The sequence below is a fragment of the Theobroma cacao genome, chromosome 9 (genome assembly GCF_053813885.1).
Source record: "Theobroma cacao isolate CCN51 chromosome 9, ASM5381388v1, whole genome shotgun sequence".
NCBI lineage: Eukaryota > Viridiplantae > Streptophyta > Magnoliopsida > Malvales > Malvaceae > Theobroma > Theobroma cacao.
This window is the reverse complement of record NC_142647.1, coordinates 13,185,589-13,257,677: the sequence shown is the minus strand read 5'-3', so window position 1 is coordinate 13,257,677 and position 72,089 is coordinate 13,185,589. Positions and strand designations below refer to the sequence as shown.

Sequence of the window (72,089 nt, the reverse complement as noted above, 5' to 3'; positions counted from 1 at the left end):
ATAATACAAATGTGAATATTGGGTTGCTATAACATGTTAGTGAAATATTTATTGTTGAGAATTACAATATGTGCTTTTAGAAATGATGGTTGGGAATGATGATCGAGATTGCATAAAAAGGCTTGCTTGGGCTCAGTGGGCTATGCCCATTGGGCCTATGCACTTATCATGGCCCAAAAATTGGGCTGTGAGACTATGTATTGTTACAAATACAACAGTGAATTTATAAAATGCCACATCAATAGCATAATGGTTCCACATAAACATCATATCATCGTTTAAAATTTATATATATGTTTGTTCAATGCCACGTCAGTATAATCATTACATCATTCTTGAATGTCACATCAAAATTGCTTCACTTTTGACTTTGATTTGAAAACCTCAAACCCCATAAAATCCTTTACGAACATGACCCATGCTTACCATAACCACCAATCGAACAACTAGTTCACTCTAAGAAGTCTCGGTTATGACCTTCGACTGATGCTTCATGTAATACCCCTGACCTTGATAGAGGTTAGTTATGAATTGTGTTATTCTACTTGATGAAATGACATATGAACATGGGAACATGTTATGTGGTTAATTATGTAATGATGTGTGTAATGCCTTGGTGGTTAGGGCTTTGAATTTTTAATATGATTGAGAACGTCAAACTATACCATTTAAATAGAAACATTGAAGTATGGTGAATACATTAGAGTGTTTTGATGTTAGTTGAAACTTTGGGTTATATTTTGAATATTGTCACAACCTAATTTTCTGGCCATGACTGGCGCAAGGGCCCAATGAGCTCAGCCCACTAAGCCCAAGTAAGCCTATTTATATAATCTTGTACATTAATCCATGTCTTTAAAATCCAAAATTCGTAATGTTCAAATATAATTCCTTTGAAAACAATTCATAAGACCCTATTATGTATTCATAATGGCATAATCAACCATAATATACATATATAGCTTGACAAATGAGTCACAGCATTTCACATCGAGCATTCACATACACATAATTAGACCTCGACCGTCAACGGAGTGACTCTGGGCACAGTTGCGAACATTTAGTGTCATGGTAAACCTATCAAGCAATGGATAAGGAGGAGCACCTCGTCTTAGGACCAATAATCTTTAACTCAGAAAACCTAAAACATGAAGTTTAAAAACGTGAGTATAAACCCAATGAGTGAACATAAGAAGGTAACAAGCAACGTTAAGGAAGGTTTAGAAATCATGATGCACTTAAGTTCAAAAACAATGCAATTTAGTTTATTTCTTATTAAAAACCCCTAATTCAAACCCTTGGTTGTTTAATCACTTGATGATGAAGGATCCATGAACAACAAAGAAGTTGAAGAGTGAAAACTTTAGTAGAATTCAAACAAGTCAAGCCTAATAAATTGATTCTCACCGCAGCAAAAAGGCATTCTCACTGCAACGAAATTTTGGCCAGATAAAATCTAAAGGGGTTTTCACTGCCACAAGGAAAATCCACTCATGCCACATTGTACATTAAATCAAAGACATTGACAATAATCAAGTTTTCTCAATATTCAATGCAGTCACATATTATTTTCATAACTTTTTCTATAGCATATAAAAAACATATTTATAGCATATATATATATATACAAGCATGTATACAACCACCAGCTCACCCAGCTCATGTGCACTCTGCACCGCACATAGCCGAAGTCATTGTGTGAACCCCCACATCAAGCATAACTAATGCCATCATGTTCTCCCCCCACATCGCGCACATGGCATATATCATCATCATCATGTGCACCCCCACATCGTGCACAACCAATGCCATCATGTGCTCCCCCCACATTGTGCACATGGCATATATCATCATCATCGTGTGCACCCCCACATCGCGCACAACTAATGCCATCATGTGCTCCCCCCACATCGCGCACATGGCATATATCATCATCATCATGTGCACCGCCACATCGCGCACATAGGCAATCTCATCATCCACACTCCCTCACCCCGTCATCACCGGCATGTGCAACCCCCACATCGCGCACATGTGCAGTTTAATTATCACACAATATTAACTATCAATACACAACATATATATATCAACATAATATGGGAGCACAAGAATTCATCATATTACACATTCATAACATATAATGTTTCATCAAAGGCTTGTTCCCATGCAAATTTTAAGAAAAACCAGTAAAATAATTCAAGTGGTTCAATCAAGCATATAATCATTTATTCCAAACCATTTTAATGCAAGTTCACTCACCTTACAATAGCTGGATGTTACATCACTATTAGTTTGGAGGCATATCTAGCTATTGTAACTAGCCGGTCGCTCGTTATTTCCTATGGCACGCTACCACAGTACACTACCTTTACTTTTGTACTTCCTAGCAACAATCCAAATTCAATATCTTTAATGTACGTCATTTCTACTTCTCTTTTTCCTTCAATCATGAATCCTTATTCAACTAACTTATATCTTGACACATTCTTTACCAAAGTGGCCTTTATCCTTTACTTGCATAATTCTTTATATTATGGATACCGACAACTTATTTATGACTCTAGCACATATATAAATCTTGTCTAAGGATATTTATCAAGTTTATCCATCATTTCCATAATAATTACCTAGCATATGATAGCAACTATAAATTTACTTCTATTAAACATTTTCTAAGTCTACATGTACCACCATCCTCATTTACATGTTGCCACCAAGCATAACATTTATATTCATTCATGCACACCAACATCCATAACCTTTTAAACCTTTCCTAACAACACATATTTATACACCAAACTTCCAATTAATATAATTGCCTTCCAACCATACCCATGACATCACAATAACACTAAATATGCATACAATCATTCTCACAATATTAAACCAATCATAAGCTTCAAATTGTAGCATTAAGCTTACCACTTGGTTTTAGCTTGGATTTCACCCAACAAAATTCATAATTTCCTCACACCCATGGTCACCATAGCTACCACAATATGATTCAAACATCATTTTTCCAAAGATTTAACCAACCATGAGCTTAAAACACAAAAACCCTTACCTTATGTTTCTTGAATATTGAGAACCACTTGATATTTCTTCAATTACTCTTGAATTACTTACTACCCAAGCCTTACACCTTTCTCTCCTTTCTTTCCTTAGCTGATTCGTTTTATTTTTCTCTTCAATTGCATGAGAGTCAAGTGAAAATGGGGTGGAAGTATGGAAAAAGCATGGAAGGAAGGAGATGGAGAAGAAAAAATGCCATCTTGAAGAGATAAGGATCAGCCAAGAATAAGGACGCAGATTCAAAGCTTCATTTGGAAGCTTTGACCACTTTAATGACAAAATTACCATTTTACCTTCCAAGGTTTTCACCCTTTTTAATTACATCCTCCGACAATCTTTTAATTCCAATTTCTTTCCATTATCTTTTGTCACACATTTATAAACGAAATATAAAGTTTTAACTCCAACGCAGTGTCCCCATAATATTACAATATTTATCTACCTACACTATCTTTATTTAATAAGGCACGCGAGCCCCATTAACGTCATTTTTCTCCAAAATTTCCTCGTTTGTCTTCTCCCCCACTTAAATTGACCATATACCCCTTTTTCATGAAAAATTACAACACTGAATAAAATATTAATATTTTAATATTATTTTATTCTAAAACTGTTCACTTGTCTCGTTGGCACCGAAAACACCTTGTTATACCTTGATTCACTTCTGAATCACTTTTTATCTTGCTAATTCATCCTCAATAAAAATATTATTATTTTCTCGCGTGCGAAATATTTTATCTTAAAATACTCTTTTCACCTTTCATCACTTTTAAACATTCCAATTAACCTCAATTAGCATTTGATAAGCTTTATTAGCCACCATAACAAAGTACAGGATATTACAAATATGTATGTAGAAATTCTGAATTTATTGGTTGCTTTAAGGTGTTGTTGAAGTAGGAAGAAAGTTAGAGGACTTTTAAGTGGAGTTAGAGGATAGAAATGTTTTGGTTTTTAGGTTCTGGAGGAAAACTATTGATTGATTTATCAAATTTATCGATATATATAAGGTAGAGAGCTTTAGTAAGCATTTTAGATGCTATCTATCAATAAATATTTGTTCTTCACCAACTCGAGGCACCCTCTCCAAGCTCTTCCATGGCTGCTCCCAAGTGTGATTAAAGAACAATTTAAAGGAAAAAAATTATGCATGTTAAGATGAGTTTCTTAGCTCTTAAAGAAGAACTACAGATTTATTTCTTGGATACTCTGTTTTATTAAGTGAACTCTGATTCTATTTGTTAGGTGTTGAGGTGCTGAAGATTTGATTGGTTGGTGTGGGATTATTAGAGGTAAGGGTCATATAAACCTTGATGTTTAGAGTTATAATTGAGGTTATTGAAGCCGTTAGGGTAGGAACATGTTTGAAGGAAGTTTGGAGAAAACTGGAAATATTTTTAAATGCTGGAAACTTAGAACTTTTAAATTGTTTAAATTAAGGTTTAAAGGTTATTGTTGAGTAGAAATTTGGCTAGGAAAAATAAAGAACTGGGTACATAGCTGATTGTTTGTGTTGAACCATTTCTAGATTATTGAGGGAGCTAAGTCCCATTGATAGAAGACATTGTTGGTTGAGTTGATTGGAGTTATTATGCTAGAGATTTGTTAGAGGCAAGGAGAATTCAATTCGGTTGCTGTAGGAGTGCCTATTGTCACTGTGAGTGGGACATTAATTTGATAAATAGGTTTTCTATAATATATATATACACACATATATGTATAAATGCTCGTATGATGAATGTGTATTTGTTGTCATGGCCTAGGAGAACCACACTTAGGTTGATGTTTGATAATTGAATTTTAGTTTCTGTTTGTGTATGTAATAACTTTGATTTTTGAACAGCTTTGCGAATATATATATATATATACACGATTTGAAAATGGGAGCCAAGCCGCTTCAAAAATGTTTGAGCATTAATGATATTTGCCAGTTTTGCTTGTTTGTTACCAGCCATATATTAGCCAATATGTTTGTTTTGCTATGTATTTAGAATTATGAACTATAACTTAGCCGCATCGATTGATATGAGATAATAGTTGATTATTTTTGTACCATTAAGGCTTAATGAGCATGGTATGATAGAGTATGTGGGATGTTGAATTTGGTAGCTTGGTACTTTTGTTTTGTGAGGGTCATTAAGTATCTAAAACAGATGATGAGTGCAAGCATATTGAAATGAATGTTATGAATTGGTCAAATAATGTGTGTAGACTATTAAGTCATGATCATTTGATATATATTGTCATAAAAATGAGTTCATAAACTCAATCGCTTAACGTTAAAGAAGAGTCGCCACCAATCTTTTTTATTTAGGTGTGATTGGTCACCTAAGTAAATCTATACTTTTTAATGAGGTCTTAAGCTTGACTTAGCTTCAGTTAAAAGGATAAGATTTGATCTATGAAACACGCTAGGCTTCGAAGTACAATTATATGAGAAGAAAATAGTGGCACTCTCACACCCATTCAAAATGTTACCTAATTAGTTATGTGTTATTTTTTTAGCATTAAACTTTAATTTGATATTTTAATTTATTTCCATTAACTATTCGTTCATTTTATTATGATTTTGAAATAAATAAAACTTTTAATATTGAAATTTTCCTTAAATTCTCGAACCCTTTTAATAGAATTTAAGAAAAATTTCTTATCTAGAAATTTTCAAGAAAACTATCCCTTATAGTGTTCTTGAAATTCCATCATCAAAAAGTTTCTATTTACTCTTTTATTTGTATTAAACTTATTTTATATGTTTATTTCAAATCTATTTTTATTATTTTTTGTTCATTTGATTTTAAAGTAAAAAATAATCCGATATTGAGAATTCTTCTAAACGCTCTAATCCTTTTGATACAATTTAAGAAGACTTCCTCACCTAAAAATTATCAAGAAGATTATCCCTTATAATATTCTTGAAATTCCATCATCGGAAAATTTTTATTTATTCACTTATTTGTTTTGTTTATTTATTTATATCAAGCTTATCTTATATGTTTATTTCAAATATATTTTTTATTTTTTATAAAATCCCTTGATATTGAAATTCCTCTTAAATTCTCCAACTCTTTCAGTAGAATTTAAGAAAACTTTCTCACCAAGAAACTTTCAAGAAAATTAACCCTCATAATATTCATGAAGTTTCATCATTGGAGGAATTCCATTTATTTATTTATTGACAAATTATTATGACTATATATTTACAAAAAATTTTATTTAGTTATGTTTTTATTTATAACAATTATTTACCTTTTATAAAAATAATTTATAGGATTACCCTCCAACTCTTATGGTAAGATTCCATAATTATTTTCACTCTAAAATATTCAAGGAAAATTATCGCTTTGTAACTTTCTTTAAAAAATTTCATTTGAAAGATTCATTTTAAACAATTACAAATTTTATTAAAATTTATTTTTTTATAATTTAAAACTATTATCCTATTACTTTTGTTATTTCTATATCTTTGACTAATTTTTATAACCACAAATTTTTCTAATAGTAATTTATAAGAATCTAAATTTTATTATTAATATTTTTAATCTAATTTTTCTTTCTCATTTATTTTTATTTTTTTATTCTAAACAATCATGACTAAATGAATTTCAGCCTATAATAACTATGACCTAAAATCTATATTTTTATTATATTTTTCTCTACATTTTTAATACTAGAAGTAAAATAATAAAACAAGAAAAAAAATAAACAAATAAATAAACTAATTAAAAATAATAGAAAACATCAAACCATACTTGATATTGTTGGTCCCAAAGAATGTGCTAGAGGGTGGGTGAATAGCACTTTTGGAATGACACTAAAATTCCTTCCAAGTAAAGAGTTGATTAAAGGAATTTGAAAATAGAAGTTTAAAGCTTGTTGGAAGAATGATTTAAGTGCTATTAGTAAGAAACAAATAAAAGAAGGTAGACAAAACACAATGATTTATAGTTGTTCGGTCCCCTTGACCTACATTCACTACCTTGATTTCCCAATCAAGGATTTTCAAATCAATTCACTAAATCAGTGGAATTCCCAAGCTTCCACCAAGCTATTACAATGGCTTTTCACAAGCTCTGCCACAACCTTTAACAATGGTTTTTCACAGGATCAACCAAAACCCAAAATGGCTTTTCCAAGGCTCAACAACAACCTTTAACAATGGTTTTTCAAAGGATCAACCAAAACCCAAAACTAACTTTTCTAAAGCTAAGTTAGAACTTACCACAACAACCAAGCTAACCCAAGCTTGACCAACTCCTTAGAGTGCCATGCACACTCTAAGTAATCAAGAAATGAAGAAACAATGAAGTACAATTGATCACCTAGCTGATCTAAGATGTACAAAGCTAAGCTCAAACACTTTTTCAAAGGATAGGAGTGAAATACAAGTGAAAAAAAAAAGGTTTTTGGTATTCTAAGCTCAAAATCACTTTGGATAACTTCTCTCTCTTATTTTTTACTATTGAGAGGCTTTAAATACTTGTAAAATCAATTCTGGTTGTTGGAGACAGAAACTAGCCATTTCTAGCTGTTATTTTGCCTTATAGTATTCAAATTCAAATATTCAAACAGAATGCTCTTAGTCGATTAACTATGCTTCTTAGTCAATTAAGTCGTCTTTGTCTCTAAACCCAGTTTCTGGCAGTGAGCTCTTAGTCGACTAACAATACTTCTTAGTCGATTATGTCGTCTTTGTCTCTGAACCCAATTTTTGGCAGTAAGCTCTTGGTTGACTAGTAATGCTTCTTTGTCGATTAAGTTCTTCCTATCTCGTAATCCAGATTTCTGACAGTAAGTTCTTAGTTGACTAACGATACTTCTTAGTCGACTAAGATTATTTGACTAAGTGGCTTCTGTTTGTATCCAGCACCCGCTTAACTGATTCAATCTTGTGTTAACCAGTTAAGACTCATTTGTCTTCATTAAAGCTCTTTCTTCTTTGCTTGTTTAACCAATTAACCCATTTTGTAATTGAACAAGCATCTTGACTCGCTTTAATATACTAAATACATTAATGAATTTAAGCTTTCTCTTGTACACTTAAACAATATAATTAGACATCAATGAATGTGAATATTTTGCTATCATCAAAAACATATAAAGTCAACATTCTCTATCTCTTGTTTTTTATGATGACAAAACACTTCTAGATTAAGAGTGCAATGTATATGTTTAATATGAATGCTTAAAATCTTTGTATGTAATGAGTTGCTCCCCCTTAGTCAATGCATCTAGTTTTCTTTACATAATATTCAACAAAACCAAAACTGAGCATCACACATATAAATTAAACATGAAGACCTATTTAACTTTATTTAACTTAGTCTTCCTTCTCTCTTTTTTCTTTTTCATCACTAAACAAGATATTCAAAATTCCCCCTTAATGAGTGCATCAAGATTTTTCTTTAATCTTTAAATCAAACTTTAATGAATGAGAATCATAAGCACTTATACACCTAAGTCATACAAGCTTATAGATATAGTTAATAACTTCAAGAGTCAAGCTTGTGTCTATGTAAGAACAAATGTATGGGAGTTAAATCATTTCAAGAAATTGTCAAAGATTACCTAAATAATGTTCAAGCAAATTTGATCATTTTGTCATAATCAAAACTATAATAATTTTAAAGCTAACAGATAAGTGGGCTAATGACTAAAATAGATGGGCTTAGTCAAAGTTGGCTCGCAACAATCCACTTCCCAAAATCAATATGATGTTGTGTTTACTAATAGTAAAACTACATCGTTTTGCCTATATATATATATATTGAACCTTTCTCTTCCTTTTTTTTTTTACTTCCACTTCCTTTCTAAAAATCTCCCTCTCTTTCTCTCTCTACAAACACTTTCCTTTTCAATTTTTCTAGAATTTAATTACCAATTGTCGCTCCCTCCGTCACCGATCAGCATTCACTGATGCTGAAATTGCTCCAAATTTTACCTAAAAACTCTTTCAAGACAACTTAACACTTAATTGGAACCATTTCTTCAAATTCAAACTAAATTTCCCTAGATCTAACTTTGAAATCTCAAAACCCAAAACACTCTCTATTGAATTTTCTATTTTTCTCTATATTCTTTTCATTCTCTCTCTCTGTTGATATTTGGCTGATGAATGGGTATTTATAACTATTTTTGTGTTGATTTTGGATGAGGATTTTTTTATTAAAAAATTGAATTTCAAAAATTATTGGATTAGAAACGGTTTAAGATGATCCTTAACCCATCTAGTTGTTCATTCAAAACTTTTTTATCATTATCTTTTTCTCTTTTTTATTTAGATTTTTGTTATTATTTATATTTTTCTATTTTTCCTATTATTATCATTGTTAGTTTTTATTTTATTTATTGAGACAACCTCAGACAAATGGAGTGTCTATAGCTACCCCTTTTTGTGTATTTCTTGAGAATCGAGAATTGTGCAAAGACATAGATTCCATTTTGGTCAGACCAAGCAAAAATCTTCCTTACCTTTAAATAAGGCTATGTAACTTTAAATGATAGGGAAAACTCCTCACCTCTAAACGAAGCTACGCAATTCAAAGCGATTGGAAAAGCTCCTTATCTCTAAACGAGGTTATGCAACTTAAAATGATTAGGAAAGCTTTTCATCTCAAAACAACTTTAAAATGATTTGAACATCTCCTTATCTCTAAATGAGGCTACGAAACTTTAAAATAATTCAAAAAGCTCATCATCTCTAAACAAGGCTATGTAACTTTAAAATGATTGGAAAAGCTCCTCATCTCTAAACGAGGCTACATAACTTTAAAAAGATTGAAAATTTTTCTTTTTAATGCCTAAGCAAATACCATCCCTTGAATGCATGTGATGCAAGCTATCATGATATGCAAATGCTTAACTTCTAGGATGCTGTCATACATCCATGTTCATGGATTTTCAATGATTTGAGAATTCCATGATCTTCAACCTCTTGTCATCTCCTTTTGGCACATTATTTAATGATCTCATCCTTTTTCAGTATAATTATTCCATTTTATCAATCTAAAAATTTTATAATTTTTTCTAGATTCAATTTTTGAACTCTTTATTACCCTTGAATCCCATTCAAAGTAATATGGGAGTCTTTCATGTTTGTTATGCTCTATTTAATTTGTTATCATTCAAACTTTCATGACAAATATGATACATTGCACATTTTCTTGGTTCATGATAAGAAGATAAAAAGATAATAAAATGGGGATTATTGAGGAAGACATGATTTTTATTCAGTGTAGTGGAGAAATCAAAATGAAATAAATAAAAAAATTCAAGATTCTAACGAGGGATATAGTATCTAAGTAATGAATATAGGTTCAACAATGAGCAAGTCGAATCTAGAGGTCTTTTTACGTAAAAAAATATTTTTGATGTACTTGATTCCTTTTGAACATTTCCAATTAGTCTTTGCCCTTGTCTTGTGGTATTTGCTCATCATGTTGCTCCCATGCTATAAATCTTTGTGCATAAGTCACCTTTTCAAGTTTTCACCTTAGTTGCCTCCTTTGGATTTGAATTGTCCTTTTGGGTTTTCACCTCAAACCTTTTTTTCTCTATGGTATCAATCTTTGTACATAAGTCACCTTTTCAGGTTTTCAACTTAGTTGCCTCCCTTGGATTCAAATTGTCCTTTTAGGTTTTCACCTTGAACCTTTTTTTTCCTATGTTATCAATCTTTGTACATAAGTCACCTTTTCAGGTTTTCAACTTAGTTGCTTCCTTTGGATTCAAACTGTCTTTTTAAGTTTTCACCTTGAACCTTTTTTTTTTCTTTTCATTTTTTAAGTCTAGTATTTTTTTTACTACATCATCATTTACTAGATTTGGTAAATCATCTCTGTTCTTTTTTGCTAGGATTAGTGCCTTTCTCAAAAAAGTCTTTTTTACCACATATGGACCCTACCAATTTGATTACCATTTTCCTCAAGGATCATGTTGGATATGGAAATTTTCCTTCAAGACTAATTCTCCTTCATGGAAGCTTCAAGGGTAGATTTTCTAGTCATGCACTCATGCTATTCTTTGTTGATATAATTGGCCATAACAAAGTGCTGTGAACCTTTTCTCTTCAATCAAATTTAATTGCTTGTAACAAGTATTTACCCATTTTGTTTCTTCCAATTCAACCTCTTTTAAAACCCTTAAGCATTATCTTTATCTTGTAAATTCTATCTAGATAAAAAGGTTATTAGTCTGTAAATAGGTCCCTCACTTCATTTGTAAATATACACTTTCAAATAAGATCTTCTTACTTTGTTAATACTTTTCTCTCGTACTTGTTCTTTGAAGTTATATTTCATAGGGTAAACTCTACATACATCCTTTGTGGTATGGTTTTTTCTCACATAGTACCCTAAAGTTTTTTTTTTCCATATAAAACCTTGTGTTTTAGTTTTATTCCCAAAGGGTCCAATGGTGTTAAAATTTCAATTAGTTTTTTGTAAATGGACAATAATAACCATTATTTTAACTATATTTTTTATTTTGTTTGTTTAATTAAAAAAATATTTCAACATTTGAGTTTCTTTTCTACTTGTCTTTCACTTTTTCACTCACTTTCTCATCATCCAAATAGAAAAGAAAGTGTTTTCTTCTTTAAATTCCAATTCCTTCATCAACCCGAAGTGATCGAGATTCCTCCCCCAATTCTTTGCTCTTCTAAGTCTAAACAAAAAAAAGTTCAAAAGATTCAATCCTTGTTTTTATTTTCAAATTTTCCTCTCTCATTTTTTCTGTTGGTTTAATCCATTTTTATAAAAATATAATTTCTTTGAATATTGAATTTGAATAAATATAGTGACTGAGTGACTGCTTCTTTGTTACTTTTGTTAAAAGAATTCTAATTGTTTAGTTAATTTTAGAATTGTATTGAATTTATTTTTGTTTGGATCATTATTAGTATTGAGTTATTAAGGTTTGTAGTTAAAATTTATAGAAGAGGATCCAGATTTACGTCTTCTTTTTTAAAAGCCCTTAATTGATCCTACCAAAATAATTTGTTTTTGTTTTCTTTTTCATTTTTCTGAAAAAATAGTCCTTTACAATTATGTAGGAACCTATAAATTTATGTACAAGGCTAGTGAAAGAGATTCCTCCTAAGAAACCATTTCTTCTCTTTATATGATACCATTCTTAGACCACTTGTGAAGTAGAAGTCGTGTATATCAAGCACTAGAATTATAATTGTAATTTGAAACATAGTTATTGTTCTTTTTGTAGTTGTATAGTATTTAACATTTTGTTTGCATAAAGACCTTGGTGCTACCCTTGACTACATGAGGTAAGTTGGTCTACCTTTGGTAGGAAAAAAATGAAAAATCTTAGCTGAATTTTTTAATTAAACAAATAAAATGCAAAAGAATTACAACAAATGCTATAATTATCATCTTTGAATCTATATGATTGATTGTAATTTTATAATTATTTTTTCCATAGTTACAATTTCCTTGATAGAATTCCACCAAAGGAATGCTAAGAAACATGAAAGAAGCCACACACACCCTATCGATGTTTGAGGGGAGATTGTCAAAATGTTAAGAGAAAAACTAGTTGAGTTCTTTGTAACCTAGTGGTGGATTTCCTCGTTAGGTTTGTAAAAATACAGCTTCTGTAATTCCATTTCTTAATGAAATTAATTGTTTAGATGAGCCAAAAAAACTAAAACAAAGTTTTTTATTGTCTATTTACAAAAAATTAATTGAAACTTTAACATCGTTACCTATTTGGCAATAGAATTATAACATATTATATGAAAAAAACATAACCTCAGGATGTTATGTGAAAAAAAACTTATACCATAAGGAATTTATGTGAAGTTTATCCCATTTCATAACATAATCTAATTTATAAATTGTTAATTTTGATTATATTTCGTTGCAATTTTGATTTGAGTTAAGTTCCAAATCACGACACCTTTTGAATTAAGCCGAAGTGACATATCCATTTTCTTCTTATTGTTTATTGCTTTTAAATTTCTTTTTTTAACTTTTTTTTTAATTGGGGGAAGGGGATTTCAAACTCTACTTTTTAGGCAAGGAGATCATGCACCAACCAATGAGCCAAATGCTCGAATATTGCTTTTAAATTTCTTTTTTGTCTTGCTGTTTTTTTATTTTCAAATAGAGGAAAGTTTATAAATATGCAGCCTCAATTTGTTGTCAAAAGCTAACTAAATATAAAACTAAAAAACCTTTAATACAGTAAAACTTCTATAAATTAATGCACGATAAATTAATGACCTCAATTAAATAATATTTTTAACTAGTCCTAATTTGGGACCAACGTAGTAAATTAATAATTGGCTAAATTTATAAGATAACACATTTAAAAACAAAAATATAGGTCCCACTTGATATATTTATTAATAATCTCCTTATACATCAAAATTATACACACACACACATATAACTCAATTAGGAGGCCTTTGTAAAATATGACTCCAATTTTACTTGCACTACCAGAAAATCGAACAACTATGATGGAAAATTTTCTATCACTATTTTTCTATCACAGATAAGAACTTATAGTGAAAAAAATTGTGATGATTTTGTAACAGAATTAATGACAATTTGTTTCTAAGAATTTGTGATAGATTTAGTCACGAATTCATAACAGAATTGTGATGGTATTTTAAATTTGTCACTAAATCAGTTACAATTAATTGAGGCGTGAAAATTTTATCTTGGCACCAAAAATTAGTGACAAAATCCTATGATAGAAACTGTTACAATATTAGGATTGCTTGTTTAGTGACAAAATTAGTGACAAAATTTTGACAAAAATTTAATTCGAGTATCCCCAAGTAAATAACATGTGACCAATTTAAGTATAGCTATAGATTATTGTGACAGAATAATCTATCACAAGGATTAGTTTACTTTAATATTATATTTTTGTGACAAAAATAGTGACAAATTTGTGATAAATAATTTAGACTAATAATTTAATATTATATTTTTAACTTTTTTTATGGGATGAGAAAGTGAAGAGAGAAATTAACTGGAAGAAAAATCATATAAGAAACTCAAAAAATTTCAAATTTTTTTTATTTTTAATTAAATAAATAAATAACAAAAATTATCAAAAAAATTATTCTTTTAATTGAAAATTAACATGGTTACTCTCTTTGGAACAAACATAAAACACAAATTTTATATGAGCAAAAAACAAATAATGATGCTATGTGTGAAAATGTTATATCACAGAATATTTATGTGGAATTATTTATTTATTTATTTTTATTATCCACTCTTTTTTTTTTTTTTGCATTATCCCAAAATGGCACCATTTGGTCAAGAGAAACCCTATCCATTTCTTCTCACTCTCCATTTCTCTCTCTTCAAACAACGCCTCCCCAACACTTTCTTCTTTCTTAAACCACTAAAAACCACCCTTGTTTTCGTCGTTCTCTAATTGTCGGTGAGCCATGTAGCCTCCCCTCACTTCTCCTTACCAAGGAAAAACCCTAAAGAAACCCTAAACCCAAAGAAAAAAACTTTATTTCAAGAGGTTTCAAGGATGATACCTCCAAAATAGAAAGTCTTTTTCCCTTCTCCTATTTTTAGGTGTTATTTGGTTGCGAGCTTGTTGTTTTTTTTCCTTTTTGGATTTTCATTAAGTTTTTTAATTTTGGGCATGGATTTAATTGCTAGAATGATTTAGGTTTTTTCTTGATGTTTTCGTAAGGATATCTCTAGGGTTTGTTCTTCCTTCTGATTTCTTTCTCTCCCCTTTTTTTTAGTTCAAGCTTGTGGCTTTTAAAGCCATTCTCGAGGTGGCGTTTTTGCCGCTTCTCGCTGACCACCTCCCACGTTTGGTTTATTTGTTTGTTTCTCTTTTCCATTTTCATCATTTTTTTTCATTTTCATTTTTGCTTTTCAACTTCTTTTTTGTTTCTAGATATTTCTATTCTTTTTCGCTTTTATCTTTTTATAAGCTCAATTATTATTTTTTAGTTAATCTATTTATTTCCATTTTTAAATTTTCTACTTTTTGGGTTTACGAATCACCAAGACTAAATACTTTGAAGTAACAATTGCCAAAGTTTTAGCACTTCTGTGTTTGATATGTCGTATAAAAATTTAGGTTATCTTTGGTTTCAAAAGATGGATATAATTTCTCAATTACAAGAACAAATAAATGCAAAAGTTGCCTTTGCCTTCAACACCTTCAGGTTGTTGCAAAGAGATGCTCCACCTGTCAAGCTTTCCCAAATTATCCAGATCCCCCAGTTAATCCCACCGAGGACTCAACAAATTTCCCTGACCAACTTAAAGTCATGAGTGCTGCTCTAGTTAAGGCTGCTAAACAAGTGAAGACAAGTTATTGATTTTATTAGAATCATGCTTTTTTTAATACCATAATCTTAGGAATCAATAGAATAATCTGATGGTTGGATCAAATCAGTTCCTTGTCTAATGGCCCTATGTTGGATGTTATTCATTGTTAGTACTACTTTTAATAGTTTGATGCCTTGGTTGCAACGCTTCCATCCTTCGAGGGAGTTGAAGAAGCTCAACTTAGAAAGATTGTTGAACCCCAAGTAGATAAAGTCTCGACTAGGATAACTGTTTTTTTATTTTACATGTTTTAATTATCATTTTCTTGTTATTTTTTTATTATTGTACCCATTGTCCAAGCAAAAAATAATGCTGTTGGCCAAGAACTTCAAAAGCAATTGGAGGTCGCAGGTATATTGCCTATCATTTTGGTTGTTTGCTAGAGTTGTTGCCTTCCACTTTGTAAAGAATGAATTTTGTTTCCAATTCGATTTCCTTTTTAACAAATAAAGAACAAGGGAAATAAGTACAAAAATAGGTGTGGGATTGGTAAGACTTAGGTTGCTGCTTAATCTCAAGAAGAAATGTTTGTTGCTAGAAATGAAGAACATGAAGTAGTTGCCAATAATGCCTAAACTCTAGCTTTCAGTGTCGTAGTAAACAAAATGTTTGCTCAATTGCTGTCATTCTACATACCCATTTCTTCTAATTTTCTAAAAATGGTACTTGTGTTGTTCTCAATCTTGATATCTTGAAGTTAAGCATGTAACCTAAAGGATTAAGTTCCCCACTTAAAAACTTGAGATCTAAACTGTACCTTGGGAAAAGAAAAGCTAAATTGAAGAAAAATCTAATAATCTATATGCTTTTATTGAAATACCCCATACTTTGATATGTTGATAAATAAAATTGATCGAATGCAAATTGAGGTCAATTAAAATGTTTAGAAGTGATAAAAGATGAAAGGAGTAGTTTAGGATAAAATATTTCGCAAGTGAGAAAATAATAATAAAATAATAATAATTTTATCGGTGGAGAATTTGTGAGATAAAAGGCGATTCGGAAGTCAAGTGAGGCATAATAAGGTATTTCAGGTACCAAGGAGACAAGATAAAAATTTTAAAATATTAATATTTAGCCGGATGTAGAAATCAGTCAAGAAGAAAGATCATATGGTTGATTCAAGTGGGGGAGAAGATGACAAGCCCGACTCTATAAAAATAATTGTCATGACATACATGTGATGGATAGCATGTTTGCATGCTAAGAGAGTCCCGAAAAAAATTTACAAAAGTCGGTATTATACCTAAACGTACAACAAAGTTGATTTAAACCTCGAACTAGATCAAATAGAGAATTTACGATGAAATTAAGAATTTTAAAGTCCCAGAATGGTTTAATATGGTGATTCGGAGTTTAAGGATCAATTTGGAGTCAAACCGGAATTTTCGTTATCTAGGGGCAAAATGGTCATTTGCCACCTAGGGACAAAATGGAAATTTTTAGAAAAAAATTTTGGCCCCATTTGACTTATTGGAGTAAGATTTGAAGTTTAGAAGTGAAAAATTTTAATTTCAGTATAATTTGGAGTAAAATGGTACAATGGTAATTTTACCATCTGGAATCGAAAATTTAATTTTTGAAAGGATTTTGATCAAATTTAATTATTTGGAGTGTGAAATGAGTATGAGGAGTGCAAATTATGCATTATGGCAAATTTTCAATTTTTGGGGTAAAAATGTAATTTTTGAAAAGTTCGGGGGCAAAAGTGTAATTTTGAAAAATTTGCTCCACCAAAACTTTGGAAAAATCTGGAAATTTCACTTAAGACTTGGATAAGTCAAAGGGAATGCATGGTGGAAAAAGTAGGACAAGTGGATGGCTAGAAAAAAAAATGAATTAATAAAATATTTAAAATATGAATAAAATAATATTATTTCATTAAACAATAAAAAGGCAAAAAAAAAAATCAGCCCACCCATTCTTCTTCTTCAACATTCGGCCAAACAAGAAACAAGAGAGAGAAAGGAGAAAATAAAACCCTAGCCAAGAAATTTAAAGGGAAAATAGGTGGAAATTCAAAAATCAAGTGAAAAAAAGGTAACATTTCTTAAATTTGTCTTGTGCTTTACCTTTCCCATGCATTTCCCATCATTTTTCATGGTTAAATCATGTGATTTGAGGATGATTTCAATTCTGGTCATATGGGTTTAGAGAGAGAAAGTTGTTAGATAAATTTGATTTTGAGCTATGTTAGTGTTTAGTGTTAGTGTAGCATGTTTATGAGTAAAACAACAAGAAAAATATTTATCTTCTCCATGAATTTCCCTAGGCCGAATCTAGCCAATGGTATGTGAGGATGAGGTTGACTTTATTTTAAGAGAATTGGGTGGAAAAATGATGAATTATGAGATTGGAAATTAAATGGAAATTTTCGGTGCAATAAATTGAAATTTTTACCCACTAGGGGTAAAAGCGTAATTTATAGTCCGAACTGATAAATTGGACCAAATTCACAGTCATTGAGGTATTGTGGATATAATTGGATAATTGAAATTGAAATGGATGGAATTGGAGTCGAATTGGGGATTTTAGGACTTTACACCGTGTATAGGCGAGTTAGGTCGGACACCGCAATTAAGCGATTGTTTAAACATTTCAAATCCTATCTAGTGCATACGCATGGATAAGAGCCTGAAATAATTTATGATAAATTGACACAATTTATTGAATTTTGTGTCATAGATTATGGATAGGTGGTGAGTCAATTGTTTCGGGTAAGAGACTGCACCCAAGGGCGAAAGATAGGAGTATTTCTACTCCTAATACTGTGAGTGAACTTATTATCGTCTTAATTATTTAGAGTAGTTTTATACAACTGTGTGATTTTATGAAAAATGAGTTTAAATGGTAAATTGCTATGTTTTAAGAGAAATTGTGATTTTATAAAATGATTTTATAAATTTTCTGGAAAATCGAATATTGGTTTTGAAAATAGAGTAATTGGAGACTGCTAGTTTGCGTTGCAAATTTATGGTTTTGAATTGAATGGCTTATGATAATAAATGAGCATGAATGGCTAAACTGATTTTGGTGTTAGAATTATTTATACTGTGTATTCAGCCTTGAGAGGCTAGGTTGCAATAAATTGCCATGTCATGCTAGAATGAATTTTATTGATTGGTGGATTATATATTAATTATTTACTGCAGAGGGGGTTCCGTGGACCAGCCTATTAGAGGGGCACGGTAAACTCCATTATATTATTACCTCGAACGGAGAGGCGCGTAGGGTATCTCCTGAGGTATAGCTTAGGGTTCACTTCACGCCAAACCACCACGTGAAGGGGAACTCAGCCAACGCCAAGGAACGGCTGTATTTTCTCAAACTAAAAATATATTTTAAGTGTATACGAAATTTTAACAGCCTTGGCGGACTCGGTTGGATGCCCTGCGCAAGGTATCACCGAGTATGAGTTTTAGCACGAGCCAAAGTTTTAAGAAATTCATAAGCCAAGTTGATTACTCGATTTATATGGATTGATTTTATTTGGTTGAAATGAACTGAAAGGTAATGAAATTACAGTATGATGACTTATTTTAATTGTCTCCATTTACTCGGCTTTAGATGCTTTAGATGGTATCTGTTTACCCACTGGGATTATAAAATCTCACCCCTTCTTCCTATACATTTTTCAAGCTCATGACAGTTTGTAGATAGTCGAGTAAGACGAGAACTAAGCTCGGAACTGCATTATAGAAAGTAAGAGTTCACAGTCTTACGTCGTCTTGGTCAATTGGAGCCCACGTGTCATTGCAGATCAAAACTTATATTTTGGTTATCTGTATTTCTATTCATACAATTTTTACTTTACTTTCATGTGCGAAAAATTATTTACGAATATTTCTATAAAAATTTATTTTATGAGAAAATAGAATATTTTATTTATTATTTTTGAATAGTACTAGTTGTCAACAATTTGCTTTCAAATGAACGTTTTAGATACTTAATTGTTTTTAAATCATTAAATATATATTTTCTGCTTACCTACTACATTTTTAGCAAGTTTTGAGATTTTTGACGAAAAATTACGAAAATACCCCTGTGAGCCAAAAAATAATATTTTATTGTTCTTATTTAAAAATGACTTATGATTTTTTTGAAATGCGAGATTTAATAACTGTTGCTCACCGGGGAGATGCGGAAGTTGATGCTAAGCCTTGCGAGGTTTCAATCGACATTCGGGGTGAAGAATGTCTGTCGAGGCCTTGCGGCGGTTGTCACGGGCCCGATGGGGAGTTCCGGATCGTGACAATTTTATGTTTTTGGTGCTAAAGAAAGAATTGAAATAGGTGCAAGAGTTGTTTAGTCAAGCAATAGATAATTGTTTGAACTTGAAGAAACAATATTGAAGTCATTACCTAGTGAAATTCTCCTTTCTTTTTATTGTCTTTAAATGTCTATAATCCTAAGCACTCAAAGGTTCTATTGTACGTGCTTAAATTTGTGCAAGCATTTTGTTATCCACCAACGAGTTTTGGTTTGCCTTGTGGGCTCTGATTCCTTGCTAGAGTTTAGTTACTTTTTCATGTTTATGAAAGGATATTATATGCTTGTAAAACTAAGCCTATAGAAGGTATGTCCTTCTAAATTATGAAAATTTCCTATGTTCTATTAGTCTGTTACCATTTTTTGCTTTGTGCTTTGTTATTATGTTTGTGCATCAATTCTATTAATTTAACTAATTTTGTTTTTCTAAGCAAGTATGGTGTGGATATTGTTAGGATGAGCCCTACAGCCAATCAGGATTGGTTGAGGCTTGACTCCAATCATGCAACAGTATCATTCATGTTGAATGATTAGAGGTTTTCCTTCATCAATAAGATATTAATTATAATGAGTTATAAGTCTAATTAGATGTAGTCCATGAGATTAATATGCCTTGCAAGGAAACTGTAATGGGTTGTAGTTATGAGATTCCTATGCATTAAAGCATAATCTCGAAATGTTCCTGATCAATGTATCATTGAGATTGGACATCAATGATGCTCAAAGACTGGTATATTCTATGTTCCTTACTTTGGAAGCAAGCAATCGATCTCATAGATTGAAGTATAGAGATACTTGGAACTAGAATATAGGTGCTTGCCTAGGAGAGCAAATTCACTGAACATAACCAGCCATGAGAAGTGCATTTGGTAATACACTCTAGTGTCTATGCAACACTTTTCATGTGTCAGTTATGTAAATACTCCCTAGACTTGAGACACCAGGTTGTCTTATGTGTATAGTGTTATGCTTTGATTTCATCCCTATGGGTGCCTAACCAAGGATGCCAAAACAGGATGCTTTTGGGTATAGTATGAAGCATGTGAAGGCGAATGAGTGGTCAAGATAGGAATCATCACCTCAAGTGTTTTAGAGGACATATCCTATCAGTTCTTGGTTAGCATTAACTTATTAAAGTCCTTGGCCAAGGCGACATGGAGATTATGAAAAAGGTTTCATAACTCTCTATAAAGCTAATGTCATAATTGTAGGAACAAATATGGAGGTCAATAAGAGTAGACACTGTACCAAGCTCTTATCATATTTGGGATATATGATGAGGGAATAAATTACATTGATAGATTATACACTGAAAGGTTGTCAAAGAACCCTTTGACTCTCCCAACAATTGGGTGGCCATGATGCATTACTAGATGCCAATCTTGGTCTATGGAATTGATTATAAACTAATTGATTGAAATTTATATTAATTAATTAAGTCATTAATCAATTCCATTGCCAACATGTTGAGAACCTAATGGGTCACACATAATAATTGCATTTGAATTAAATTGGGAGAGTGATGATTTAAGTTAGACTTAAATCACATGCTAGGTAATTAACTTCTATAAACTTAATTAAAGGAGTTTAATTAAGTTTTCAGCATAATTATAAATAGTTATAACTATAAGGCCTTGATTGCAAAATATAAAGGAAATTAATTTTGATTTTAATTTTCAAGGACTTAATTAAAAGAGTTTAATTAAGTAATAGGCCCAATATTATAATGTGTTATAATATTGAGGGCTTAATTACAAAATTGAAGTTATTTTAACCTAACTATATAAGTCACTTTTTAATTATTTTTCATATGAGAGTTTTTCACAATTGAAGAAAACGTAGTTTTTGTCAGAAAAAGAAAAACGTTTTTCTTTTTTGCCACCACTCCCTTTGTGTGAAGAGAAAATTGCTTATGAAGCAATTTTCAAGAAAGGTTCGGCTAAGATTGTGAAAAACAAGAAAAGGACAATTGTTGTCCTCTTTGCTAGTATAAAGTATAGTTAAAAACTTTCTTTTGTTAAAGGTTCAAGTGCAATCGTGTGTACTACTATTGGAGGCCAAGCACTTGATTGGCTAGGGTTTTTGCTCCTTGTGGTGTTCACGGGATTGCTTCGAAAAATGCCATCGTGATTACAAAATTACATGGCAAGGTAACTTTCTAAACAATAATTTATTTTGTGCTTTTATGTGTTAAATATCACCAAGGTGATCCATGGGTTGAGGCATGTTTTGTTGTTTAGTTATAAAGTTTTTAATTTTCTTTTCGCTGCGTATTTTGAGCATGTCATCCATAGCCAAACCCATCAGATACCACATCCATCTTACATTCAAATCTTACAAATCAAGAGAAAATTTGTCAAAAATCATCCTAAGTAACTTTGAGGTTAAGTTCATTTTTTTGAAATACTGTTAATAAACATGTCTTGACGAATTACTTAAATGCTTATATTGTACTAATTTTGAGTATTTGTTTAACTATTTGCGATCCCACATGAAAGGGATGAAATAAGTACCAAAAAGCATAATACACCTTATTTTTTCCCTTATATGGCTATTTTGTATTTCGCTAGGTCCACCTAAAACATTTAAATGGTCATATTAAAGAGGTAATAAAGCTCTTGTACTTACAATCTTATCTGGTTCTTGCATTCATCCCGTTCCTTCCATTTTAAATCTTAACTATAGCAATTTCCTTATTTATGTCTACCAGTAAATGAGTTATTTGATATTATTGCTTTATGTTGCTATAGGTAATTTTTCTATTTTTTTTTTTGTTAAGTAGGTAATTTCATGTTGTCTTCGTTTTATTTAACAACTTTGCCTTTCTTAGGCAAATGCTTATGTAAAAGTTATCTAGGCCAAAATTTGGCTGGATAGGATTTTAAGATTGTCTCCTATTGTGAATTGGGAGGTCTTACTATTTCTTCATCTAAGGATCATATAAATTGAAGAAATGATATAATTCTTTTGGGTTATTAAAGATATGATCTAAAAACTATTATATCATGCATATCATCATGCAGAAAAATTTTCTAACTAGCCAAAGTTTTATGTGTTTTGCAGCTATTTGGACATGAATGCATTAGTGGCAAGTTATATTTATTTAAAAATGCTTTTCTTCTTATTTTTATAATATGTGATAGTATAATTGCATTAGTTATTTACTCAATATCTTTATATGGGAGGGCAATAAAATTGTTGTCATTCATTTTATGATGGTACAGTTTTTAATATGATAATTAATTAAAAAATTACCCTACATGTAAGCGATCTATGAAATTTTTTTGTGATACATGATTAGATTTCTTCCTTAATGGTTATGAGCAATATTAATCATCTACTTGGCTACACTCAAGTTGTTATTGTATATTGCTGAGAACATGATTTGACTTATAGTTTGTTGGAGTTTGACCTCTCATTCCTTAAACCTTAATTTTTTCTTTTTCATATTTCACTGATTAGTTCAATTCTTAAACATTTTTCCATCTTCTATTGATTTTTGCTAAAGTAAAGAATTTTGTTCTCTTTATTGGCTAGTTATTAGTATCAATAGTACATGCAATCCTTTGCCTCTATTTATTTGCTTAGCCAATTGTTTTGCAGCCCTGATTAATTGAAAACTGCCAACATGTTGCTAGATATTATACTACATGCATTTAGTTAGTGTCTACGTTGGATCTTGTTAGGTTAATATTTAATCATAGAAGCTCCAAAGAAGTTTTCTTGTACTTTATTGTTAACACAACTCAACTTGGAATAATCCTTTTTTTTCTCTCTTGGCCCACACAAGATCTGGTGGTTAGATACATGGGTGTTCTAAAATATTCTAAAATCAGCATGACACAGCATACCACACAATATTTGGTACTTTCTCTATTACATCAAGTGCATAAGGCTTTGTTTTCAAATCAAATCAAATAGGACAAATAATTTTTTTAGTTGGTCAGTGCATATGCTGTCTCATACTTTTTCACACATTGGTTAAAGCTGCACTTTTTCTAAGTGCAGCTGTAACTTAAGGCTACATGTTTTTCACCTATGGATGCAATTTTTTCGCAGCCAGAGGTCAAAAGTATTGTAGTGTATTGAGTGGCATGTCTTGTTCTTATTTTCATTAGTTTAGGGAAAGTTTAGTCAACTGAAATGAGAGTGCTATGTTGTGAGTTTTATGTGTTTTCCTAATTGCAGTTTGGATATATTGTGCTCACCACATCTACTGAAATCTTGTACCATGAAGAAGCAAGAAGAAAGAACGTTGGTGGAAAAGTACTTGGCTTTTTCTATTGAGATAAAGTATATATTTTGTTATCTGGTTGAACTCAACTTGACTCATTTAGGTACATATTTTGTTATCTGGTTGATCTCAACTAGACTCATTTAGGTATAAATTTTGTTATCTATAGTTGATCTCAACTAGGCTCATTTAGGTATATATTTCATTATCTAATTAATCTCAACTAGGCTCATTTAGGTATATATTTCGTTATCTAGTTGATCACAACTAGACTCATTTAGATTCTATATATATTTTGTTCATCTAGTTGAACTCAACTACACTTATGGTATTATTCTGTTGAATATATTATGGTTGATTTCATCAAAGTTATCTATGGTGATGGATTATTATTATTAATGCTGTCATGTTATGTGATGGTGACATTATAATGTTGTGATAGTTCTATTGTCACTAAAATTGATGATTGAATTGTAACAAGTACGGAATTAGGTATCGCATATTATTTACTGTGATGGATGCAATTATTTGTGATAAATATAATTTATTGTGATAGATTATGTCATGACCCGAAACTCCCATCGGGGCCTATAACAACCGTCGCGACGTCCTGATAGGCACTCATTACCCGGAATGCCGATCAGAACCCTGCAAGTCTTAGCATTAGCTTTCGCATCCCCTCGGTGAGCGACAATTATTAAATCTCGCATTTCAAGAAATCACAAGTCGTTTCCAAATCAAAACAATATAATATTATTTTCTGGCTCACAAGGGCATTTTCGTCATTTTTCTTCAAAAATACCGAAACTCGCCAAAAACATGATGTGTGAGTGAAAAACACATGTTTCATAATTAAAAGTAAATTTAGATGTCTAAAATAATTATTTGAAATGAAATTATAATTGTTTGAATAAAATAATAATATTCAATAAAATATTCTATTTTCTAAAAAAAATAATATTTATAGAGAAATCTGTAAATAATTTCTGTAGTGTAAAAGCTAAGTATATTCATACGTACTTTAAAGCAGATAACTGAAGTATAAAATTTCTTTTACAATGACACATGGGCCCCTAACTAACCAATAAGGTGCGAGTCTGTGAACTTACAATTTTGTCGATGTAAGGTTAACTGAAGTCCTTGATGCAATCGGCTATCTATAGGTTATCCCGAGCCTGAAATGTGGGGAATTGAGGGTGGTGAGATTATAAAATCCCAATGAGTAAACAGATACCATCTAAACTATCTAAAGTCGAGTAAATAGAGATAATTAAAATAAGTCATCATACTGTAATTTCATTACCATACAACTCATTTCAACCAAATAAACAACTAGGCTTATGATTTCCTGAAAAGCTTGGCTCGTGCCAAAAATCATTCTCATACTCAATTATCAAGGATGCCTTGATCGAGGGCTATCCCAATCGAGTCCGTCAAAGCTGTTAAAAAGTCATGTATGTATAAATTATGTTTTTATTTTGAAAACATAGTCGTTCCTTGGTGTTAGTTGAGTTCACCCTCACGTGGTGGTTTGGCGTGAAGTGAACTCTAAAAGTGTTAGTCTCAGGAGTTATCCACCCGCGCCTCTCATACTGAGGTAAGATATAACGGGGTTTACCGTGCCCCTCTAATAGGCTGGTCCATGGAAACCCGCCCACTGCAGTAAGCTCATCATTATCCCACCAATCAATAAAATTCAATAACATGATATGGCAATTATTGTAATTCACGGCCTTTCAAGGCTAAATACATAGTTCATATATTCAACACAAATACCAATTCAGCCATTCATGCAAATATTGTCATAAGCCAGTCAATTCAAACCACGAATTTACAACACCTCAAGTGGTCTCCAGTTACTCTATTTTCAAAGTCATCATTCAATTTCAAGACAATTTATAAAATCATTTTATTTAAAACGTTTTGTTTGTAAAACAAAAAGATTTACCATTTAAACTCATTTTCCATAAAATCCACAAAATCGAATAAAAATCACTTTAGATAATTAAAATGATAGTAAGGTTACTCACTGTACTAAGAGTTCGATATACTCTTATTCCCGATCTTTAGGCACAATCTCTTTACCCTTGTTAGAGGGCTCACCACCTATACATCATACGTGACACGAATTTCAATAAATTGTGTCAATTTATCATAAACTATTTCAGGCTCTCTAAATCTAAATGAATGCATGTGATGGGATGCAAAATGTCCAATTAATCACTTAAATGTGATATTCGACCTAAGTCATACTATACTCGGTCTAATCGGCTAAAATCTCCAATTTAACTCCAAATCAATTCTTCTCACTTTCTACACTCCAATTATACCTAAACTACCTCAGTGACTGTGATTGAGATTCAATTTATCAGTCTCAGATTAATAATCACACATGTCTATAAGTTAAGCAAAAATTCATATTTTCACACCAAAATTTTCCATTTAATTTCTAGCCTCACCAAACATCAAATATCACCAAAACATCATGAAATATCATCAATTTCAGCCACAATATCCTCCCTAGAAAATTCGACCAATGATGGGTAATGGGAGAAAATGAATTTTTTTTCTTATTGGTTTGTTTTTAGACATGATAAACTAACTAAAAACACTAACATAACTTAGAATCAAATCAATCCAACTTCATTCTCTCTCCGTACCCATTCCAACCAGCCATGAATTCACCATGAAAACATGAAATCTAACCATGGAAAATGAAAAAAAAAGCATGGATAGTGTAAATCACAAGTCAAAATCAAGAAATTTTACCTTTATTAGCTTAATCCCTTAAAATCCCACACTTTTTCTTCAATTTTCCCACCTAGGGTTCTTGTTTTTTTTCCTTTCCTCCTTTTTTCTTCTTTGGCCGGCCATATCAATGAGAAATGGGCTGATTTTGTATTAATTTTAAAGCTAAATATTTAATGGTTATAAATATGTTGTGCGTCACCATTTCATTGATCTATTTTTATTTATTAACTATTAAGCTTTCTCTCTCCACCATATAAATTTATTTAATTATCCATGATAAAATTGGATAAAATCCATATGCTGGATAAGTGTTCTGGTGGTGAAAAATTACTGTTTTGCCCCTGGGGTGGTAAAATTACCATTTTACCCTTATACTCCGAAAAATACCGAAATTACAATTTTTCACTTCTCAACCTCAAATCACACTCCAATAAGTCAAATATGATCAAAATCTTTGAAAAAAAATTCTCCATTTTGTTCTCGAGTGGAAAAATTATCATTTTGCCCCTAGATAGTAAAATCTCCGATTTGACTCCAAATTGATCCTCAAACTCCAAATCACCATATTATACCATTCTAGGACTTTAAAATTCTTAATTTCCTCTTAAATTCTCTATTTGATCTAGTTCGAGGCTTAAATCAACTTTGTTGTACCTCTAGGTACAATATTGACTTTTGTCGATTTTTCGGAGCTCTCCTAGTATGTAAACATTTAGTCAATCACATGCATGTCATGACAAATATTTTACAAAGTCAAGCTTGACATCTTCTCCCCCACTTGGATCAACCATATAATCCTTCTTCATGACTGATTTTGACATCCGACTAAATATTAATATTTTAATATTATTTCATTAATAAAATATTATTTTATTTTAAAAATTTTATCTTGTCTCTTTGGTTCCCAAAGTTCCTTGTTATGCCTCAATTCGCATCCGACCAACTTTATTTATCACCATATCAAAGTATGTGGTATTTCAGATTATTCTATTAATGACAGAATATATTAAATTAGTGCTAGAAATCTTTAAAAATCAGTGACAAATTTTTTTATTAGTGACGAATCAAGTAATTCACAAACATAAGCTATAATAGATTTAGTGACAATAGTGTCTAAAAAGTGATAAAAATTTGTGACAAAATCAATGATGGATTTTTTGTGTGATAGAAATTTGTGACAAAAAAGAGACAATATATTCTCACATTGTGGCATATACTATTTGACAAAACTAGTGACAACATTATCACCTTGTAACAAATACTAGTAATGGAATTAGTAACAAAATAGATTTCGTAACACAATGTCGTGACAAAATGAGTTATAGTATTTTATAATTGTGACAGAATATTGTGACACAGTTAGTGATTGTTTTCTTAAATCTGTGATAGAATGAAAGGCGGGTAAGTGCCCGGATTGACAAAAAATTGTGGTAGAGGGTCTGTTTGTTTTGCAGTAAAATATTTTCCAAAAAATGTTTTCAGGACTTATACTTGTTTGCAAAATGAAAAATTAATTTTAGATGTAAAACATTTTACGAGTTAACAGGGTTAACCATAGAAAATGCCTTATGTCTTTCAAGGGCGTAAGACATTTTTCAGAGAACAACAAAAACACTTTTATGCTAAGTGTATGAGGATAAGTTTGATGAATATTAATATTTAACTTAAAATATTAAAAAAATAAAAATATTAATACTTAACTTTTAAAAAATTAATTTAAAATATTAATATTTAAATTATACAACACTATTAAAATTAAAAAAATATTTTTTTAATGAAACCATTCGATACAATTAAATTTTTTATTTATAAATGGAATAAATCTTACTAATAATTATAATAAAAAATATTTCAATGATCATCATTTGATGAATTCACATTTATAATAGGTTTAAATCTTACAAATAATTATACTAAAAAAATATTTCAATGATCGTCATTTAATGAATACATATTTATAAGTATAGGTTTTGGATATCTTATATAATTAATGAATATTTATATTTTTATAGTTATTTTAAAAAAGTAATAAGATTGAAATTTTTTTGAAAATTAGAGTTTATTTTCATTACAAATATGTAATTAAATGCTTTGGAAAATATCATTATTGATTTTGTCCATTTTCATTTCCATTCTTAGTTTTGATCCCAAATAAGTGAAATTTAAATATCAACATTGTTTCCTAATCAACTCATATTTGTTATTTTAACACCTAAATAACTCCACCATGATGAAAAATATTTTTCATAAAATGATCCAAACAATAGAAAACATTAAATTTACTTGTAAAACATTTTACACAGACAAACTTTTCCTCCAACAAGTCAATTTCTAATTACCAAATGGACCTAGAAATTACACTAATTTGTGACAGTAAATTCGTCACTATTTAGTGACAGATTTGAAAAATTTTGTGACTGAAGTATTAGTGAGGCAACTTACAGTGTGAAAAAATATTTGTCACAATTTATGTTACTAATTTCTATTTGTGACGGATTTTAGACTTTCTGTGATAGTTTCTTCCATCACAAAAACCAATTTTTCCGATAGTGTTGTTTTTTCTTGAAATTAATGTCTCATTAGAGCTCATCTTTAATTTTTTTTTTAATGCATTAAGAAGCTATAGTGTAGTGTTCTCCTATTACAAAAAAAAATTATACAATGTGATTGTTGTTTTGAGTGCATCTTTACATGAAATAGGCTTCAATATAGAATTATTGTCTTCAACGTTATCTTTTTTATCATTTTCCATGATATTCTCAATAATTTGTTCGTCACGAATAATGATAATTCATAATTCAGCAATTAGGTAATATTCGTATAATCAAAATATACAATACATGTATTAAGTTCAATGTTTTGAAAAAAAAAATAAAGAATATCTTGATAAATTAAATTTTTATTAATTAATATATAAATTAATAAATTATTAATTTATGGATTAAATAATATCTCGATTAATTAATAAAATTTTATAATCCCAAGATATTAATTTATAAAAATTTTATTATATATATTTTTTTAACTATCAAATATTTAACACATCATAATAACCCAAAAAATAATTTACAAATTTCCTTTTATTAACTTGTGCATGACACAACTAGGTGTAAATCAAGATATTTTGTATCCAGACTTCGAAAGCATTGCCTTTCTAATTCTTTTGCCTGATATTTTTTCTCTCTTGCTCTCTACGTCGGAGGAAAAAACTTAATGGAACAAACAATTGATTATGGCATCAAAGGAAAGATTTTAAAAAAGATAATTCGAATACTTAACTTAATGATGCATGTATCATATCATTTAAATACGTATGGATGTTACAAATTTGAGAGTTCAACAAGCAATTCTATATTTGCTGGTTGCATGACAAGCAATTCACAACTAATAAGAAGCAAAAATAGGAAAATATGAGCTACTGAAAGGTTCCCTGTGTTCCCAAAAGAATGATGAAGAAATGCACATCATGACACAACTAAATATGTCCTGTTAATCTGAAATAGAAGAAATTCTCACATAACAAAGGGCCGATGCTCGCTTTTGTTACTCCAAAAGGAATCCCAACTTGGTTTCACTCTTTTTTATTTTTTATTTTTAAATATTCACCTTTATTGGATATGCTTTCGAAAAATGACAGGCAACAACACGGTTGGCAAATCAGGCTTCAGCAGGCTGGCTGTATAAGTCATAATTCATTGGTACGGCTTGTTTTCTCGTCAGAAAAGATATGGGAACGTCAGTCAACTTCTGCTGGAAAAGGCAGCAATAACCTTCACATTTTTGTTCTTGTCCACAACAATTATATCAATTTCGGATTTATTATACCTCAATATTTTCAAAGCAACTAAAGTTAGTAATCAGTATTTTATTTGTAATTTCTTAATTGAGTTATGAAATATAACTATTGTATTTTTAGCTTTTGTGTTATAGTAAGTTTAGATTTTTCTTAATAATCTTGTATATGACTTGAGTGTTATGATCCTCAAATCATATCAAAAGTTCAATATCCTCATTTGATGAGTTAGTTTTCAGATTTACACATTATTCTTTGTTAATGTTAATTTCAAATAAATAGTTTTTATTGGTTACAAAATATTTTATTTTAAACTAAAAACTTGACGAACCTATATATTCAAATTTTGTGATGTATAAAAAAAAGCATAATATAACTAGACCGTTTTAAGATTTAATTAAAATTTTATATGAATTTATTAATTTTTAAAATAGATAATAAAATATAAAAATACAAATATCATTAACAAAAAATATAAAAAAATTAAAATATTTTTTTTCTCAAACAATGTAACTAGTCAATGTACTCCCATTTGTCTGACCGATCACCCCACAACATGTGCTCTTCGATGGGAGCATCGCTTAAGTGCTCCCCTCTCCTAAGGAGAACTAATCGGTGTTTTTTTTCTTTGTTCGAATTTTTTTTAAAAAAATTATATAATAATAATTTTTAAAATTAATAAAAAATAAAATTATTTTATTAATATTATTATGTTATTAAATAAATAAAAATATTAATTATTTATTAACAACTGAATTTATATATTTAATAAAAGATATTTTTAAAAAATAAAATATTTATATTAAAAACTAATAAATTTACATAAAATGTTAATTAAAATTTAAAGAGATTTAACAATTCTGTTTTTCATCGTGCTCATGTTTTACATGGAAAATAGATTATTTCTGGGTTGAGGGGTTGTTGTCAGCTGTCAAGACGTAGGCCAAGATCTATGCTAGGGCTTGACAGCCCAACGCCTTTACAACTCAGTATCAAAATCAACAATTAGGAAAAGGTCAACTTATGCTCATTATAAAAGAAGACTTTCCAGTTGCTTTTGTTACTCAATCCTACTTTTCCCAACACAAAATCTGGTGCTCCTTGTGTTGTTTCACCTTTTCACTGTGTTTTGCCGAAATTATCCCTAAAAGGAGTCTAATCCTATCCATTAACCACGTCAGTTTTCGAGAAGGTAAGCTCTTTTCCCAGGAGGAAAGGCTTTCATTTGCAACCCAAATTTCCCAGTTGGAAGCTGCCAAAGCAAAGTACCAAGTTGTGAGTTCAAAAGATTGCGAGAATAACTCAAGCAGGGTTATGAAAACTTTCCCACTTGAGTCTTGATGAAACGAGGGGGACATGACGTATACCTATTGTCTTTCAACAACTATTGGCAAATTTGAAATGAGATTGATTGATTCAATTAGGAAAAGACCGTTTAATTTAACTTGATGTCACCATTGTTCAACCCACCGAAGTATTTGGTATTACATTATTATCAAGCGTTAGAAAACAGAAGGCAACCCTTCCATGAGCAATAGCAGAATTTGCTTTTTGCTAAACATCAATGTGAAGTATGAAGAAAAAAAAACCTAGCTTAGTCAAGAATTAATTCCAACGGACTAAGTTGGATTGTTAGAAAAAACTTGAAGAGATTCATTCATTGGTCAAGGCAAATTTTCATCATCATTATGGGCTTTACAAGGAAGACTATGACATCCTTGACATTTCACATCAAATGCGTATTAAGAGGGTTCATTTGACTTAATTAGTTGAATAAACATAAAAGTAAATTATATATTGGACAAAATATGAGCGGTCACTATATTTCCAATTTTACATCAATGAACGTGTAACTAACTAATCATGATCATAGTTAACCTGCTTGCAGCCGAGAAACAAATACCCGAAACAAGGGAAGAATAAGTTGATGTTGCTCTAACTTTATATGCAATTATACCCCAAATTATGAACAGTTCCCATGTAGTTGCTACTCTGCCCATGTGGAATGTGCATCCCAAATGTGTATACAAACACCTACTAACTAGCAATGTTTGATTGAAGGGTTAATTCTATACCATTCCCCAAGATGATTTTGCAATGAAAGCATGTGCTAAGGATTGCAAAAGATTATCAAGTAGTAACACAAAAGAAAATCCCACATGGCCAACCACACCCACATGCCAATAATCTTATCTTTGCATCATATAATATTAATTTCATTATTAAACTACTCATAAGATAGATATACCAAACAAGAGTAATATGGAGACCAATCCTTTTCCGAACATTTTTTTTTCTCCTCCTCTCAATTCTCTCTAGTTTTTCATTCCCCCACAACATCCCACCAACAAAACTTGAAAGATCTTTAGTTAGTACAAATTCCAAAGAACAATCTACCTTTTGCACCTTTAATCTTTCTGAAGAAGAGGGGAAGAAAATAAAAAGGACCAAATTAACCTTCAATTCTGTTGTTTTTTTTTTTTGTACTATCACTTTAACTTCTCTTCATCCTCCTCCTCTTCTTTCTTGCAAGGCTCTTCAAATTCAGACCCTTCTTTAGGACTCTCCAAAGCCCTTTTTTCCTGCTCTTCATCTTCCATATCATCTGAATTTTTCTCCCTCAAACTCCCACTTTTCAAATTCCTTTCTGCCCTGGTCTTCAATATCTCCGACAACTCACTGACAGCTTTTTGCTTGTGCCGCCTGATCTTGATTAAAACTTCACTAATATCAGCTGGAGTCATCTCTGCCTTGTCAACTACTTCCTCCAGTTCCTTCAAAACATCATAATCCAAATCACTTTCCTCGTACCCCAAATAATTTTTCAACAATATCTTCAATGCAGGATACGAACAATAGCTCATGTAAATATGCATATCCATCCTCCCACTTCTGAGCAATGCAGGGTCAAGCTTCTCAATGTGGTTTGTTGTGAACACAAAAATCCTTTCACTGCCACAACAAGACCATAACCCATCAGTGAAATTCAACAGCCCTGAAAGAGTGATGGAATTTCCTCCATCTTCACCACATATAGAACCTGACCCGCATCTTATTTCAGGGTCATAGTAGTTCCTTGTGCTTGGATTGTTGGTAATCTTCTTCCTGTTAGTCAAATTAATGGAACAATCGATATCTTCAATCACAATAATCGACTTGGAACTTGTTTTCATCAGCAGCTTCCTCAGCTCAGAATTATTATGGACCTCGGTCAATTCTAGATCATAGATATCATAGCTTAGGTAATTTGCCATGGCTGCAATCATGCTGGATTTCCCTGTCCCTGGAGGACCGTACAGCAAATAACCTCTTTTCCAGGCTCTCCCAGTCTTCTGATAAAAGGATTGACCGTTGGCGAAATCCTTAAGATCATCCATGATCTCTTGCTTTTTGACAGGATCCATAGCCAATGTGTCAAAAGTGCTTGGATGCTTAAATGGAACAGACTCCCAAGGATGTCCCCTGGAATCCAAAGATCCACCACGTGAATTCGTGTACAAAAGCCTGTCTTGATTCTTCCTTCGGATTTCAATAGCCTTTTCCATTATGTAATCCAGGTAGGAATCAAGAATCAAGGACTTGTCTCTCTTCTTGATTCGAAGAGTGAACCCTCTCTTCTCTTCAGGCAATGGTCGCCAAGAAAAGGTTTGGGATTGCCTTTGGGTCACGACGTGTTCCCAAAGCACGGTGACGCCATTAAATGTATCGATGATGCAGTCATTGTTTGAGAGACCGAATGTAATGGCGCTTGAATTGAGAGCACGAGTCAGGCTCAAGCGGCTACCGTTGATGGAAACGGAGGAACTTAGATAGAGTTGGACTGCGTTGTAGAGTTCATTGGTGTTAACGCCGTCGATTTCTGTGATGTCAAAGTAGCAGTAGGAAGAGAACAAATGGAAGATCCAATTGAAGAATTTGAGACAGGCAAAGCGAAGTTCTGGTGGGAAAATGACTTGAAGGAGGCTCTGGCAAAAGGCCAAAACCCCTAGTAATGAAGCAAAAGAAGTCCAATACTCTTTCATTATCTGTGTTTTTGGATGGTTGGTTTTTGTGTTTTTTGGGAGGAAGAAGATGTAGAAGAAGAAAGAGGCGAGTGAATGGTAAGGGAAAAAATTTTGAGTGATGGGATGGTGCTGTTTTGAAGAGAAGAGAAAGGATATTTGCTTAATTTATAGACTAAAACTGATAAGTTGTGGAATTTTTTAGTGGGGGGTGGGAGACTGTTAAAACTGGAAAACTTGTGGAGAGAAAAGGAGGGAGAAAGAGGACGGAACAAAGCAAAAGGAAAAGCTCAAAAGGGGTGGCTTTGAGATGGGAAGAGATTGGCTGGCTTAGGGGGATATAAGTACAAGGAAAACAGAGGAAAAAAACAAAAAGGATTTTTGGAGTTTTGAGTAGGGGAGAGATCAGAGATGGGGCCTATCTCTGTTTTGGAGGGTTTTGGCCTATGGGGCTCGAGTGACTTACAGGGGGTTTTGTTGGCTACTGACTTCCTTTTCTCATAGCCTATTATGAAGAATTTGAATAAGTTGCTGCTTGGGAAGACTGAGGATTGTGAAATAAGAGAGATGATGTTTCAAGATCTGGTAAGAGACAATGAATAGGTTAAATAGGATTCACTGCTGGCCGCAGGCTTGGAAGCAGATAACAAGAAATACCCACTTGAGTGAAAATATACCCTAACGTAGTGTCATTATTTTTGAATAGGTGATAGAGATATGTGCATGTGATTTGCCAGGTTTTTAAATCCAAGAAACTCATCACTTACTAACCTACAAGATAACCAGCAAACCAAAATAGAAAAACAGAATGAATATCCAAGTAAACATATGGAAGGTTATAGAATGGGATCCACTTGCCTTCCTGCCCACATGTCAAACCTGTTACTATTATATGTTAATGATTTTCGCTTCTCCAATATGGAAAGTTTCTTCTTCTTATGGACTGCCATTAAACTGCTACACAATATGCATCAAGCTTCCTTGACTTCATTGAGGAAAATCCACAACACCTACCAATTATTAAGGTTAATTCCTTTACAATTAAAGAATTAAGATTGCCTTGTTTTTATTTTTCTGAGATTTGAGAATGCTGTTAATAATGTCACTGCTCAGTGGTCACCCTCTTTTCAAAAAATTTCTCTCTATGGGATTTTACACCTTGGTTTGAGGCCAATTTTGAGACTTTAAAACAAGGGTTTTATCTTAATTTGGACCGTCTTTTTACAGGTGTCTTCGGGTTAATGGCCTAGACTGCTGACTCTTCATGTACAACCCCATCAAATATAGGTTTGTTATGATGGGCAATGTGCAGAAAGGTCTGTCCTCTTAGCCTGTCTGAAACGTCTGAGACAAACCTTTTATTAGCTTTGTTTTCTTTTAGTTTTCCCAAACCAAATTAACTGTGATTTAATTAGATGGTTAGGTATTTAAGATAGATGATTATGACAAAGGTACAACCACTACAGTACTCATAATCAAATCAAGCTACTGCTAATTAAAACCTACGTGCAATCACCTTGCGTGCAGTCACAACCCAACCCTGGAGGAGTGCATCATCCATCAGGCGCCAAAAGAAAGACTTGAAAGAATTTGGTGAACCCTTTTGGATGGCTAAAAGAGAAAAGAACAAGACTGCCAAAAACCAACCTTTCTGCATCTGTTCAACCCAATCCACTAGTTTTTAATACTTGCTCGACTTTTGCTTGTGCAGAGAGCTTCATGGTGATCTTGACCAACAAGAAAGGGTTAAAGATTAGATATTCTACAGGACAGAGAGATAAAAATAAGAAGAAAAAGGAAAGGTGGAAGAAAGTATTATTAGTTTTAGGACCACCTTAATTTAATGTCCCCTTGAGTTTCGAGACCTAACAAAGATCAACGTATAAGATTATAAAATGAACTTAGAATTTTATAACTTAAAATATGGAGGCTTTCGAACTGCAAAGCGCGTGGTACACAGTCTCTCTCTCTCTCTTTTCAGGGACATTGAGGTCACTAACCACCTGCATAACAGTATCTTGAGCCAGCTATATGAATATCATATGAAAGTGAAATAGTATAAAAATAGCGGTAGCAAAAAAAAAAAAGTTAAAAAGGTTGGATACTGCTAGTTGATGAGGAGAAGTGACAAGAATCGATCTCTATTCTCCCATCAGTTTTGTTTTGTTTGTTTGCTTTGGTTTGGACTAGTGACAATATGACAGACAGACCAAGAGGCCAGACCATCAAGAGAGAGAGGTGGCTTATAAAGGGCTCAGTGTCCCAGGCCCCCTTCTTAATTTGCATAGTTTTATCAAAAGAAAATCCTTTTTGGGTTTGTTTCTCTGACCCTTTTGCATCCTCCAGTCACCTGCAGCATGCTTAAGCTAATATGCCCACAACCTCTCAGTACAAGTAAAGCTCACCCAATAAGCAAAGCCAAAGCCAAAGCCAAAGCCAGAGCCAGAGCCAAAGCAAATCCCCTTTCTTTCTCTCGTACTCCCTCTGTCTCTTTTTTTTTTTTACTTTGTGTGTTTCAGAATGGCCGTACTGAATCACATTCACGTAAACCAGAAAAATAGTTGCAGATACAGAATGGCAGTGGCCAGTGGGGGAAGAGATGTGAGAATTTTGAAGGAACAGTGTCATGCCCACGTAAACCAAAGAATACTCACAATAACACTGTTAATTTTGGGCAGAGGCTGCAGACAGGCCTAGGCCACCCCACATGCTGCTTCTGCATAGGCTACTTTTCTTTTCACAAATGCTAGGGGCAGTCTCTTCTCGCTTGGACAATCATCCTTTTAACACCCGCTCTATTAAAATACCCCACGTCATTGCCATTTTCAAACTTATCACCGGGAACTGATAATAACCGGTTTCCTCACTTGTAGAGAGTTCATACAAAGATAATTTCACTTGTTAAAAGTCAAAAGGTTCTAATACCTCTTAAGCCCACACATAAACCAAATGAGGAAACTGAAGAGATTAAGATAATGAAACCTTGGTCTTTGCTAGATACATATTCTTTGTCAAATTGAGTAACAACCAATGGACTCCATTTGAATTTGGACGTCATGAAGTAATCCACTTTCACAGTTGACTCCATCAACAGAAGAGCAAGGCTCCGGACCCAAAACCCTCTCAATACTCTCTCCAAAAAACAGAACCTTATAGACTCCAAGTTTAAAAAGTGAATATTCAATTTCGGAGGAGAGAAGGGCAGCTATTTGCTTTGTTGTCGTTGGGGCGCGGACGGGATCGGAGGTGAAAATCTACTGTCAACTTTTGTCAGACTGTGGCATAAGTGTCAAGGTTTTTCACGTGGTGGGAGAGGGTGGGTTAGCATCGGTCCTAAAGGTATGTAGGCTGTAAGGCTACAAACCTATACGTCTAGGAGGAGGAGTTCTGTTCTCTTTCGCTCCGTTTTCTACTTGTAATTATCGTCAGGTTAAAGACACCGGCAACTTCTTCAAAAAACAAAAAAAAAGGACAATGGTAACTTAGTAAGTTCTAAAACTTGAACCAAAACTCCATTGATCTCTAGAGTTTACTCTGCTTTTTGCTGCAGGAAACTGAATTATACACAGCTTTAATAGTGGCAAAATGAAAACCATCAGTATACCATTTTGATTTAGACAAACTGTAACAATTCGTCTTATCACCAAACCATATTATGTTATCACAGAACATTTATTATTAACTTTATATTTCATTATTTACTCTTTATCGTCTCATTTTCTTTACTATTATTAAAAAATTAGGCATCCAATATTCCTTAAAAGAAATTTTTGAATATAATTAAGCTGCCTTTCACGCCTCAACCATCCAAAATCGTGGTGGATCAATTATCAAATAATCTTGCTAAAGTCCAATATGATTATCTGAATGAAATTCCCTTCCTTATGTCAACTATTCGAAAAATCTTGGCAAACTCTTATAGCATGTTTGGTTGGGGGAATGGCTAAGCCATTTCTCCTTTATTCTCAAGGAATTTTGATTTCTTTGTTTGGTTGAAAATTGATCCAAAAAATAGCCATTTCATAGGAATGGCTATTCTTCAAAATCTATCAAAACCAAGGAATAGCTAATACCACCCTCCCCCATGGTATTAGCTATTCCATGATTGAAGAATAAATTTAAAAGTTAATAAAGACAAAAATACCCCTTACAAGTTTGAAAATTTACAACTTTATTGGTATAAAATATTATTTTTCTCTCTCTCCTCTTTCTCTCACTTGATTCCAACTTTTAATAAAATATTAATATTAAATTATAAATAAAATATTAATATTTAAATTATCAATTATTAATAAAATAAATTATAAATTATTCCTATTTAAAAACAAAATAAATTAAAAATAAATAAACATAATATCATTTAAATTAGATAAACAATATTAATAATTAAATCATCAATTATTAATATTTTAAATAAATTACCAATTATTAATATTTAAAAAATAAAATAAAAAATTAATCATAATAATATTTAAATTAAATAAAATATTAATATTTAAATTATCTATTATTAATATTTTAAATAAATAATCAATTATTAATTTTCAAAAATAAAATAAAATAATTAATCATCATAATATTTAAATTAAATAAAATATTAATATTTTAAAATATAAATAAATATTAATATTGAAATTATCAATTATTAATATTTTAAATAAATTATCAATTATTAATATTTTAAAAATAAAATAAAATAAAAAATAATCATAATAATATTTAAATTAAATAAATATTAATATTTAAATGATTAATTATTAATATTTTAATTAAATTCTAGATTATTAATATTTAAAAAATTTAATAAAAATAAAATATCACATAAATAATAAATGGTGTTTTTGTCTTTTTATTTTCTATTCCTTTCTTATTCCAAAATTATTGTTACCAACCAAACACTACAATAAGTCATAATAATTATTCCTATCATATTCCCTTTGTCATACCAAACTAAGTAATAACTATTCTATTCTATTCCCACCTCATTCTATTCCCACATAATAACTATTCTATTCCATTCTTGTCTATTTCGCCAACCAAACGTATCATTAATGTGATGGTACGAATAGATTGGGTAAATTAAGTCAAGCCTCCTGCCTTCATTGAATTTCTATAATTTATAGAAAAGAAAACAATCACGGTTCCTCTTGTCATCTACGCTTTGCCCTTCCATTTTCAAAAATATGACTTTGAGATTTCGATTTTCAATATTGTGATTTTGTTTGAACAGGTTTCAAAATAATTAATATCGCTTCAAAGATTTTGTAAGTTGAAAATTTTCATATAAGATTACATGAAGATTTCAACCTTGAAGAAATAAAAAAAAGATATATTAGTTGACTGACTATAGGAAAAATATACACAAAATGAGGAATTAATTTTACAACTATACAAAATCTCTTTTTTTGTTGATACGCTCAAATTAGAGTTTTGACTTTGGTGGGAAAATGCACCTTCATTGCTCTGCCGCAACTTTCGCCGACTATTTCTTCACTTTCAACCCAAACTTTCGATCAATTATTATTATTGTAAACATATCAATAATATTTGTGTCCTCTCCCCGTCATTCCAATTTGATTAAATTACTTGCCCAAAAACTAATACAGATGAAAGTCAAAAAAATATAAGAATTTATGTGATTAAATCTTTTGCCTGCATTCACACATTTACGGAATAAAACAATTCTTTTACTATTGAAAAATTAAAGTATAATAAAATCTCTTTTAGAGCTTGTTTAACAAGATTTTTTTTAATTTAAAAATTATTATGAAGTTTTTATAAAAAATAATAACCTTTAAAATTAAGTTAAAAGTGTTTGGTAAATTTACTTTTATAAACTCTTTTTTATAAATAAGCAATGTGGCAAAACAACTTATATAAGGTTTAATTTTGGTTAAAATTATCATAAAGGGTATTTGTGGGGTCTTCTGTTTTTTTTTATTTTTTTTCTAATACTCTTTGCAAAGAAAAGTAAAGGAGAGAGACATTGCAATTTGCATTGGGGAGGGGCGATTTGCAGAGAGAGAGGGAGACGGAGATCGATTGAGAGAGAAAAGGGTATTTTAATAGATAAGGATATTTTTGGAACAAAAAAAAATTCTTTTGAAAAACTAACATGTTTTTAAAAGAAGAGCCTAAAGCTTTTTTTTTTTTAATTTTGTTCTTTAAAAAAAATTATTTTTTAACAGCTTTTCAAATTCTGTTTGACTTAACTTTTGCTTTTAAGAGATAGATTAGTTAAAAAAAAAAAGTTGGGACAAACAAGCACTTAGTAATTTTCTAAACCGACCCAAAAACCCCTTGTACAACTTCTCACAATAGTTTAACAAGAATACTCACCCTCAACCTAAAGCAAAAGACAAAATTACAAACTGTTTCCTTTCTAAACCCTCAAAAGCACAACTCACTCTTTTAAACTTTAGAGATTCATTTTTATAATATAAAAGACCAAAGTAAAATAGTATTAAGAATTAATGTTACGAGGAAAGTTTATAACTATAAAACTACACAATGTTAAGAAACCTCCATTTTGACTTAAATTCAAACTCCTTAAATTTATTTCACTAGTTGCACCTAATTGTAACTCTCCAACTCTACTTACTTTTGAACACTTTGAACAACTCTCGAACACAAGACTTTCCAAATCACCTTCAAAATTACTTTGACTACACATAACGAATCAAGTATTGTCCAACACTCGGTTCCACAAATGGGCAATGCAGAAGTGTAGTTGTCAAGTTAATATCATTGATTGACTTCGAAGATAGATCTTGATAACCCTTCCAATTCACCAACATTGACAAGATTTTTCATCATTCCACTATCGTTTTCACCATGGGAACCTTTCATCACCTTCTCAATAAATGAAATTTTACTTTGGTAGTTACCATCCCCTATGCAATATTCTCATATCTTTGAGGCTTCACTTTTTAGATTATACAAACCATTATGCAAATTCCTTCTCATCAGGATCATGTTGCCGTGCGAGACTTTTACCAATCCATTACTCGTAGAAAATTCATACCATTTGGAGTTGAATAGGTTAAATGATATTAGATTCTTACACATATTTGGGATATAACTCACACAACTCAAAGAGTGCACAACCCCATTAAACATTTTGATTCTCATAACTCCAAGAACTATGACCTTTCACTATTGACTTATCATCCAAAGTCAAATTCCTAGCCATCCCTCTTGAAGCAAATGAAAATAATCTTTTTGGAAGCATACGTGAGTGACACATGAGATCTAAATACCAACCATCACTAAAATTTAGATTCATATCTTCTAAGATTACATGGACAACATAATCATCATTGCCAATAGTGAAAACACACTCACCTTTGTTCCTATTACTTTCTTCCTTTTTTGTAGGACAATTCCTTTAAATATATCCATGCCAATTGCATTGAAAATGCTAAACATTACTGGATCTGAACTTGCTGTCTTTAGATCCCTTGTTGGTTGACTTACTTTTCGAACCTTAACCACAATGTCAAGTGAGTTGAATCTCTATCCTTTTCTTTACTTTTCTTTTAAGCTTCACAGGACATTAACGTTGCTTGTACTTACTTTTAAGTTATTGTATCCTTATTGTAAATTAGAGATTTCATAAATACCTCATAGGTGTTTAGAAGTAATGCAAAGAACAACAATTCTTTCTCCTCTTCCTCCACTTTCATGTCAACCTTTTTCAACTAATCAAAGAACTCGTCGAACTCATTCTTATGCTTCAAAAGGTCTCTTTCTCCTCCATTTTTAAGCAATACAACTTTTGCCTAAGTTACCACTTGTTGGAAAAACTTTTTCACCAAATAAATGTTTTTTAACTTTGCCCACAATTTGGTAAGTATTCTTCATCAATAACATGGTTGAAGAAGTTATCCTTAATACCAAGTCAAATAGTGCTAACACATCTTTCTTTTAACTTTGTCCATTCAACATCCTTCATGCCATTTAGTTGCTCTTTCTTTTTCCCTAGAAAAGGACGCTTCAAAACTTGCTGTATAAAGATATCTTTTATCCTTCTCTACCATTACCTAAAACCAGTTTTCCCATCAAACTTCTCAAATGAGAAATTTGTAAAACTAGTAACTTTGGACATTCTCTACTTGCTTTCAAATTGACCTTAGTTTTGAAATGAAAAAATTGAATGATCTAAATATGCTTTGAAATTGAATGAAAATGATTTTGAACTTGAAGGACATTTCTCAAAGTGTTTTGAAGTTATTTGTGAAAAGAAAAATCTATTTAAACACTTTAAAACACAAGTTTCAATTGTTAGAATCGACTTTGGTAAGTGAAGCATCGATTCTTTGTATATTGGAAAGCAATATTTTCTCTTTGGAACAAGAAAGAATCGACTTTTCAGCAAGAAAACATCGATTCTCGATGAAACAAAGAACTATTGGACGAAGAAGAATCGATGTATGAAGAAATAAAGATCAATTCTTAAGAAGGTAGAAACATAGTGAGAATACACTAGAAAATAAAAATCGATTACTCAAGTATCCAATGATCGATTCTCAAAGCCATAAAGAAGAAAAAATGAAACTTATTGAAGAAGCAAAGAAAGATAATAGGATAAGGATTGAACAGGAAAAATCAAATTTCAAATTTCAAATCAACGCTCAATGGATAAGGATAATCAACTCGTGGAAAAGGCAACAATCGATTCTTAAAAAACAAAATGCTCCAGACTTGAAGTGAGACAAGAAGAATCAACTACTTGAAAATGCATTGATCGATTCTTGCCAAACAAAAAGTAATAGACTTAAATTGAAGTGAAAAGAATCGATGTCTCAAAAATGGAAAGATCGATTCTCAAAAAATAGAATGTCTCAAGTTGGAAAAGAATCAACTTCTCACATGTCAATTGATCGATTCTTGAAGGTCGATTGATGTAATTTAAGTGGCCCCAACTTTTGAAAATTAAGCAAACACTTCTCTCTGATGAGTAGAAATCAAGAAGACCTATAAATACCTTTATGAAGGACATTTTCAAGTGAAAAGAAAATCTGGAAAGAAAATAGAGCAAGAAAATCATTCTAAGAGAAAAAGAAAGCAAAAATCTCTCAAAGTTCATTCTTTTCTATTTCTACAACAAAACTTTCAAAATAAAGCATCATTTCCTGAGCTTATATTCCTTGATTCATCTTCATTTTCATGTACTAAACACAACACATTGGCCTTGCTAAAGGTTTAAAGCTTTGTGTTGTTCAATTTTCTATCCACGTAAATATACGTATCGAAAAGATAATATAATGATGAGTAGAGTATCGTTCCCACAGAGAATTGTTTCAATTCCTATTATTAAGTACTAAAATTGACACACCCTAATCTTATCCAAACAATTAAAATTATAATTAAAACTAATAAACTAATAAACTAAAAATAAAACTAATCTAAAATCTATTAGCAAATTTACATTATTAAATTCGAGTGACTACCAAACCTAAGATTATGATGTCCCTCAATACTTCATCTGATTATTGTCTCTCTTTCTTAACTCAATTTAATGGATTAAGTTGTTAACCTAGACTCCTAAATTATTTACAAGTCTCTGTCGAGTTTATCATAAAAATATCTTTTTCAATTAATTTACTATATGTTTATGCAAATTACATTGAAGAAAGATTCCTTAAGTTCATGTTCTAATTTTGGCTACGTATGGCTTATAGGTGTATATCTACCTTATACGAAATCAAAGCACCTAATCAACTAAGTGCATTCAATCATACTCTATTCTATTCAAGGTCTACTTAAATCTCCTTCGTCAAGGTTTAACCTAGGTTTTCAATTCAATCTAATTAGTGATCAGACAATTAGAAGCATTAAGAATAGAATAAAATAAACAACTTAAATCCATCAAACATAAGCAAAAGAGTGATAATTTAGACTACATATTGAGTTCAATGATAATCTTAGATAAAAAGTTTAGTTCCCCATCAAGTCACACATAGTCATTGAATAAAGTTTAAACATTAATACTAAACCAAGAAAAATAAAAAATAAAGAAACTCCAAGAGTGAAACTCTTGATCTCCAAATCTTCTTCAATCCTTCGATTTCTTTTTAGCTCCAATGAGACCTTTTTCAATAATTTTGTGGCTTGAATCTCAACTCTCAATCTGGTGTCTCATTCTCTCCCCTATTAAAAGTCATCTGAAAGGTTGTTTTTATAGGGCTTTGAAGTTAAGCCAAGTTGGGTGTCACGACCCAAATTGTGGGTCATGACCGGTGCATGGGCCTAATGGATGTAGTCCACTAAGCCCAAGCAAGCCTATTAATCTGACATGTTCATCATTCCATCATAAACTACTAAGTCATATATCATAACTTAGAATTAAAATAATATTAAGCATTGCCACTTCATACTGGCATACCAAACAAGTGTATATAAACTGTCTACACATGTATCTTAATAATTCACATTAGGTTCGTCTATACACAACAAAAGGAGACTCGATGTCCAGCGAGATACTCTGACAAATGTACAGCTATTGAATGTCGAGACACCTACTAAAAGATGGATACAAGCCCACGAGGACACCTTATCCTAGTTACCGACTGTCTCTTAATCTGAAAACATGAAGTTGAAAGCGGTGAGCATAAACTCAGTGAGTGAACAAGAAGGGAACAAGCATACCATAAGAAATGTTTATCGAAATCATGATACACTCAATTTCTCAAAATAATGCAATTTGTTCTAGTTCTTAGTAGAACCCCTCATGTAAACCCCTCGTGAGTAAATCACTTAAAAGATCCATACTCAACTATGGTACCAAAGAATCGAAAAATATAGCAAAACCCACAAGTTAGCCAAAATGGACAGAAAGTTTCTTGCTGTAGTGAACTTCATTCTCACTGTAGCGAGAACCAGGTCTAGTGAAGGCCCTCAAACCCGAGAGTTTCTTTCTGTAGCGAGAATGAATCTCACTGTAGCGAGAGTCAGAACATCAAGGAAAAAGTCTCATTTTCCTTTAAAATAAGCCATCCTGCTAAAATAACAATAGCAACATGTCACACATGTAAACTCCCCAAATTTCAACAAATCAAATGCTCCCATATTTGCATTTACAACCATATACCATATATGTATGTATATATATATATATATATATCAATCATCATATACACCCTCCCATCATCATCATCTCATATGCAACGGCTTATGCGTACTCCCACTCGCATATAGCCGGGTCAGCAACGGCTTATGTGCACTCCCACTCCCACATAACCGGGCTAGCAATGGCTTATGTGCACTCCTACTCGCACATAGCCGGGTCAGCAATGACTTATGCGCATTCCCACTCACACATAGCCGGGTCAGCAACGGCATATGTGCACTCCCACTCACACATAGCCGGGTCCACATCAACATGCAAATAAGCATCCAATGCATATCATGCATTTTATTATATTGTGATAACACATAAACCATTGTATAGCACATTTTCACAATATAAAATCATTTTACTAAAAGCTTGTTCCCAAGGTACATTTTAAAGAAAAGTTGTATAAAATCATTCAAACACTTTGCACAAAACAATTACATTCCCAAAAATAGTTTTGATAGGCAGTCCACTCACCGATATTCGTTGAGTCTTTAGCTGACTCTTAATCCCCCTAATGATCCAATTGGGGTGATGAGGCTTCGTTAGCACCTACCATCAAATTAACATTTCCATAATGTCAATTTACATACTATAAACCCTAAAAGCTATCTTTTAGCTAGCTTTCAATTGCCATTTAATTGGCCATCCATTTTCACTTTCCTGTCACTCCAAAGTGAATTAACAATCTCAACTACAAAATATTCACAAATCAAATCTCTAGTCATTCTCAACACTTAAAACCCAATACTAGTTTACTACTCACCTTGATAGCTTTGTAACTTTGAACTTCTTTCCAAAAGCTCTCAAGCTATTAATAAAGCTTCCTTTTTCTCTCCTTAAAACACCTAACTAGTGAGAGATTATGGAAACAAGATTTTCATCATTTTCAAGGGTTTTAAAGTGAGAGAGTGGAAGAATACAAGGGTTCTAGTCAAAAGAGCACCAAGGTATGAAAATTAAAACTAGAGAGAGAAAGTTATGAAAGCTTCACATCAAGCTTCCATGGAGGAATTGAAGAAACGTGAGAGGGAAGAGAACAAGAAGAAAAAGCTGTTAGAAATCCCAAGAAGTTGCTAGAAGGAGAGGATATTTATGGCCCAAGCTTATCCACTCCCTTAGAAATTACTATAATGCCCTTCCATAAATTAGCTTAATCCTTGAAATCCCACACTTTTTCTTCAATTTTCCCACCTAGGGTTTGTGTTCTTTCCTTTCCTCTTCACTTCATGCTTTGGCCAACCATATGGGTGAGACTAAGAGAGTTTTAAATAGATTTTACAAGGAAATTCTAGAATAATCCAAGCTTGACACATGGCATGTTTCCATTGGTTAATGTGTAATACTTATCCATTAAACAATCTCTCTCCACCACATAAAATGTTTCAATTATCCATAATATATAATGTTAATGGCTGAAATCCATGGGCATGACAAGTGTCAAGTGGTGTAAAATTTCAAAAATTCCCATTTTGTCATTGGGTGACAAAATTACCATTTTACCCCTAGAACATGAAAATCATCAAAATTTTTATTTCCTTGTCATCTCACCCATATTTTCATCATTCATTTATGCTTTAGGCCTACTTAAGCCATAATATTGTTTAAAACTTACTTTTATAGGCTTATTGTGAAAATGACGAAATTACCCCTAATTAGGGATATCGCGTATATTTCTATTTACGAGTCTATAAAGGTCAAGGTCTCACATTCTCTCCCACTTAAAGAATTTCAATCCCCGAATTTAAATTCAACTATAAGGTGACTTACCTCTATGCAGCAAGAAGGTGGGGATACTTTGTCCGCATATCTTCATCGGCCTCCCATGTTACCTATTCACTCCATCTGTGCCTTTGGTAAACATTTTTCCTTTTCTTCCCTGAGGATCCTCTAAGGCCTTAACTACAAACTCAACTTTACCTTGTGTTTCTTTAATCCTATCCATTAAAATAGGCCTCACTTTAAAATGTGCTAACAATGCATTTGTCTCAACAACTTCCAAATGCACACCTATGTCTCCCAAGCTATGGATCTCCCTAACCAAGGATCTCCTATCTGTAGTAATATGTGCTAGACTCCCCATGGTGAGATGCTAGGTCGGATAAAGCCTTTATCTAGCAAATCTTCTAACTGATCTTTAAGCTCTTTAAGCTCTGCATGTGCCATTCTATATGGGGGTATGGATATAGGTCTAGTGTTGGGAATCAAATCTAACCAATTTATGATAACAGTCCACACTAGCATGGTAGGGTGATAACCAATCCATTCCCAAGATCACATCAAAGTCTAAGGTGTCTAACACCACTAGATTCACCAAAGTATCTTTGTCATTGATTCGCACTGCACAGGACTCATATTCCCGTTCGGTTACAAATACCTCATTTAAAGGAGTAGACACCACTGATTGTTTCTCTCTTCTAACACGATCTCTACCTAATCGAGATGCAAAACATGGAGAGATAAAAGAGTGGGTAGCATCAGGATCAAATAAGACTCGAGCATTCATATTACAAACTAAGAGAATACTTGAGACCACTGCATTGGATGTCTGGGCCTTTTGCTGTGTTAAAGCAAACAACCTCGCCTGGCCTCTATCAACAGAATTCTGATGTCCGGACCCAAATGGCCTACCCTGAGAGGAAGTACCAGCACCTCTACCTCTAGATCCACTAGCTTCCTTATCAGACAAGGCAGCGACTGAAGGAGCAGACGAAGCTGGTTGGGTGGAACCACGAGCAAAATCTTGTGATTGATGAGCCATCGTACAATCCCTCATAATATGCCCAGGTTGACCACACCTGAAACAAACTCCCGTAGCACGAAGGCATCTTCCTTTATGCCGTCCCCCACAAGTATGGCAAGGAAGGATAAGTTGATTTCCTTGCCTCGTATCTTGCTGCCTCAACACTGAAGGTTCTTTGTCCCACCACAATACTAGCACTAGGCGAGTCACTCCCCTGCTGGGGTAATCGTGAGTCCTTTTATGGACCCTGACGGCTAGAAGACCAACCACCACTGCTGAAATCTCTACGGCCTTGATAACCTTCTGTTTTGGCTCTTTTTGCTCTATCCCTCACAACCCTACTTTCATTGGTCCTCATTTCAATCCGTTGAGCACAATCTACCGCTGCGGAGTAGGTTTTAAAATCTCGGGATGCCACAGCCCTAAACAATGGCTTTACTAGCCCATCTACAAACCTCTAAATCTTCATCTCCTTAGTGGAAACTAGGTAGGGAGCATACCGAGACAACTGTGTGAACTTGATGTCGTACTCCGACATTGTCAGACTTGAGGTCTGTACCAAAGTCTCAAACTCCCTAGCTCGTGCATTACGTACACTGAGTGGTAAGAATCGATCTAAAAAGGCTGCACTAAACTTACCCCAAGTCAATGGTGCTGCATCCGTCAGTTTGCCTCTACATAGAGAACTATACCATTCCTGCGTCACATCCTCTAATCGGAAGGGGGCTAGCTCGACGAATCGGACACTTGAGCATCCCAAAGCCTTACATATTTTCTCCATCTTATCTAAAAAGATCTGGGGCTTTTCTGACACATCAGACCCTGAAAATGATGGAAGCTTAAGCTTAAGAAAATCAGGAAGAGAAATCTCTAAGTGACCCCTTTCAACCTCATGATATTGGTGGTCGGCCTGTCCTTGGGAGCTAGGGGATTCTTGCATTGTAGGTCTCCCCTTTACTACCCTCTGTATATTCTCCATACGGGTCGCCATCATCTCTTCAACCCGATTAACTCTTTGTAGGCCTGCCGTCAAATCCTCAATGGTAATACCCCCAATTGGGTGTCTATCTACATCACTTGAGGACTGTCCTTCCTCTTGCCTACTCATAGGCATATCCACCCTCACCGCCCTAGTGGCCTTGCCACGTCTACCTTGGCCCCTTAGGGTGGATGCCCGTGGCCTATCTGCCATCTCAGTAGGAGCATCTTGCTCCCCCATCGGTCTTGAGGCGACTCGTGTCTTAGAAGGCATTCTTACCAAGACAAGAGCAAACACCTGTTATTAAACACATTTTATAATCATACTCAAGGCAAAAGGTGGTTTCTAAGATAGGGAATCTATGCGGTCCTTTGATTGTAAAATGTGCCGTGGTTCACACTTCACAACCAAATTTTCCACATAAAAACCCGACACTCCGCTGGACCAACAAATGGAAGTCCTAGGACCTAGACAAACCTAGAGCTTTGATACCAACTTTGTCACAACCCAAATTCTGGGTCATGACTGGTGCATGGGCCCAATGGACGTAGTCCACTAAGCCAAAGCAAGCCTATTAATCTGACATGTTCATCATTCCATCATAAACTACTAAGTCATATATCATAACTTAGAATCAAAATAATATTAAGCATTGCCACTTCATACTGGCATACCAAACAAGTGTATATAAACTGTCTACACATGTATCTTAATAATTCACATTAGGTTCGTCTATACACAACAAAAGGAGACTCGATGTCTAGCGGAGAGACTCGGACGAATGTACAGCTACTGAATGCTGAGACACCTACCAAAAGATAGATACAAGCCCACGAGGACACCTCGTCCTAGTTACCGGCTGTCTCTTAATTTGAAAACATGAAGTTGAAAGCGGTGAGCATAAACTCAGTGAGTGAACAAGAAGGGAACAAGCATACCATAAGGATTGTTTATCGAAATCATGATGCACTCATTTTCTCAAAACAATGCAATTGATTCTAGTTCTTAGTAGAACCCCTCATGTAAACCCCTCATGAGTAAATCACTTAAAAGATCCATACTTAACTATGGTACTAAAGAATCGGAAAATATAGCAAAACCCACAAGTTAGCCAAAATGGATAGAAAGTTTCTCGCTGTAGCGAACTTCATTCTCGCTGCAGCGAGAACCAGGTCTGGTGAAGGCCTTCAAACCCGAGAGTTTTTCGCTACAGTGAGAATGAATCTTGCTACAGCGAGAGTCAGAATATCAAGAAAAAAGTCTCATTTTCCTTTAAAATAAGCCATCCTGCTAAAATAATAATAGCAACATGTAACACATTTAAACTCCCCAAATTTCAACAAATCAAATGCTCACATATTTGCATTTACAACCATATACCATATATGTATATATATATATATATATATATATCAATCATCATATACACCCTCCCATCATCATCATCTCATATGCAACGGCTTATGCGTACTCCCACTCGCATATAGCCGAGTCAACAATGGTTTATGTGCACTCCCACTCGCATATAGTCGGGTCAGCAACGACTTATGTGCACTCCCACTTACACATAGTCGGGTCAGCAACGGCTTATGTGCATTCCCACTCACACATAGCCGGGTCCACATCAACATGCAAATAAGCATCCAATGCATATCATGCATTTTATCATATTGTGATAACACATAAACCATTGTATAACACATTTTCACAATATAAAATCATTTTACTAAAAGCTTGTTCCCAAGGTACATTTTTAAGAAAAGTTGTATAAAATCATTCAAACACTTTGCACAAAACAATTACATTCCCAAAAATAGTTTTGATAGGCAGTCCACTTATCGGTATTCGTTGAGCCTTTAGCCGACTCTTAATCCCCCTAATGATCCAATTGGGGTGATGGGGCTTCGTTAGCACCTACCATCAAATTAACATTTCCATAATGTCAATTTACATACTATAAACCCTAAAAGCTATCTTTTAGCTAGCTTTCAATTGCCATTTAAATGGCCATCCATTTTCACTTTCCTATCACTCCAAAGTGAATTAACAATCTCAACTACAAAATATTCACAAATAAAATCTCTAGTCATTCTCAACACTTAAAACCCAATACAAGTTTACTACTCACCTTGATAGTTTTGTAACTTTGAACTTTTTTCCAAAAGCTCTCAAGCTATTAATAAAGCTTCCTCTTTCTCTCCTTAAAACACCTAACTAGTGAGAGATTATGGAAACATGATTTTCATCATTTTTAAGGGTTTTAAAGTGAGAGAGTGGAAGAATACAAGGGTTCTAGTCAAAAGGGCACCAAGGTATGAAAATTAGAACTAGAGAGAGAAAGTTATGAAAGCTTCACATCAAGCTTCCATGGAAGAATTGAAGAAACTTGAGAGGGAAGAGAACAAGAAGAAGAAGCTGTTAGAAATCCCAAGAAGTTGCTAGAAGGAGAGGATATTTATGGCCCAAGCTTATCCACTTCCTTGGAAATTACTAAAATGCCCTTCCACAAATTAGCTTAATCCTTGAAATCTCACACTTTTTTTTCAATTTTCCCACCTAGGGTTTGTGTTCTTTCCTTTCCTCTTCACTTCATGCTTTGGCCAGCCATATGGGTGAGACTAAGAGAGTTTTAAATAGATTTTACAAGGAAATTCTAGAATAATCCAAGCTTGACACGTGGCATGTTTCCATTGGTCCATGTGTAATACTTATCCATTAAGCAATCTTTCTCCACCACATAAAATGTTTCAATTATCTACAATGTAAAATGTTAATGGCTGAAATCCATGGGCATGACAAGTGTCAGGTGGTTTAAAATTCCAAAAATTTCCATTTTGTCCTTGGGTGACAAAATTACCATTTTGCCCCTAGAACATGAAAATCATCAAAATTTTTATTTCCTTTTCATTTCACCCATATTTTCATCATTCATTTATGCTTTAGGCCTACTTAAGCCATAATATTGTTTAAAACTTACTTTTATGGGCTTATTATGAAAATGACAAAATTACCCCTAATTAGGGATATCGTGTATATTTCTATCTACGAGTCTATAAAGGTCAAGGTCTCACATTGGGTGAAGAAAAAAATCAATTCCAATCACGATTTCCTCATCAAACTTTGTGGGCCACGGCCTACTACCTCCAAAGTCGCAGCCTGGACCATTTAAATAGCAGAAATTGTAATTGTTCTAAGACTACTATAGTGCATCAACTTCAATAAGATTGTTGACCACCTTCCAAGCTGAACTAGGTGAAGTGATAAACATAAAAGTTGTATATGTTTCTCTTATCTTTCCAATGGTGCAAGAATCATATCATTTAAGTTCTGTAGAGAGAGTTATGGCTGAAATACCAAAATATGTGCAGTGAAAGTCTGCACCTCAAAATTACGCTCATTCTTCCACTAAAATTCTTCTTTCATCAAAGACTTCCAAAAATACAAATAAATCAATAACAACCTATCTTAATCACATTAATACCAAATCAAGTATAAAAGTAACTAAGATTATATTGACTCACCTAAATTAACTAATTTAAAATAATTTACCTAAAACCTACTAATTTCTATGCATTACTACAAGAATTAAGCTAAAATACTATCAAAATTAAGCCCAAATAACTTTATATCATAAAGGTATCACCTTGTAATCCATTATTGTAAGGCTATACCTCTATAGTAAAAGGTGGAAAGGTTATACCTCCTTGAAAAGATAGAGAGGTTATGCTTGATCCTTAAAAGGTAATACCAAAGAGGTTGTGCCTGATCTTGGAAAAGGTAGTGACTTGTTAAGAGGTTGTACTTGATTCTTAAAAGGTAGGTGCTTGTAAAGGTTATGCTTGAACCTGGTTGAAAAAGACAGTTGATGGTAGATTTAAACTTTTTGTGTTATCAAGGGAGAGGATGTAGGTTTTGAAGGTTAAACCTTTATAAAAATCGTGGCTAGGTTTTTATTTTCTCCTTTATTCTCATTACTTGCTTTAGTCTTCATATTTTAAGCTTTCTTACTTTGGTTTTTAAGTTGTGTTTTCAAAGTTTTCAACTTTACCTTTGTTTTATAAAAAGATCAAATTCTTCTTAAAGAACCAATTCACCTCCCTTTTGGGTTATTTATCTTAAGCTCTTTGAACTAACAATTGGTATTAGAGCAAGTTCTCAAGTTTGTAGATTTAAAAACCTTTGAGAAATCCTAAAGAAAAAGCTTAAAGAGAAAAAGATGGTGTCAACAAGCTTTGTGGGTGAAGGCTAGTCAATAATGAGACTTCCACTATTTTTAGAGGAAAACTATACATTGTGGAGGATGGGGTTTGAACACTTTGTTCAATCCATCGATTTAGAACTATGGGATGTTATCTTAAAAGAACCTTATGTCCCTAGTAAACTTATATGAAAAGTAAGACATATTAAGACTAAAGTTGAATGAGATGATAAGAATAGAAAGCTAGTTCAACTAAATCCTAATGTTATGACTACTTTGCTATGTGCACTTAGTGAAAATGAGTTTAGTAGAGTAGCAATGTGCACATCAGATAAGGAGATTTTGGATACCTTAGAGAATTGATATAAAGGTATTTCTCAAGTGAAAGAGTCAAAGATTAGATTATTGACTCTAGATTATGAGTTGTTTGATATGAAAAAAAGGGAACCAATAAAAGATATGTATGAGAGATTCACCAAGATAATAAGAGGAATAAAAGCCTTAGGAAAAGAGTTTTTCAATGCTCAACTTGTGAAGAAAATTCTGTATTGTCTTCTTAATAAGGCCTAAGGTAACAATTATTGAAAAAGTTAAAGATTTGAATAGTCTTAAGCTTGATGAGCCACTTGGATCTCTACTCACTTATGAGATGCAGTTAAAACTTGAAAATGATAAAGATGAAGGTATGAAAGAAACTATCAAAGAAAAGGGCATAGCTCTTAGAGCTGGCAAAGAAAATTTTGAAAAATTGCTGAGAATAATGAAGAAGAAAAAAAAGACGATGAGGAAATAGCCTTGCTGACCAGAAAATTCAATAAATTCTTTAGAAACAAGCAAGGTGGAAAACGTAAAAGATCTTTTAGGAAAAATCTACCCTAAAAAAAAAAAAAGCCACCAAATGAAGAATTAAGCAAATATCATATCACTTATTATAATTGCAAAAAACTGAGACATACCATATATGAATGTTTAAATGTCAAGAGGAGCTTCCCAAAGAATTCAAAGAAGAAAGTAATGGTAGCTACTTAAAGTGATGAAGCTGAATCTTAAAGTGAAGATAAGGAAATTTTAAACCTTTGCCTCATGGCTTTCAATGATTCCAAGAATGAAGAAGATCAGGAAGATGTAATTCTTGGGGATAACTAGAAAGGTCAAGTTGAAGAAACTCATGATGTTACTTTTATTGCTGTAAATTCTATTACAAAAATTTCTAGTCATGGACAATCAATCAAGGAGCTTTCTTTATTCAATGGTGACAATTACATCCTTTGGAGGAACAAAATGAAAGCTTTTATCCAAGTCAATGACTTTGAAGTTTGGAGGATATTCAAAGATGGTCCATTGAAGTTGACCAAAGAAATAAGTGAATGGGATGTAAGCGATTTTGATATGTTACAACTCAATGCTAAAGCTATGCACATTATATTATCTATACTTGAAGATAGAGAATACAATCAAGTCTCTATGTGTAACAATGCTCAAGAAATATGGGAGACTTTAAGAGTTGCGTGGATAAGAAAAAGAGTTAAAAGAAGATGATTGTAAAAATAGGTGCTTAACAAGTAAAAAGGAAATTATAGAAGAAGAATCCAACTAAATTCAATCCTCAAGCCAAGAGTGGAAGGTATAGTCCTTATCTTGTGATTTCTACTCTTATTCATTTGAAGAATTGGAAAATACCTATCAAGAACTAAGTTGTGAGTTTGAGAAAATAAATTTGAAACACAAAAAAAAGATTTTGGAACTTAATGTTGAGAATTAGTTTTTAAAGAATGCAAAAAATTGATTGGAAAATGAAAATAAGAGACTGAAAATAGATTTTGAATCTTTTCAAAAGAGCTTCAACATGTTGGGAAAAGAAAATGACGAATTAAAAAATGTTCTTAATACTTGTAAAAGGAAAAATGATTGAGTGGGCAACAAAAATGAAATTGAAAATGAATAAATTTCCATTGCTTTTGTGTGTAGTAGTTGATCCATTGTTTTATATATATATATATATATATATATATATATATATATATATATTTGAGAAATGTATTTATCATAAGAATACTCAATGTGAATTCCAAAAAGAGGACTTTAGGTGTTTGAGGCTAACAAGAAGGATCTAAAGAAATTTGGATACCAAAAATTAAAAGAAATTGACTCTTGTAGGTAGGTTAGAGCAAGTGTTAGTGCAATAAGCTCAATGTAAATATTTCCAAGAAGGGGTGAATTGGAATATTTTGGAATTTCTTTTCAAATTTAAGAAAATAAAAATTTCTTAAACCAAGTCCCTTTTTGGAATTAAGCAAATCAATAAAATTTTCATGGAGAGAAAGAAGTTAAAAACATGAATAGAAGAGAAAACAACATAAGTATTTTTTATAAATGTTCGGCCTCCTTACCTATGTCCTCTCCCTTAGATTCACTAAGAAATTTAAAATCCACTATTGAAATGAAAAAAATAATACACTACCTTTTATGGATCAAGCACAACCTTACAATGCAATGCCTTTTATGGATTAAGCACAACCACTATACATTTTACTTTGGTTAAGGTATAATCACTCAAACACTACCTTTTCTATTGGTTAAGGTATAACCACTCACAAGTATACAATAAAAGAGATGGGTGCAACTAGAATGCCTCTTAAAGGCTAAGTAGCAAATTAGGTATAATGTTTGGTGAGGAAGAAAAATAAGAATTGAAGGCTCAAAAAATGATATAATAAAAGACTTGCTGGGATGAGCCCTGCAGCTAATTGGGATTAGTTAAGGCTTGATTCCAATCATGCTACAATATCATTCATATTGAATGATTAGATTTTTTCCTTCATCAATAAGACGTTATTTATAATGAGCTATATGTCTAATTGGATGAAGTCCATGAGATTAATATGCCTTGCAATTGAATTGTAATGGGTTACAGTTATGAAATCCTTATGCATTAAAGTATAATCTCTAAATGTTCCTAGTCGATGTATCATTTAGACTAGACATTAATGATACATAGAGACTAGTACATTCTATGTTCCTTACAGGGGAAGTAAGCAACCAATCTCGTAGGTTGAAGTATAGAGATACTTGAAACTAGAATGTAGGTGCTTGCCTAGGATAACAAGCTAACTGAACATGACTCGCCATGAGAAGTGCATTTGGTATTTCACTAAAATGTCTATGCAATACTTCTCATGTGTTAATTGTGTAAATACTCCCTAGACTTGAAACACCAGGTTGTCTTATGTGTGGAGTGCTATGCTTTGATTTCATCTCTTCAAGTGCCTAATCAAGGATGCCAAAACAAGATGGTTTTGGATATGGCATAAAGCATGTGAAGGCAAAGGAGTGGTTAAGAAAAAATCATCACTCTAAGTGATTCAAGGGACATATCCCAACAGTTTTTGGTTGCTATTATTAGCTCATTGAAGTCCTTGGCCAAGGCGACTTAGAGATTATGGAAGAAGTTTTATAAGTCTCTATAAAGCTAATGATCAAACTTCATGAATGACTATGGAGATTAATAAAAGTAGACATTGCACCATGTTTTTATCGTTTTCGAGATATGCAATGAGGGGATGAATTACACTAAAAGGTTGATAACTGAAAGGTTGAGTCAAACCATCTTGACTCTTCTAACAGTTGGGTGGCCATGATGGATTGTTAGATTCTAATCTTAGTTTATGAATTCTAGGTAGTTGATTTGATTAATGATAAATTTAAAGTAGTTTAAATTTATTTAATTCTAAGTTTGACTTAAGAATTATGTATTAAATTCATTGCCAACATTTTACAAGCCAAATGGGTCACACATCTAAAATGAATGTTGAAAATAAAATAGGGGAGGTGATTAAGTTGGACTTAATCAAATTAAAAGTTATGAGCTTCTCAAGTACTTGATTAAAATTGTTTAATTAAATTGTTAAGCTTAATTAATTAAATTATTTAATTAGGTCATTGGGCCTAATTGATTAAAATTGTTTAATTAAGTTGTTAGGATTAATTAATTAAATTGATTAATTAAGTTATTGGGCCTAATTGATTAAATTAAACAATTAAGTTAACTAGGCTTTTTAAGGACTTGATTAAATTGTTTAATCAAATTATTGGATTAATTGACAATTACATAATAGCTTTGTAATTATGGTTTAAAATTAATCCATGGTATAAATACCTTGCTACAGCCTCTAATCAAAAATAAGAGAGTGGTTGAAAAATTAGAAGAACGACACACTAGAAATTCTTTTGGCCTTGCCACCCCTTGGGTTAAGAAAAAATAGTTTTTCATTCACTTGATTTCTTTTGTGTGTTCAACCCTAAATTTTTGTGTGGATTATGAATTTATGAAACTCATCTTTGCTAGCACATTGTTAAGGCATAGTGTTCTCAATCCTAAAGGAAGGATTTTCTAATTCATTAATGTGGATTACCACTAGAGGCTGCACAAGGATTCCTTAGATAGCTTTGGTTTGCAACAATCGGGCTGAGGTAGTTGAGCTTTTCGAAGGCTGATTTGGTGGTTTAACAAAGGATTCATCAACCTTTATTATTTAGGTAAAGTGATATGATTATATATTTTATTTATTAATCTAATTCTGTACTCAATTTTGCAAGAAAGAGATTCTAAGAGGGTGAAGGGTAATTAAATTTGTTAATTTTATTTTTGCTGTGTTTTTATTTGTTTATGATGCATGATCAGCCCTCACCCAGTAAGACTTAAATGCTTGAAGAGGAGAAGAAAGAGTATTGAATGATTGTAGTTGAATTCTTTTCTTAGAAATGTGTTTTAGAGTCTTCCAACCTTCATAAATGTAGTGGGAGCTTGTATTTATATCAATATATTAGCTTATTGAGGTAGCTGGAGATGTATTTAATGCAAAATAGCTATTTTTCTCTTCGTTCTAACCTCCAACGATCATATTGTATCGATATATGTGTGAATGTATTGATACATTGTTGCTTTTATTTTTGAACACCTGTGAAAATCTATCAATATATTTTGAGATGTATCAATAGATTTTAGACAGAATGTATTTTGTGAAAAATCTATCAATACATTTGTCAATGTATCAATACTGTTGGCTTGGCTGCAAGTGTTTTAACATTTTATTAAAAATGTACCGATACATTTGTTAATGTATTAATACTTTTGAGGCAGTGAGCATTCTGTTGATTTTGTATCGATATATTTTGAGAATGTATTGATAGATTGAGTTTGACTTTGCTAATTTTGACTTTTCTCAAGAAAGTGTATTGATAGATTTCAAATTCTATTAATACTTGTCCAAATGTATCTATACATGATGAACATGTATCAATAGATTTGGAACATAAAGCATTTTTCAAAGTTCTTTTTCATTGTTCTTCTTTTCAAACTCATTTGAAAGTACTAAAGAATGTCTAGGCTTGATTTATCAATTATTAGAGGAAATTTTGATCATTTTCTTTTTTCATTTCAAACATTGGGATCAATTTGAAAGCTATAGAGTTAACAATCTCCCTTTTTTTGATATCACAAAACAATGAGCAAAATTTGCTCAAACTTTTTTAGAAAATAAACTCCCTTGAATTTGAAAGATTTGAAAATTATGTGAAGTTTATATATTATCTTTCAATTTTAAGTTCTCCCCCTTAATCTATGCTCCCCCTCAATTTAAGGCCTATTAAGAATTTAAATATTAAAAGTGATTTGGTGTTCTTCACAAAAGCAAAATTTGCTCGTTAAAACCATTCTCTCCCTTTTTGTTACATCAAAAAAAAAAAAAAAAGTTAAGTGTGAAAAGGGAAATTTGATCAAATTTTAAAGAAGAGGTTAGAGAAAGATCTTGTCAAGGTAACGTTAAAATATGGAAAAGTAACTAAGCCAAATTTACGATTTATGGACAAGTAACTAAGCCAACCTAATTCTCAAAAGTTATCAATATATGGAAATTAAATTTGCTCAAGATAGTGAAAGTCAATTACCTTGCCTAGCTTGATGTCCCGTTTGGCATAATCTTTTTCGAACTTGCGCTCCAAGTAAAGATGAGAGAAATTCCACTTGAAAGAGTGCTTGTCTACGCGTGGTGCCAGTGGTAGAGGTTGGGAGGCAAAGGCATCACCTTAGTCAGAGTCTCGTTGGCTGGAAGTTGTGTGTTTCGTGCATTTAGGATGGGAGGCCATGTGAGGATTTGTGATTTTGAGGAGTTTTAGATGGGAATCAAATTGTTGAAATGATTAGAGAGGTTTAAAACACCTTTTAATTAGAACAATTTTGACTAAAAACACGAATAACCCTCAAAATGAGATGGTTTCAAAAGCTAGGGTTTTAGAAAGGCTTTTGGGCAAATTTAGGCCGAATTTGGTGTTTAGGAAAGGGAAAATGGTGTTTTGAGTGAGGAAAACACCTTAGAAGCACTTTTATCAATGCCAAATCTAGAGAAATTCAAACAAAAATGAAAAGGGTTGAGAGAATTTTGAATTTTTTGGTCACAAGTTAAGTTGAAAATGACTTTATCAAAGGTTTTTTATCACAAGATGTATTGATACATTTGCCTGTGTATTGATACATTCATCATAGATTTTTATTTTTGGCTATTAGAAGAAATGGATCTATAGATTTGGTGATCTATCAATACATGATCTTGCATGTATCAATACATTTGCTCATGTATCGAAACATTCGTCATAGGATTTTTATTTTGGCTACTGGAAAGATTGTATCAATAGATTTGTCAATATATCAACACATGTCCTTGCTTGTATCGATACATGGTTGAAAGTATCGATACATAAGCGTCTGTAGCCTTCAAAAATAAATCTTTATTTTTAAAATCCGTGATTTGGTCTAAACATGGATTACAATCAAAATATTGTGAAATTTTTGTTTAAAAATGGTTTAAAGTATTGTCTTGAACCAATGCAAGTAAGTTTTTGACAAAAGATCATGAATTTTAAAGAAAATAGCTCCCTTAACCACTTTACCATACACTTTAAGAGTTGGATGGCCATGCTATGAATGCACATGAATGTATATGTGTAATGACATGATTCCATAAACAACATACATACCAAGTGTAATAACCAATCATCAAATATGCCCATCACACATTAAAAGTCATGAATGATATAAATAATAATGCATACATGCAAGCTTACTTTATTCAAATAGTTGTTAGCAAAAATTTATCATTTTCAATCAACCTTGACAATCTTCTCATTTAAGGTGGATTCATAAGACCTAGTTCACTTCTTATTGTGCAAAATTGTTCTCTATCAAGTGCTTTGGTAAAACTATCAACCAATGGGTCTTTTGTACCTACATATTTAAGAACAACACCATATTTTTGAACATGACCTCTCAAAAAATAGTACCTTATTTTTATGTGTTTGATTCTAGAGTGGTGGATGGGATTCTTTGTGAGATTTATGGCCCTAGTATTGTCACATTTAAAAGGAATTCTTTTCATGGGTAGTTCATAATCTTCTAGTTGTTGCTTCATCCATAACACTTGAGCACAACAACTTCCGACAGCCACATATTCAGCTTCCATAGTGGATTGAGCTCACTGTTTTGTTTCTTTGAAAACCATGAAATCAACATACTACCTAAAAATTGACATGTGTTGGATGTGCTCTTTCTATTTATTTCGCATCCACCAAAATCAGCATTCGAATATGAGTGGAGATCAAACATGGAACTCCTTGGATAACATATTCTTATATTTGTTGTCTCTTTTAAGTACCTAAAGATTCTTTTGATAGCACTTAAATGAGGTTCTCTAGGAGATGATTGAAACCTAGCATACAATCCTACACTAAAGCTTATGTATGGTTTACTAACAGTAAGATAAAGCAAGGAACCAATCATGGATCTATAAAGCTTTTGATCAATAGGCGTACCTTTTTCATCCTTTTCAAGCATTGTTGAGGTACTCATTGGAGCGTGGTTTGTTCTTATGCTTTTCATACCAAACTTCTTGAGCATGTCATTTATATATTTGGCTTGACTTATGAATGTTCCATCTTTCCTTTGTTTTATCTGAAGTCCAAGAAAATAGTTTAAGTCACCCATCATGGTCATTTCAAAATTTCCTTCCATGGTTTTAGCAAACTCTTGACAAAGAAGTTCATTAGTAGCGCCAAAAATAATATAATCAACATAAACTTGTACAGTTAAAATGACTACACCTTTGTTTTTTATGAACAGAGTTTTATCAACCTTCCCTTTATTAAAATCATTTTTTATTAAGAATTTTGATTAAGGTTCATACTAAGCTCCAAGAGCTTGCTTTAAATCATACAAAAGTTTTTCCTAATCTAAAAAATGATTTGGAAAAGTAAAACTCTCAAAATCGGAACGTTGTTCAACATATACTTCTTCATTTACAAGTCCCATTAAAAAAGCGCTCTTAACATCATTTGATATAACTTAAAGTTCATGTAGGATGCAAAAGCAAAAAATATTCTAATGGCCTCTAGTCAAGTTACCTGATAACTATATTTTATAGAGTTATTTTGTCACGTTTTGAATATTAAATTGGCTAAGTTCTCGAGATTTACTTTAGAAATTAAATATTTTTAGTTATTTGTCTTAGTTTAGTAAATCAAGCTGGGTTGATTTAATTTAAGTTATTTTATTTTAGTTTGATGATAATTTTCTTTTAGTTTAGTTATTATTTAGTTAGTTTTATGTTTTTGTATGTGTGCAGTTAAAACGGCTTCAATTGGTGAAGAAGTGTGCATGAATGGCTAAGTGCTTCTCTCATATATGTTTTAGTATTTTGAGCATAATTCTCATTCTAGAAGTCCAATTGATGTGATTCTTATGTCATTAGAAAGCTAAGAAATAGGGCTACAACTTTCATGTTTATCATTTGCCTAATTCTGTTAAAATGCCAAACTGGAAAATGTAGAAATTGGCTTTAAGGCGTGTATCAATGCTACTATCCTTAAGGTTTTATTTGCCCCCACTTTTAGTGTGCAAAATAGTTATCGACGTATAAACCTTGAAGATACAATGAAGGCCAGTGATTGATGGCATTTTTCACTAACGAAATCAATCCACTAAGCACTCACCGGAATATGACAAGATTATCAAACTTCTATATTATTTTTCTATAGCAAAATAATATAGAAGAAAACTTGGAGAATGTTAGAGAAAGGAAGGAAAGATGTTGTTGTTTTGTTTTTGTAGATTCTATTGTCTAAAGGATGGTCTTTTTTATAGGCTTAGATGCGTATTTCCAATAAACACAGTTTGTATCTCTTTCAAACAGTCACACATGTCTATTTCAAATAAACATAACTCTTTGGTTTTCCCAACAGATGTGACTCCTCTTTTATTTTTTTATTTCCAATAGATATATTTTGAAATACAATTTTTTCAATAAACATTTTATTTGAAAATGTTCCAACAAGTTTGGTCCAGATCGAGGAGAAAATCGTGTCACAAGTTGATTGAGTGTAGCAAAGAGTGTATTGGGAGACAACAAGTTAGGCGTTGTGATGTCAGGAAAGTGAGGCTGCGGGCGCCAACACGATATCTTAGACATTCTAATTCTAGATTTGACTTAAATTAAGTCTCTTTGGAGCTTATTTAAAGGCACTTTTGAGGCAATTGAAAGACACAAAAAAACTAAGGGTTTTCTGAAGAAAAAAAGTTGTCAAGCAAGTAAGAAAGTAAGGAAAAACTCTTGAAGATTGAAGATCGAAGAGCTAACAAATTATAGTGTTACTTTTCTTCTTAGGAGGCAACCCAAGTTTTTGAAACTCTTACTCTATTTCTTTGAAGTTACTCATTTTTTATATTTTTCGCATTAATTTGTTTATATTCTTTTTCTTATTTAGATTTTTGTCACGTTACTAGGCCTTCCCAACAACTTTGGAGATAATGATGAGGATAAAGAAGAAGAATAAAGCTATTTCCACATAGCTACCATTGTTAAGGGAGTTTTACTTATCTTTTTCTATTTTAAACATTGAGGACAATGTTCAGTTTAAGTTTGGGGGAGGAAACCATCTTTTTCATTTATATCTTAAGTTTATTTCATTTGCATGATTATCTCAATTTATTTTTCATTTATGTTTAGTTTTTAAAAGTCTATTTCATTGATAGCTTGAGTGATTTTGCACATTTTCTAATGAATTTCCTATCCAATGATGAGAACTTAGTTATCTGTTATCTTTAGCTTTTGGTAAATATGGAAATTGTTTGGTTTGTGGTAAATTCTTAGGCTAAGTATCATTGTTAGGAAGTGATTTCCATTACTTGAGCACTTTATCTTTTGCTTAGAATTGTTGTGTATATTTAGAGATGGTTTATGTTAATTTGAATTTTGGATTAAGTCATAAATTTTAGAATTTGTTTGATTTTCTCTCGAGGCGAAATCCTAAGCAATACTTAGTTAAGGAGATGGCCATTTTCGGACTGTTTGAGCCTTTCAAGCTTACCTTAATATATTTTTATCCCTAGTATACCCCATGTGAGCCTAATTTTACCTTTTCTTTGTCAAACACATATTTTTTTGTCAAACATATTTATTTAGCTTAGCTTATAAATAAATTTCCAATTTTGCATCCCTCACTCTTAAGTATATTAATTATTTTAGGAAGTGTATTAAGCTTGATGTTGAATAAGGTAGAAAAAGTGGAGTTGACTTTTTAGTACTAACTTAATAATAACTAAACTAAACTTTGCAATTCTCAATGGAAACGATACTAAAAAGCTATTATAGTACTGAGCAAAAGATTTTAGTTATAACTAAACTAAAATTAAGTACTAAAATTAGCCATTCATGCAAATTATAGTACTAAAAAGTTATTATTAACTTAATAATAAGCTTGATCTTTTGCATTTAGCCATTCATGCTCTCTTTTTCACCAATTGAAGCCATTTTAATTGCACACCTACAAAGCATAAAACTAACTTAATTTTTGAAAATCAAGCTTATTTTAGTACTGAGCAAAAGATCTTGATGCAATTTTCCGTGGGAACAATATTTTACTTTTTATTATATTACTTGTTAACAATACATGCACTTGCACGGTAAATCCAACAACACTACCAAAGCATAAGTTTCATCATGATCTATTCCTTCCTCTTGACTATATCCTTTGGCAACTAACCTAGCTTTGTTTCTAGTTATGGCTCCATTTTAATCCATTTTGTTTCCAAAGACCTATTTAGTACCTACGATTGGATAATCATTTGGCCTAGGAACTAACTCCCACACTTGACACCTTTCAAATTGATTTAATTATTCTTGCATAGCTAGTATCCAATAGTCATCATCTAAGGCTTCATCAATATTTTTAGGTTCAATTTGAGAAATAAAGGCAACATACTCACAAACATTTTGAACTTTAGCTCTAGTTTTTACCCCTTGATTAGGATCACCAATGATTTTACTTTCATTAAGCTCTTTTCTTACCATTGGATAACTAGGCTCACCTTTTTCAACAAGTTGTTCAATTTGTTGCTTTTCTTTTTGTGGTGCTTCTTCATTTACTTATGATCCTTCAATATTGAGATCAAGCTCTTCAATTTGTTCTTAAAGGATACCTACATCATCATTATAATTTTCCTTTCTAGGAAGAGGGTTAAAATAATCAAATAACACATGAATATATTCTTCAACAATTAATTCCCTCTTATTAAACGCTCTATAAGCTGTAGAAGTTAAAGAGTATCCTAGAAAGATTCCTTCATCACTTTTAGCATCAAAATTTTCAAGCTTGTCCTTTCCATTATTCAATACATAACATTTACAACCTAATGGATGAAAGTAAGCAATCTTAGGTTTCTGTCCCTTTGTAAACTTCATAGGAAGTTTTCTTCAATGTTGGCCTAACCATTACTCTATTTACAATATAGCATGAAGTATTAATGACTTTGGCCCAAAAGTATATAAGTAAATTGTTCTCACATAGCATGGTTTTAGCCATTTCTTATAGAGTCCTATTTTTCCTTTCCATTACTCCATTTTGTTGTGGAGTCCTAAGGGCTGAAAATTTTGGTTATATCCATTTTCATCATAAAGTTGCTCAAAACCTAGGTTTTCAAATTCTTTTCCATAGCCATTCTAACATTTTTTATTTTGTACCTTTTCTAATTTTCAACTCTTTTTTAGAAAAAAGTAAAGATTTTAAAAGCTTCATCCTTGTGAGCAAGAACGTAAAGCCAAAAAACCTACTATAGTCATCCACTATTACTAAACCATAATTCTTTCCACATAAACTAGTGGTCCTAGTTCATCCAAAAAGATCTATGTGAAGTAATTGAAAGCTTTAATAGTGGTTACATCCTTTTTGAATTTAAATGAGCTTCTCCTATGTTTGCCTTTAGCACAAACATCACAAAGTTTATCATTTTCAAAGTTTAGCTTAAGGAGTTTTATTACAAATCTAGAGTGATAATTTTGAAATTGTGTTCATTCTAGTTTGCCCTAGTTTCCTATGCCATAACCAACTATCATCATTATTTTTAGCCATGAAACATACATTGTTAGAAGAAAAATCATCCAAGAAAACAACATATGTATTACCTTGTCTATGACCAACAAAGAGAGTCTCATTAGTTTTAATATCAACAACATGACATGTTAATGGTTCAAATATGGCTTTAAGACCTTTATCACAAAGTTGACTAATACTCAACAAGTTATGCTTAAGACCATTTATAATAAAACATTTTCAATTTGAGAGAAAAATTTTTTTACCAATAATACCAATACCTTCAATGTGACCTTTAGAGTAGTCACCAAAGGTTACATTTCCTCTTTTTTTTGGTCTTAATTCCTTGAAAGACTCCTTGGCCTGGTCATGTGTCTAGAGCATCCACTATCAAGATATCACTTTTCATTTTCTTGTGCTTTTGACTTTAATCAAGTCAGCTCTTCCTATAAAGACAAAATTCAAACTTTTGACTTTGGTACCCAAATTTTCTTGGGTCCATATGAGTTAATGTCTTTGATTCCTTTTAGAACCCACTCCAATCTTATCACCTTACCATGTAGAGGCTTAATTCCTTTTGGAACCTACACACTTTTGATTTTTTTTTAACCCTATAAGTGGTAATTGTCAAAGGACAAGAATAAGTAAAATATCCTACTTTATGACAATAAATGCATCTAGCAAATGAGTCACATTTTTCATTTTCTTTAACCAAAAAAATTTTAAAATGAGTTTCCTTTTAAGTACCATTATAGCCTATTCCTTATTTGTCAAAAAATGCTCTTTGTGTTTCTAACATGTGATTCAATTTTTGTTTACTCATGTTGAATTTTGAAAATGTGATACGCAAATTCTGATTTTTCTTTTTCTACTCATATCTCTCAATTTTCAAGTCTTGACTATGCTTTCTAGTTCAATCTTTTTCTTAACTAAGAATTCATTTTCTCCTTTAAGTTTGGATATGATGTTCTTGTATTTCAATGTATTTTCTTCAAATTCAAATGTTAAATAATCATATGCATCTTGTAGTTCATCAAATGAACATGAGTCCTGATCTAAAGTACATTAACTAGAATCATGGGAGGTAGAGCATACCTTGGTGTCTTTAAGTGCCATGAAGCAAAGGTTGGCACCTTCATCTTCTTCATCTTAAGAGTTATCACTATCACTCCAAGTGGCAACCATGGCTTTCTCCTTAAAGTTCTTTGAGGCATTCTTTCTGTTTAGGTATTGATACTTTGTGTGTCCCAATTTTTTACACTTATAACATATCAAGTGATCTTTACTATGCTCTTCTTTTAGCATATCTCTTCTAGAAGGTTTCCTACCTCTATAGTTCCTCTTCATGAATTTACTAAACCTCTTGGCCAGCATGGCTATGTCCTCATTCTCTTCACTTTCATCTCTTATGTTCCTCTCACCTTATTCAATTATGGTTTTTAAAACTATCTTTTTCTTTTTAATGTCTTTTTTCTTTTCATCATCTAGAGCACTTCATGTTTTAAGGTCATCTCATAGGTAAGTAAAGATCCTACAAGCACTTATATTTTAAAATCATTTAAGTTTCTTGCTTCCTCTATGATTGTCACTTTTAGTCTCCATGACTTGAAAAGATTGTAGAGTATCTTCTTAACTAATTGGGCATTTAGGAAGTCTTTTCCTAAGGCTTTCAGACCTCCAACTATGTTAATGAATATCTAATAAATTTGGTTTATAGTCTCACTTTCTTTTATCCTAAATAGCTTATAGTCAAATGTGATAAGTCCTATTTTGGATTCCGTAACTTGATTTGTTCTTTTGTAGGCTGTTTCTAAGGTATCCCAAATCTATTTTACGATTTCACACGTAGATACTCTATTGAACTCACTAGCACTGAGAGAACAAAGAAGAGTATTGAAGGCTTTACAATTTGTTTAGATCAATTTCCTTTCTTTGTCATTCCAATCTTTTGCTATTTTTAACAATTGTTTGTCCATTTACTTCCTTAGTGGGGACATGAGGACCATATAAAATAATATTCCAAACCTCAAAATCTGCCGATTGAATAAACATCTCCATTTTTTTCTTCCAATAAGGGTAATTCGTACCTAAGAAGAATGAAGGTCTTTAAGTTAAGTGTCCCTCACAAAGAACAGTTGAGGTGAATTTCATCTTAAAGTATTGAGCTTTGCTTTTGGATCACTCAAGGTTGTTAGACTTGCAAGATTGAGCCCTAGCTCTGATACCAAATGTTAGTTCAATAAGCTCAATGTAAATATTTTTGAAAGATAGGTGAATTGGAATATTTTGAAATTTCTTTTCAAATTTAAGAAAAATAAAAATTTCTTAAACCAAGTCCTTTTTTGGAATTGAGCAAATCAATAAAATTTGTGGAGAGAAAGAAATTAAGAACACAAATGAATTTTTAAAGAATAAAAGAGAAAATAACACAAGAATTTTAATACAGGTTCAACTTTCTTGCTTACATCCTCTCCCTTAGATTCGCTAAAGAAATTAAAATCCACTATTGAAATGAAAAACATAATACGCTGCCTTTTATGGATCAAGCACAACCTTACAATGCAATGGCTTTTATGGATTAAGTACAACCACTCTACCTTGTACTTTGGCTAAGGTATAACCACTCAAACACTGCCTTTTCAATTGGTTAAGGTATAACCACTCACAAGTATACAATAAATGAGATGGGTGTAGCTAGAATGCCTCTTAAAAGCTGAGTGGCAAATTAAGTATAATGTTTGATGAGGAAGAAAAATAAGAACTGAAGGCTCAATAAATGATACAATAGAAGACTTAAATGCTTGAAGAAAAATGATATAATAAATTATACATTGCTGCTTTTATTTTTGAACACTCGTTGAAATCTATTGATACATTTTGGGATGTGTCGATAGATTTTAGACAGAATGTATTTTGTGAAAAATCTATCGATACATTGGTCAATGTATCGATACTTTTGGGCTTGGTTGCAGGGATTTGAACATTCTGTTAAAAATGCATTGATACATTTGTTAATATTTTGATACTTTTGAGTTAATGAGCATTCTGTTAAATTTCTATCGATACATTTTTAGAATGTATCGATACATTGAGTTTGGCTTTGCTAATTTTGACTTTTCTCAAGAAAGTGTATTGATAGATTTCAAATTCTATTGATACTTGTCCAAATGTATTTTTCTACACGTATCGATAAATTTGGACCAAAAAGTATTTTTCAAAGTTATTTTCCATTGTTCTTCTTCTTAAACTCATTTGAAAGTACCAAGGGATGTCTAGGCTTGATTTATCAATACTTAGAGGAAATTTTGATCATTTTCTTTTGTCATTTCAAAACATGGAATCAATTTGAAAGCTATAGAGCTAACAACAAGGAAGAACGAGATTTCGAAGATAATTTGTTCTCTAAATATGCAATGGAAATGTCAATGAAAATGATGTTGAAATTTTGATGAATTGACAAAAACTCTCACAAGCATGGCATCAAGGTTTAAGGAGGTAAAACATTTAACCTTCAGCTCAATAAATTCATGAGTATTCTTATGCTTCATTTTAGATGTATCTCTTTGATTGATATAATGACATATTGATTTGTATGATGAAGCTGTTTGCTTAAGTATTGCATTTGCATATTATTTCATGCACAAATATTATCAAAGCCAAAAATAGTTATGTTGTTGAACCCACTCTTCCTCTCAAACGACACTTCAAACAAAATCTTTGAATTCCCAAAGATGCTTGCATTCTAGAAATTGATTTCTTAACTCCTTTATCTCTTAGGAATCGATTCTCATCAAATAAGAATCAACTTTTCAAAGCATAGAATATCCTTGAAGATCTTCAAAGATTGAGAATCGATTTTTTCTTTTCCAAAAGTCAATTTTTAAAGAATCACAAGAACCTTAAAAAAAGCTAAGGTACAAAAATTGACCTTAGGAATAATTGGAGTCAATTTCAAACCATTCATAAAGACAAAATGTTTGAACTTCAAACCTTCAAAGTACGATTCCTCTTCACCAAAGTTATATCTAAGCATCATGATTCCTCAAAAATTTCCTTCCAATCATTTCGACTCTGCAAAAAGTAACCCTTGGTTTCTAAAAGGTTTGAATCTATTCAACAAAACCCTTCATTTTCAGGCAAATAAATTGATTTCATACTGTCTTTTTCAAAACCTATTTTCTTGAGAAAAGAATAGTTGATTCAACACAAGCATCAGCCTTCTGATATCCAAATCCTTGATTCTTGGTTTTCAAGAAGACTTTAAAAACCATTCTTTCTACTCAAAAATTTGTCTAATGGGTCTTAAGAGGTCAAGCGAAGAAAAAGGGAATGCACTAGTGACTACCTCAAAAATTTTGAAAACCCATATACCGAACCCTTTTAATGTAAACTTTCGAACCAAGGAAAATAAAAAAGTTTATGATGAGGTCTACTCTACAAAGAAAGTGATTCACAGGAGAATCATCGACTGTAATGGTTCGAAAATGAGTTTAATTTCCCATAAATCGAGAATCTAAGAAGGTTGGGCTAGTATGAGTCTTTGAGCTTGAGGAGGACAGTATATGAGAGATTGGTATGGGTATTTTACTCAAATCTAACCATATTTTATAAAAAGGATGATGATGATCACAAAATGGATCACAATAGGTCTTTCTTCACCTCTATTGTTGGGAAAGAACTACTTATCAGACCCACTCTGTTGTAGAAAGTGCTAAAACTAAAGCCCACAAGTAGAAATGCTCTCACCCATATGACTTAAGAAAATGAGATTTTTGAAGAAGAATTAAGTGTTGAATTCATGCTTGGTCTTATCACTTCCCCAAAATTCCCAAACAATCCTGCTAGTTTGAGTGTGGTTAACAAAATTCTACACCTAACTGTCATTAACATTCTCAAACCTTTTAGACTCAAGCATACATCAGTAACAGTTGAGGACATGTGGTTTATGCACTATATTAAAAGAGGCACTCCCATCGATGTTGCTCAGTTTATATATCGAGACATGGAGATTTTAACCAAAGGAGGAAGTAACAATTTAGTGTATGGAATGGCCATCTCAGAAATGCTTGATATTTGGAAGATCAATATATAACTTAACAAGGGTGTAATACAAGACAAAGTAAAATATCTAGACAAGGCATCCCTATGATGCCGTCAGCAATCAATGGGCAAAGAAAAGTATGCAACAGGAAGGTATAGCTCAAGAAGAAGTAGCACTAAAGCAAATGTCAAATGTCTTCACTCAACAAGCTATAACACAACCTTTTCCTACTATAAATGTGCCACCACAACCATCAAATGATTTTCAGGCAACATATGCTTCACCTCTACTATATGTCTCAAAACTCTACATGGAAAATGTTGCGTATCAAGACTTATGTATTTGACTGAACAAGCTACAGCAGTCTTCTCTGACGAAACTTGTTGAGGTCAATTAGAAGCTTGAAGACATAATGGCTAATTATATTTCCAATTTTGAGAATATGTTCCATCATTGCAACCATTCTCTCAATAAAATAAATAATGAAGTCACAACGCTTTAAAAAGGCATGGCAAAATTATTAGAAAAACAGCTAAAGCTCACCAAAGACCAAGCAAAAGTAAATTTGAAACTTAGAACCTCACTTCCTAAGCCACCAAAGCTAAAGCCTCTACCTCTTTCACCAAAACCCATACCACCTTCATCACCAAAAGCATTGCATCTACATACATAATTAACTATTCCTCTGTACACAATGCTTATGCTACTCTATTTTTCTAGTACTGTTTCTTGTATCTATTTTAATGATCAATGAAGTCATTTCCTTATTTCTTTTCTTGTGTTATATATATATGAAACGTTTGATTCTCTGTGCCACTAACCATTTTGTGATTCCATGAGTTTTAAACTTGATTGAGACTTTGTTTTCTGCCTCTTTTTTATATAACAAAAAGGGATAGAATTTTTGGAGTAAATTTGCTAAGCTTTCTTGTTTTAATGCTATATAATAACTTGAAAATGCTTTTTAAATTTCTCAAATGTTTTAGAAGGTAATCGTAACTTCAATGGGAGTTCTTCACAAGCAAATTTAGCTTGTAACTTTGTCATATAAAAAATGAGAGATTATTAGTTTTAACATTGATCTTAGATTTGAAATGATAAAATTGCATGATTTAAATATGCTTTGAAATTGAATGAAAATGA

At 32.1% G+C, this 72,089-nt stretch overlaps 1 protein-coding gene across 1 annotated transcript; it reads right to left on the bottom strand.

Annotated features, from left to right (window-relative positions):
• Positions 1 to 32,730: 32,730 nt before the first annotated feature.
• Positions 32,731 to 34,877, bottom strand: LOC18589316 (P-loop containing nucleoside triphosphate hydrolases superfamily protein). The gene has a single exon (XM_018126966.2). The coding sequence runs from the start codon at positions 34,474 to 34,476 to the stop codon at positions 32,944 to 32,946; it is 1,533 nt and encodes a 510-aa protein (XP_017982455.2). The 5' UTR covers positions 34,477 to 34,877; the 3' UTR covers positions 32,731 to 32,943.
• Positions 34,878 to 72,089: the final 37,212 nt, after the last annotated feature.

Coding starts and splice junctions, on each gene's coding strand:
- LOC18589316 (XM_018126966.2), bottom strand. CDS start 34,476: ATGAAAGAGTATTGGACTTCTTTTGCTTCATTACTAGGGGTTTTGGCC.